This window comes from Anas acuta, chromosome 10, assembly GCF_963932015.1.
Source record: "Anas acuta chromosome 10, bAnaAcu1.1, whole genome shotgun sequence".
NCBI lineage: Eukaryota > Metazoa > Chordata > Aves > Anseriformes > Anatidae > Anas > Anas acuta.
This window is the reverse complement of record NC_088988.1, coordinates 9378284-9439231: the sequence shown is the minus strand read 5'-3', so window position 1 is coordinate 9439231 and position 60948 is coordinate 9378284. Positions and strand designations below refer to the sequence as shown.

The following is a 60948-nucleotide window of genomic DNA, read 5'->3' as shown; positions in this document are numbered from 1 at the left end:
TACGTATGGATGGTTGTGATGCTTTGTGATGCTTCTTGAAAAGCCCGGGAACACCTCATTCAAAGGCAACAACTTCCTCAGCCGTGGTATTGCTTTCTGCTTGTGCTTGTGCACACGCCGCCTCGTCTCCTGCAGCTGGGGAGCCCTGAGTGCCCCACAGACCTGTGCCGGCGGCTGCTCCTTCCTGCGCCTTCTGACAAACGTGAAATCCCTGTGCAAGTGGCTGAGGCACAGTGGTGCTGAGCTGCCTTACCAACGGGCTGTGGCTAGCCCCAGTGTGATAGCGGTGCAATAAAAAACACAGAAGCTGTGTCAAATACGTGTATATTCTTTACTAAAGTTTGTCTGTAAAGATTCATATACTAAAAATCGAAGCAAAACAGATGAGTATAGAAATACAGCATTGTTATCAAGTATCAAGAAACAGTTCATCCAAACAGTTTGCTTTCTCACATTAATCATGTAATAGATGAAAGGCCTGCATTCAGCTTGTTTTTAGGATTGCCATTAAAATGATGCCAGAGTTTAGGATAAAATCTAATAAGAGGGTATGAATTTCTTTAGGGTATAACTCACCTTCCATTAAATTTAGGAGACGCTGTTTATGGTGTTGTCTCTGCGGAGACATACGGTTTGGACTTGTAAGCTTTTTCTCTTGACTTCATTGGATATAACATAGTTAAAAGGATTATCAATACTAGAAAATTCTAAGTTACTCTTGCAAGGGGCCTTGCTAAGGTATCACATTGTATCTTTAATTCACAAATTTCTTTCTTTCTTTTTTTTTTTTTTTAAAAAAAAATGTTAGTTGATAATCAGTGATGTAACCCATACATTTAGTGCTAACTAAGGAAAGTGTGACAAAATAGAAGTATGTTTTGGTTGGCTTCCTCATCCCTGTGACAAAGAAGCTGGGATTATCTGGCTGGATGAGCCCTGCTGTGACCTGGGTGTAGTGGTGTGCTGACTACATGACTGTATGAAGCAGTGTACCACAAGAGGGAGCAGATGGCTATTTATTTGTCAGTAATGCTGCTACCTGCAATACTGAGAATGTCTTAACTGTGTTCAAATCAAGAAAGACTTGGATTAGTTTACTAAATTTTAGTGAAGCATTTCTGTCATGAGATAAAATGCAAGTCTCCCATTTTCATCAGAATCCTGCTTAAAATCAGCTTGTTTTTAAATATATATATTTTTTTCTTTCCACATTTAGATAGCAGAAGGGCCTGAAATCCCTGTCAGGTGTAAAGCCAAACAGCCAGAAGCATTTCCCAGAATACATAGAAAATGCAAGCATTTGTAGCAGAGTAAAGGCTTTAGAGGCTTGATTGTCAGACATTGATCTTGAGGTCTCTTCCAACCTAGAAATTCTGTGTGTGTGTGTGTGACATGAAAAGCCCTCAGCTAGTCTTTGGAAGTACAGCCAGGTTTGCTGTACAGGTGGAAGAGACAGTTTGTCAAAGAAAAAAAAAAGTCACATTTGCTTTCTAACCTATATTAATTCCCTCTTTAGTCCCTGCCAGCAGCGAGAAGTGGGCATGGTCTTATCCCAGTGCCTTACCCTGTTCTAGGCAGGTTTCCAAGAGCTGCAGGAAGACACAACTATGGAAGCATAAATAAACCTCAGCACCTTCCTTCACTTTTTATTTTCCTGTCAATGGAACTGACTGATACTCTTCTATGTTGATTTTCTTTTTTTGATTTTTCTTGGCCATAATGGTGTAGAGTTTCGTCTCTCTGATTGCAGGGTGTTTTGCATGCCACAAAACATTTTCCAGTAGTACTTTATACAGAAGAATGGTTCTGTCTGGTAAAAATGCGAATGCTGAATAATTTAGTTTAGATTCTGGCAATACTTGCCAGTATGTTTTGCAATGCAAAATGGTGAATTTTTGTTGTTTTGGGTATAGTCTATTGAAAATTTTGGAGAACTGCAAAAGATTCTGTTGTTTTAGCAAAATACATATTTACTCTTATCTGCTTAGCAAAAAATACATACTTACCTTACCCCATTGTGTGCGCATGACTCAGCAATGATATAATTCATAGAGCAGTAAGAATCATGTAATTACTTCCCATCTAAGTATTAATTATATTTGTGTCGATCTTTGGAGTGTTGAGTAATGATTACTGTTGAAAATTATTTTGTATTTATAGAAAATCTAAGTGCAGTTTTCGTAATTGGAATGACACTTCTTTTGAAACACAGTTGTATGTATACCATACTCCTTTTTACTTATCCTTCATTGGGGGTAATAAACTGAAGTCCATTTTATCAGTGTAAAAGTTAAACATTTTTTTCAGAGAAAATACCCATAAGAGATTGAATGCAGATGAGCCCGGTAACTCTGCTAACTAGTACTGGTTGAAGATCCAGCTTAGTCCTTAAATGCAGACAGGACGCCTGTGTACTGTGCAAGATTAAACTCATGCCTGCAGTTCCTTCTGTTGTTCCTGCCAGCATGCATTTGCAACTTCTATGCATTCATCAAATGAACGTGTGAGAAGTCCGGGTCTATGAGCGGAGATCAGGTTTATGAGTATCAAAATTTCAGTGAAGAGGATCGTGTCTAATAGAAAGAGTTTCTGTACAAAGTGAGAATCTCTGTTATTGTGACTGCTGAGTGCAGCATCTATTATGTACATTCCCCCTTGCTCAATTTCTAGAGGTCAAGGTCCTTTTTTTAGTTCTACAAGCTCCTAACTGAAGAATGAGATCAGTTAGTGCCTGAAAATGTAGTCGTGCGTGATGGGAATCAACACAAAGCATCTTCTGGGCTTCTAGATGCTGTCTTTCCTTAGCTACATCAAGTCCCTGTGAAGGGTGCCCAGCTCCCAGGCGTGCACACAGCTGGAGCACCACTTGATGGGTAAAGCCAATTGGTGTGTGAGGATCCGTTGCCCCCTCTTCATCGCTTGCCCATTTACAGCAGGCTTTGGTACTGGCCAGGCTTTCTGAAGGAAAAATGTGAGTATGAAAATACTCTGCTTCTTTTTGTTTGGCTCCTATGTGGTACTGCTAATCATGTTTTGCAGGCAGTGTTCTCTCTGTCTACTGAAATACAGATTTAGACAAAGAATTTTTAAGAAAACGCTTAGTTGCCAAGACATTGAATGAAATGTACTAATGGCACCTACAAAGACAACAAAATGCTCTTCTTTCTCCTTTTGCTCTAAAGCATGCAAAGTATCATAAAATCAACAAGTTAGCTTGACTGGGTAACATGTATCTACACTGAGAGGCTAATTGCAGTGTCATTGGAAATGCTTCAAAAGGCTGGATGCGCTGCTTGTCACTGCTGCTTTTTTATGGTGTATGATGCCATGGAACACTTCGAAGCACAAAGAGGGAACTTTAGGTAAACTTTCAAAATTCACTGTAAAAAATAAAAAAGCAATCCCATTACATCCCTTTTTAAAGATATAAAATAGGTAAAACTTTCAGAGGTTTTATTCTTCCATTTAAATGTGTCTTTTTTTTTCTCAGCCTGAGTTCTTCAGAAAGATGGAAGGAAAAAGCCGCTTTTATTCACATGATTTGGTTCAGAACAGTCTGATAGTCAGTAGGAGAATTTTTCAGTACTTCCACTGGAACCAGTGGGATGGGGATGTTCTGTTCGCACACCACTGTTTCGTACAGAGGAGCAGCCTCCAGAGTGAGAGACGACAAAGAGATAGATGGAATGGGCTGCTGCAAGTCCTGCAGCCTGACTGCATAATTTGCAGCCTGTCCTGTAGTCCCAGATGCTTCTTCTTCTTCCAGGCTAATGTTTATAGATATTTCATTTCCTTGACAGGGGTCCATAAGAGAATAGGGAGGGGGATCATCTGTGGGAATATACATTTGTGTTGCTCCTGGCCCCACACATTCATCGTAGCTGCAAGACAAACAAATTTTTCATTAGATTCCTGTGAAAAATGCCACAGTACATCATTTTCAGCATAACAGGGGCAGGTGAAGTGAGAAAAAAACGATCATCTGGTGTTTTGTTCCTCAGCCCACAGCCCTGCTTGCCCTTGCAATGTGAGACACTGAGAGCACCAGACTTAAAAGCACATCTCCCAGTACCTGCAGGTAATGGCAGAGGTCTCGGTGATGGCTCAGCCCCCTGTCCTTCTGTAGGAACCACAGCTGTGGTAGTGACACGCCAGGGGATGAGCCTTGCTGCTGCTTATATGGGAGCCAGGGGAGCACGCAGCTGGCACCAGTCACTGCTGGTGCAGGGGGTGCAGTCCCCATCTCTGCTCTTTGTGTCTGGCAAGGTCAGAAATGGGGGAGGCAAAAGAGGAGGTGCTGCCGTTTCTATGAAAGATAGGTATGGAGAGCTTTAGGTGGAATATCCCATCAAATCCTGTCTTCCTGACTTGCAGGTCTCTGGGACATCCTTCCTCGCTGTGCTCAGCCAGCCGTTATGTGCCGTGGGCTGTCTGGATGGCAGATCTGTGCTTGCATGGACAGCAGGATTGCTTGCTGAGGTGCAGAGCTGTGATGAATAATCTTGACAGACTCATGCTGGCCATTCTGAGACTCAGCAGACTCCTCATCATGTTCCTCTCAGATAGCAGGAAAGCAAGAAAGATTGATCTGCGGGATTTCCACGAGGAGCCAGCTCATGTCTGCCCAGGCTCTGTGCTTCTGTCGGTGGCACCAAGCGAGAGCCAGGGACCGACTGCCTCCTCGCTGCACCACAGCGCTCAGCCCTGGCTGCCCTGGGGTGAATGCAGACAGGCAGATGAGGATTGGAGCTTGGGTTGTGCAGCCTAGTGAGGCCTGAGAGGGGAAAATATTGAGCCAGGACAGAGCAGTGTGCTTTAGTGCTTGTTTTCCCATGTCCTGTGGTGCAGGAGGGGGCTGGGAATGGTCACAGCCAAGGTGAGCACCGTACTGCGCTGGTGCTGCTCAGCCCTCTGTGCAAATCGCGGTGTGGCCCCACAGGAGCCAGGCAGTGATCTGGTAGGCTTGGTTCTCAGCCAGAACTGGTGATGCTGGTTTGTTATCTGGGTGCTCCGCTACCTGGCTACCTTAGCATCAGCTGCTTGTCTGCAAAACAGAGCTGCTGCTGCCTCTGCTGTCCAACCAGCCCAGGTTTGGTGGTCTGAAGGGGCGTCCTGTGCTCTGAGCTCACTGGCTATGCAGGCAGAAGTGAGGAAGAGGCACAACATCCTGTTCCTAAATGTTGGACCTACTTTATTTATGGCTGCCTTGTTTAAAATTTTCCTGATCACGTTTAATTGGATTCTGAAGAGGACATGCGCATGTTCTGAGAGAACACACACACATAAAACCAAACAGAAAATGACCACTGGAAAAACACACAACCTTCTCCCGGTCAGCTGACCTGAAAAACAGTTCTGCTGGAGCCAGACAAATTAAGAATCCATTTCCTCAACCACAGTAACTGCAGAGCTATTAAGATCTAGGATATTTCCTGAAAGATGGGATATTTAGCATACGTCTTCCCAGTAGACTGCAGGCAGTCTTTCTGCCCCCCGTAATTGCATTACTGCCAGGCTAAACCCAAGCTAATAAACCCTACTTGCAGATTGTAAGTGACTTGTAACAGGGCAGCTCACATCAGTTGCAGAGAGCTCAAATCTGAAATCAACCATGGAGGCCCTGCTTTAGAAAAACACTTGGTCCTGTGGCACTCATTCGTACCTCTCCCTCAGACTGCTCCTGTTGGTTTTGATGGTATTGTTTCCAGTGTGGGTGATGAAAGTGGTTTTGGGGGCAGGGAGAGAAATCTTTGGGTAAGAAAGGGAAATCTTAGCACTAGGTTACTAAATAGTCTAAATATCCAGAAGTGTTTTTAAGCTACCTTGTCCACAATCTTATTTTTATGTTCGTGGGGACAATGGTTTTAAATCCGGACTTAAAATTCTCATTTCCCCACCAGAAAGAATGGTATTGCAAACCATAACTCTGCTCTGAAGACCCTAAGGTGGCTAGATACTTCAAATCTCAGCAGGTAGAAGGTTAAGTTGGTTTTATGTAGCACCTGGAAAAGATTTAAGTCAAGAGTCTACTAAGCACACTGACACTTTCAAGCAAACCTATTATTCTATTACTTCAGTCAGAGACTGAGGAGCTGATGCCCCAAACTCAATTCTTCACAAACTCAGAGTAAAGGAAGAGCCTCTCTTTGCAGAATTACTTCTTCTGAACTGCATCTTTACGTAATTTACGTTTTACTGACCTAAAGACCAATGAATTTATTTGAAATCTTTCCACCAGTTTTGAGTGACTTAATCAGGCTAATGAAGAGCACTACTGGGTCCTGTTACCATAGCAAAAGAGGGAAAAGAATTTTGGTTTTGGAAAGCCCACAGGAATGTGAGTTCCAAGGTGGAAAATCTGGCATCCCTTTTCTGAGACACCAGAGGGAAGAAGTTTGTCTGTCTCCAGATTCTGGCCCAGCCCCAGCACAAGGGAAATCTGCCACTGGCCTGAAGGAGCAATGGGCACAGTATAAACCTTCTACTTACTGCTCTTACCTGGTCATCTGCATGGTGCTGCTCGAACTAAAATGCTTGGTGCAATAAAAAGCAAAATGGCCTTCTGTGAAGAAGGCTTTTAAGCATCAAGATGTGGCTAGGAAATTACAGAGTTCAAGACCTGGCATTTTGGTGTTTTATTCTAAATATCAATATATTATTAGGGTATTTTTTCTTTTTATACGTGATAGATAAAAAATAAATCTTTTTTCTCCATACTCCCATGCAAGTAATGCTCTCCATCATCATTCTTAGCAATTGAATTCACATCCTAAAAGTTTTATAGGACAGTAAGGAACATGAATTTTCAAATAAATAACTTTTTAACACCTTCGTGGTTATATATACAAATCATGCTCTCCTTCAGAGTCTATAATATGTAAGCTTGTGCATCTGGTCTTTACCCAGTCTTTTTTTATTAGAGGATTCTAAGAATGTATTATAACAAGTAATACACAATTCCATAGGTACTCACTGTCCATGTGTGTTAATGGTTGGAAAAATCATTCCTCAAAAGATTTAAAGGATCGCTTATAAAAATTCTATTAACAATCATTTCTTGCAGTTGATTGGCAAGTACAGATGTGAGTGGTACTAGACTAAATCCTCACGGCTGTCTTAAAGAGCCATGTTTGAGAGGAAGAGGTGACTAGAGCTCTAGCAAAAAATATGATGGTAGTTACGATTTATCTGAGATTCAGTTCTGCAAAGTTATTGTACACGTAAGAAGTAACTAACGCTTGATGTTCAGTACAGCACTCACAAGGAAGATCCTTTTAAACAACAACATTTTTGGAAAGTATTACGTTACTGTAACGTAGTAATGGACCACAGGAGCTTGTTGCACTGCATCTTGTGAATATCGTCCATCTCTTTTTGAATCTTAAAAAACCTTGATTACAGTACTTGTGGTGAATTCACTTTATTATTTTTTAGTTGTGAGGAGGAAGGGGTTACTGACATGGAGATGTTTTGTTGTCTGTATTTCTTTGCCTTGTTTCCTGTCAAAATAACTTAATTGTCATCACAGACTATGCTATTGAATTTTTAAGGGGTAACTATTCTAGGAAAGGGAAGGAAGACTGGTATCTGTTAGCGCCATCATGCTGCATGTAAATACGACCCACAAAGAAAAGAATGTTACTTAAAAAATCCAGCAGATCTTCAGGCTGACCTTGTTGGCTCAGAATGTTTGGAGGCAGTGAAATAACTTCATGAATTTGTCAGGTCTCATTGCAGTAAGAATTAGGATGGCTTTGTTGCTAAGGAAACACAAAAGAGCTTATTTAACTAGCTGTCATTCATAAATTATGACCTACTCTCTGGAGAAAGAAGGAGTTTCTACTTACGGAATTTTTTGAGTTGCAGACAGTAGCTAGTGAATAAAAGACAAATCTGGGGAATGAAAAATTCTTCTGTGTGAAATGGATGTCTTTTTGTTTACTTCATTCATCTGGTATATGTTGTGAGTCCATGAAAATTGCTCCTGCATTGTTTCCATTTTATTGATGACCTACTGTCTTTTAATAATGGTAAACACTAATCTTTTCCTGGAAAATGCATGTGCTGACAGGTTTAAACTGTGATAAAACACCACAAAGGATGTTTATGTGATGATGTTGCCTGAGAAAGAAAAGCTGAAATTAGAACAAATGTTCTGTAACTATTTAAAGGAGAATCAAAGGGATGTGTTGGATGTGTTCGATAACAATGTAAGTAGTTCAACAGATGATGCTATCTCTGATCCTGCAATCTGCCAACAGCTGCGTTTGGAGGACAGTAGCTTGGAAATGTCAGTGTGTTTTCTTAGATGATACTTGTATGCTTTGGTTATCTGTAACTACCAAGAGAAAACATTACCATTTTAGCAGAACTGCTCTTACAGTGACAGATGTCATGAGGCAGCACATTTTCTTAGGTTTATTTTTGATATCAGCAGTTTCCATTAGAGATATTAGGTGCATTTGCTAACTGTATTTTAACTTCTGCATGCTTTGTTAGTGATTTATTGAATGTTAGTTTAATATTTTCATGCAGTAGTGATCCATTCGTGTTACTCTGTCTCAGTCATTCACTTTCAATTCTTGAACAGTGACTTAGGATGAAGAGCCAAAGTGTATTTCTGTGTTACAAAAAGTACCCCAAACTGTTGGAGCTTAGTAATTAGTAGAATGATAGTGCAAGAATAAGCCAGTGTAGTTAAGTAGCACCTCCTGTTTCTGTCCTCCTAGTTACTGTGTTCATATGAAATAAAAACCCATCTGTCTCTGGGCCCGGGTAACATGAGAATTTTTACTATGGCTGATCCCAGATTCTGGTGGTGAGGGGTAACAGGCACGTAACACTCACAGATGACAGACTGCCGTGTCAGGCAGGGCCCTGATGGAATGATCCAATAAAGTCACTGGAGTTTTTTTCTGGGAAGGTTTTGTCAAAAAAAAAAAAAAGTTTTACATTATGTATGAAATGTGGTTATTTTAAAAAGGGGACTTTTATACAATTAAGCTATGGGCACTGTAATAATGATCAGTGAAGACAAATTTGTTTTAAAATAATCTCTTATAGCCTCCTGTACTGTGGAGTTAAGCCACAAATACATTTCTAAACAATAGTACTCATTTTTGTACGTCAGCAGAAGTGCTTAGAACCTGCTGATATTTGGGAATGTTTGCCACGTGATTTGTTTTAGGATCATATTCCTAAAAAGGGCTTTGTTTTAATTATTCTAGGAAAGATTTCTGAGCAGGTAAAGGAAACGCTGCCTGCGATATGGAACAGAAAGTGTAACTAGTGGGAAACTAGAGAAAAATACTCTTTTTTTCAGTACTGGTGTAAGAGCTTTAAGTATTGTGGCACAGTAAGTTTCTGGTTAGAAATACTTGGTGCTTATCTTTCATCAGGGTTTTCTGCCTTCAGTGCTGCAGGGTGTTTGGAGGCAGCAATAGTTTGCACTTCCAGAGTGAAACTGGGACAGGTGTAGAGAAGGGCTGGTCAGATGATACAGTGGCCCACCAGGTATGTTTGATGACAGAAAGCTAAAAACACTTTGTGCCACAGCCTCATGACATGCAGGCTGAGGTGCGAGATGATTTTTGACTACAAATACAACAAGCAAGTTAACTGAAAGAAAGGCACGGGCATTTTTGAGGAAGGGAAATGACACAAAAGGAAACTCATAACATGTCCATAAACAAATTTAAGCTGGAAATACGTTTGCCATAATAGTTAAAATTAGGTCTGTCTGTAGGTATTCTGGAATGAGTGTAATGGGGAAAAAGATCCCCGCAGCCTGTGTTAGGGGCTAGCTGACTGACTGTAAAGAGTGGTTACTTGCAGCAGCAGGGACGGGGCTGTGTAACTGCAGAAGATCCTTTTGAGCCTACGTTCCTCTGATGGTAGTGGCTACCTGGAGGATGATTGGTAGCAGGGAAGTGAGGTGAAAGCGGTTGGAGGAAGAAAACTGCCAACACAGCAGGTATAAATTGATGGAGCTGCCCTTGTCTGGTGGCATGCTCATGAGCTGAGCACCTAGCCAGGGCAGGGCTGCTTTTACAGAGCTCCCAAAGGCATCTGCAGGACTAGTGCAGGCACAATGGTTGGGATGAGGCTTGCACACTGACCTCTCAGGGTCACCTGGTGGGCCTTGAAATGTGTCATAAAAATCTCTCCACAGCAAATTGCGACCAACTAATCAAAAAGCAATTACCTTGTTTCTGTATCTAATATTAGCTAGGAAGAGCACTAACTAGAATGTGAAAGGAAGGGGTTTTTTGGGTCTCATTCAAAAATTGGAGATGAAAGAACCGAGTTTTATCTTATGTCATGATTGCCAGTGGATTTCATCGTGTCGTATTTCCAGTGATATTTTTTAGTTTACTGACTGTGAGGGGTGTGAAAAGCGGCCTTGGCAAGGGAATACAGCCCAACATAGCAAGTTTTTTGTGCTCGTTTACTGCAAACCTAATTATTTCAAGAAAATCTCTGGAAGTTGGTTCAAGCTTTCTTGTCTCAGGTACGGCTGACTTGCTTCCTCAGGAATTGGAGATGGATGCCTTAGGAAAGAAAGTAGCAAGTAGCAGAAGTAGTTTTTTGTTTGTTTTTGTGTGTGTGTGGTTTTTTTTTTTTTTTGACTTCATATTCTGAGGAAAACTAAGGTCTGTCTTGAAGATGTCAACATTTTTTTTTTGCTAGTTTAAAGTAATTTTAAATGGATTTGCCAGTTAAACAATGATGAATGGACAGACGTGTTAAGAGTGCTGGAATTTATTAAGCCTGCATAACACACTTCTCTTTAGAAGTGATCCTATCTATAGATTGGGCAAGATGATCAGATGTGGTGTAGTAAGCTTATTTTTAAATGGAACAAAAGCCAACCAAATAACAAAGGGGAGAAAAAAAAGTGTTCTAGTGTGCATACTAGGATAATGAGTGACTAACAAGTTTTATCACAGCATGCGCTACAGGACACATTTCAGTGTGAAATATGGAGAGGACTTGTGTAGCTTCCATTAAAGCTATTCCTGAAGCTAAATCCCTCCATCTTGCTCAAGAGTCTTTCCTCGGTGCTATTACTGTATTAGACAGTCATGAGTCACAGATGAAAAAGGTGAGAGCCTTGGTTGCCTAAAGCTTTGTACATACCATTACTAGCTGATCTCTAGGGAGTGAAAAAGCACTTAGTCAAGTAGGGTGAAGTGCTTCTCCTCTGGCCAAAAGGTGAGAGGTTGATAAAATTGCTTACCTGAAGGGAACCTCAAATCTCCTCGTTGTTAGAATTTCAGTGACTCATCAAGAAAATGCAGATATTCTTAATTTTCTTGATCCTTGATTGGTATTGTATTTCAAGCCACTTAAAACATGGAAGCTAAAATTATTTTTAAACAACTTTCTTGATACATGTATATAACTATAATTAGGAAAGCTCGTTACAAGTATGTTGCACTGACTGGGCACAGTGAGCACGAGCACAAGCTCTATAAAGCTGTTATCCCCAGCAGCTTCTCAAAGAAGTGTTTAGAATGTATAAGATAATGATTTGGTAAGGTGGTAAAATTTCTACTGAAATCAACTCAGAAAGTATGGTTTTAGTAAAATTGGTACATTGAAGAATGCTTACCTCTGCAGCACCTGCTGTGCAGCGATGTAATGCTGCTGCCTCTTGCAGACCATGGTTAAAACCCCTTGCTTTCACTCACTGAAATCTTTCACTCCAAATGCACGTTGAGAGGTACTTGCCAAGGGAGTTGCCTCCCTTGCTGCTCTTCATCTCTTGCTCTTGTTTATGCTACAGTTGGGTTACTAGCTTTGGGGTATGCTAGCTTAGCTTTAAATTACATCTCGCACTGCATGAATTAGAAGTAGGAATTCCATTAACTTAGTCAGCGCTACATTTCATTAAACCTACTCTTCAAAACGCTGTAATCCGTAATAGGACTGATCCTGGGGACTTAATATTTTAAATGCACAAGGTCAAGCATGTCTTGTTTATTGTTTATGCTTCAAGGCCACATCTGACAGCCAGTTCCTGCTGTTAGGACCCATCAGTCCAAATATTCTCCACAGCTCTCCTAATGCCCTACTAATTAGAAAATACACACAGGAGTTTTATGCCATGGAGGGCTGTGTGAAGACTGCTGTACAGAAATCTACCAGGCTTTTGCATAATACAATGTATTCATGTAGTGCTTTTCTGAGGAGAAAGTTACAATGGGATGTGAAATGTATTAATAGTAAGTTTAAATGTCTTCTTACATAGCTTTGCTTTCAGCCATCTGCTAAGCTCTACTTTTCCTGAAGTTTTCTCCGAATTGTGTTGCTAAGATGTAAAATCTAATAAGATTTTGATGATTTGCCAAAAGTACTTTTTTTTTTTTTCTAAAACATTTAACTATGGTAGCAGTAAGAAAGTGGAAAGAATCATTAACAATAAAAGTCATCTTTACTTGTGACCTGTGATGCACAGTTGTCAAGTGATGGGATGAGCAGTGTTTGCTCTCTGTATCCAGAGCCAGGTCTTGGTCCCTCAGCTCAGCGATGAACCTTGAGGAGGCAGTGGTTTGGGGGCACCTTGCTTTTTCTCTGATCCTAGTATTGATGGCCCAGAATAGTTTTGTAGAACAAGGTGAGGCACAAGACAGTTGGCTTCTGCCAGGCTTATGACAGAATTAGTTGGAGAATTCACAGGGAAGCAGAGATCATCCAGTGCTATCCTGTACCACTCATGTATGTGCTTCCAAACAGAAAACCCCACAGAGATGGAAAATCCAGCTTTGGGCCTCTTCCAGGGTGGAAATGAAGCAACCTTTGGTGCAATCTTTTGAGACCCGTGTGTTAAAGAAGTATGTTCTCAGAGCTTGTTCACAGAAATCTGGGCTTGTTCTCAGAAATCTGGCCAAATGCCCACTCAAGTTGTTGCTTGGGCGTCAGCTGGTTTACTTTTATTAGTAAAGACTTGTGGGTGTGGGTCCAAAAACTAGTGTAAATTTGTAAGTGGATTTCTGTGAAGTTCTACAAATTTAGATGCCAGCCTCAGAATAATTTTTCACATGTGAGCTTTCTGCTAAAATATTTACACCATCTCTAAAAGCCTGTTTAGTGTCTGGTATGGCTTTGCAATACATAAAAGGGTGCTTGTAGAACATGTACAGAACAGAGGAAACACAAGGTCTATGTATCTTACATTCATACTGCTGAGGTGCTCCTGAAGAGCTCTTCTTAAGGCCTGCTTCATATGCTAGTCACCTAGTGCTTGTGTCCTTGCTACCTGCTTTCCCTGTTCTGGTGATCCCAGAAGCGCTCAGGAAAGTTTTCATAGCCACTTTTTGTGACCTTGTTAAAGCAAGAACAGAAAAAAGTTTCTCCTCTTCTCTCCATATTGGCTATGCGCGCATGCAGTCAGAGAAGGGCTTGGTCTTATGTGCATAGGTTTAACTTAAAATAGAGTCTGCTTAAAAGAAAGAAAAAAAAGCTGACCAGCCATTATTTGCTGTTTGTAAGATACAGCAGTACAGAAAGCCTGGAGTAATGTTCTGTTTAACGCTATTTCTCCTTCTTTGGAGGGAATAACTGAATTCCTTCATGTATTAACTCAAGGTGCACAGGGTACGCAGGGTATAGAGATGGCCTGAAGAGCGCCTTTTGTCACTCAAGAGGGCAGTTCTTGTATCCTATAAATGCATGAAATCAGTCATAAATACGGAAGGGGATGCTATATAAGTTCTGGAATAACTCTGGAACGAGCTTCTTCTGGTTGTGTTGCTCCTCCAGGCAATTGCAGTTGCCTGATATTTAAAGGACACTCCTCTCCAAAAATGCTACCAATTCAGGCAACTATGGCTCCACAGTGAAGGTGTGGGTTAAACAGCTAAAAAGGTAGCTTTCCTCCTTCACAAAATACTGTTTTAAAATGAAGAATCCCAAACTAGGAGGTTAAGTACCATTACTAGGCGTGTCAGAAGAGTGTGTTTACTTCAGTTCTGCTTCCTGAGAAGAGGGACTTGCTGGAAATTATGAAGAGGTTTAGAGAGATTTTGTGCATTTTTACTGGTTTTTAGTCTTATCTGAGCTGTCTTAAGGCCAGTAGTAAATGTAACTTAAAAGTTTAAATCTCTTTTAAAATGTGTTTTATTAAGAGCTATTTTTATTTTTGTGTGGCATGTGGGGCTCATTAGATTGTCAAATCACGGCTGTTAGCTTTGCACTCGTAAATGACAGGTAAGAGATGATGGAGATGGTTTTACATAGTAATTTGTGGATGCAATCTGTAACGTTTCAGCATATGTGAGTATCTGAATTCTAGGCATATTGGATTTACTTTTTTTACTTTTTGCAATTAAATTATGTTGATGATGATTTTTCTGGTTTCTGGATTACTAATTAGATACCTAGACTTTTTCTGTGCACGTGTATAGCAGTGCACTGTAGGCAGAAACTCTGCTGAGCAGGCTGACTCCTGCTCTCACGTGGTTATACTTTTAACTGTGTGTGAAGAACAACAGAAAAAAAAAAAAAGAAGTGCATTTCATGATGGTTGCTTATTTGAAAATCATTTTCTGCAAGCGTTATGGAATTGAGAGTGGGTAGTGGTATTTGGAGAAGAAGAAAAATTAAAGGGCTTCTGCATCCATGCAGGCAGTGAAATAAAGCTGCTGAGAGGAATATCACTTGCATGCAACAGGAGCAAATACTCCTTACTTGGAAACTTGTCTACGTGGTTCAATTTTGTTTTGATTCTGAGGGAGTATAAATCTGAAGTCTCCTTTAACCTGGTGATAGTAAAATGTGGGTTGGGCACTACTCTGATGGACACCAACTGAGGCACTCCTTGTTCTTGGAGGCAGTAACTGTGTAGTTAAAAACCACGGCTGGAGATCTCTACTTGGAAAAAAAAAAAATTTTTTCCTGAAGTAGTGAACCTTTGACTTTCAAAATAATTTCTTCAAAAAACATTAATAGTCTGTTTGTATCTAGCATCTGTATGATCTGTGTTTTTGTAGTGGATTTAGGTCTAGCAATTTTAGTTTCCTTCTCAACAGGCTTTTCAAGTACAGGTCTATAAAACACAGAATCTCAGAAGAGCGCTTACCGTGGAGGTGAGTCGGGATACATGATATTGACCTGAGAAAGCGTATCCAGATAGGAACCAAAATCAAAAGCTGGGGGGAACTCCTCCATGCAGGTGGATCTCAGCTCCCCAAAAGAGCCACCATAAGAGAAGCCATCCGGAGCTGGAAAACAAGCAGATAATTCTTGCTTTTTTCCCCTACATGATGGATTCTCTGAGACAGTGTCATGTCAGTGTTTATAACACATCCGTAAATCAGAAAATAAAACCTATCTGAGGCAGAATTGCTGTTACTCTGAGCAATCAACTTTCACAGGACATTTCTGTTCCTTTTAGAGCAAGCCTCTGTTACCTGTGGGTGAATGGCAGCGTTTTGGGTTGTGGCACAGGGACCGTGTATTTAGCACTATCCTAAGAGACGCTGGTGTCTAAAGTTCTTGTTGTGCCTTGAAGGAGTGTAAGCCGCATGCAACTTCAAGCACTGGCAAGATTGCTGAATTTGCCAGGAGCTGTGTACATCGTAGCCTGGCCAGTGCTGTGATGCTGTTTAAAAGCAGGCTTAGGTGTTTGATTGTAAGTATACCTGTCTTAAGGAAGTGCTGTTCTTATTAAAAATGCTCACAGAAAAAGAGGAAAAAATGGCAAATAGTAGAAAAAACTATCCTGCTACCTGACCCAGGGATTTCTTAATACTTTCACACAAGAGTGTCATAGCTCTAGAAATGCCAAGCAGCTAGTGCTATTGTGTGCGCATCTGTGATGATGCTTAATGTGTGACAGCCAACATCAATTTCTGTTAGAATGTCCTGAATTGTGGAAATAAGGCAATTCCCAAATCCCCCACTCATTTGTATACAGCGAGCCTTCCTCTTCCGTCAGTGCTTTAAAATGGCACCTGGAGACAGGGCCAACTTCTCAAGTGCCATCAGAGCAGCGCTTCTTGAGCAGAGTGCAAAGGGCAGGACTCGCTCCTGCCGTCCTTGGGCTGGCTTTTCCTCCTTCTGGCAATTTTCGCCTCTGCCAATTTATGCTCGAGGAATTCTACTGGGGCTAATCGAGTCTATCACGCACTGTGCATTCCTTTTGCTTGACAAATGAAGGGAGCCAGCTTCACAGCGATTCCCGCTGATCCCATTCTGGCCAGGGGACGCGTGCTGAGACACTAGCATGGTGTGTGCTAATGGAAAATTGTCTTTTAGGCAGACTGGCAGAATTTAGTTTAAGATTATTCTTTTGAATATCTCTGAAAATGTCACCATGCTTTTCTTTTTTTCATTTCTGTGGTATTGTTATTTCTAAGAAGCAGTTTGAAAATGGTCCTTTACCTTTTGGCCTGACTTCAGGGACTTTAAAGGTGGTGAAATTAACATAGCAGCAAATTTAAATGTAGTGATTGGATCCCAGTGTTCGGTATGTTGTCATGCCAAAATATTGCTGCTCATGAGTAAAACTAACTCCACTTTGTGTTTAACTATTTAATCCCAAGTTTAGATGCTGAAAAATAGGACAAAAAGATGTTACAAAAATAGTAGAGTTGTGGGGATTCTTTTTTATTTGTTTGCTTCCTCTCCCCAGTATGTTACTGTTGGAGTTGGCATTTCACTTCTTTTGGGGTTTAAACTTCAGTCTCAAAACACAGACATTACTCATATATCTGGGTAAATATTTCTGAAAAAAGTAAAAAGAAAAAAAAATAATAATTCCTGACTTTGGGTGGACATACTGATCCTAGAAAATGTTTCTTTTAGAAACGAAAAAGCCTGCTCTGAGTCCCATTGAGTTCAGTGGAAAGTTGATTTACCCCAGTGAAATCAAGATCTGATGCAATGCATTTTAAAACAGCATGGTATTGTTGTCTTCTCTATGTAAAGAAGAAAATTAAAAGATATGCAAATAAGAGTGCTTATAATGTGCTGCAGATAGAAGAGCAAAGCCATAGATAATAAAAACTGTTGAGGCTCCACTCGTGAATCCATTTACCTTTTTTTTTTTTTTTTTTTTTTTTACTAGCTGAATGCTTACAAAGTAACTTCTTGTAACTCTTTTCTCTTAAATATAGAAAAATCTGATTCTGTCGTTTTCTTGACTCTGGTTTAACTTCAGTCAGCAAACCCCACATGGGTCCAAAATACAAAATTGCACTTTCATATTCCCAAATCCTCTTTGAAGTATGGAGGATTTTTGTTGTGGAAAAAAAAAGTCTTATTTAATAGTAAACAAGTCTCTTTAATGATGATGGCAATTGTCTGTGTAATGATATTTTGATGCTCTGTTCTCTTTATACTCAGATTGAACTTCTGTGGTAAGAAAGGAGGTAATTGTCAAGTCACTGGTGTAGCTTGGTGCACATTGCACAAGTGAGGGAGTACTGGCTTTCCAAAAAAGCAAAATTACGTTATATTTTGTACCAAGGCTGTAAAGGGATATGAAAATAAACTCTCAGGAGTCCAGTGATGGAGAAAAAATCATGCAGTGTATCAAGGAAAAATATGCTGTTTAAGAAATGCTGTTGGCATTGGCCTCGTTCATGTTAACCGGCAGCTGGGGGGCTTGTGCTGCATCAGTTGAGGGCCAGCACAAAGATGGTACTGGACTGCAAAGCTGCCTGGCACCTGCTCCTCACAACTGTTTACTCACTTTTTTTTATCCCTTCCAAAGTGAATCATAGAATCATAGAATATCCTGAGATGGAAGGGACCCTTAAGGATCATCAAGTCCAACTCTTGACACCGCACAGGTCTACCCAAAAGTTCAGACCATGTGACTAAGTGCACAGTCCAATCTCTTCTTAAATTCAGTCAGGCTCGGTGCAGTGACCACTTCCCTGGGGAGCCTGTTCCAGTGTGCAACCACCCTCTCTGTGAAGAACTTCCTCCTGATGTCAAGCCTAAATTTCCCCTGCCTCAGCTTAACCCCGTTCCCGCGGGTCCTGTCACTGGTGTTAATGGAGAAAAGGTCTCCTGCCTCTCGACACCCCCTTACGAGGAAGTTGTAGACTGCAATGAGGTCTCCCCTCAGCCTCCTCTTCTCCAGGCTGAACAGGCCCAGTGCCCTCAGCCGTTCCTCGTACGTCTTCCCCTCCAGGCCTTTCACCATCTTCGTAGCCCTCCTCTGGACACTCTCCAACAGTTTCATGTCCTTTTTATACTGTGGTGCCCAGAACTGCACACAGTACTCGAGGTGAGGCCGCACCAGCGCAGAGTAGAGCGGGACAATCACCTCCCTCGACCTACTAGCGATGCCGTGCTTGATGCACCCCAGGACACGGTTGGCCCTCCTGGCTGCCAGGGCACACTGCTGGCTCATATTCAACTTGCTGTCTACCACGACCCCCAGATCCCTCTCTTCTAGGCTGCTCTCCAGCGTCTCATCGCCCAGTCTGTACGTGCAGCCAGGGTTTCCCCGTCCCAGGTGCAGGAGCCGGCACTTGCTCTTATTGAACTTCATGCGGTTGGCGATCGCCCAGCTCTCCAACCTATCCAGATCCCTCTGCAAGGCCTTTCCACCCTCATTCGAGTCCACAACTCCTCCAAGTTTGGTGTCATCAGCAAACTTGATCAAAATACCTTCTATTCCTACATCCAGATCGTTTATAAAAATATTGAAAAGTACCGGCCCTAAAATGGAGCCTTGAGGGACCCCACTGGTGACCGCCCGCCAGCCTGACGCAGCCCCATTCACCATAACCCTTTGGGCCCTGCCCGTTAGCCAATTGCTCACCCATCGTATGATGTTTTTATTTAGCTGTATGGTGGACATTTTGTCCAGTAGGATCCTATGGGAAACCATGTCAAAAGCCTTGCTGAAGTCCAAAAAAATCACATCAGCTGGTTTCCCTTGGTCCACCATACGGGTGATCTTATCATAAAAGGAAATCAGGTTAGTTAGGCAGGACCTACCCTTCACAAACCCATGCTGGCTGGGACCAATGACTGCTTTGTCCCCCAGGTGCGCCTCAATAAGTTCGAGAACCATCTTCTCCATGATTTTACCAGGCACTGACGTGAGACTGACAGGCCTGTAATTGCTAGGGTCTTCTTTCTGACCCTTCTTGAAAATCGGCACAACATTTGCCAGCTTCCAGTCTACCGGGACCTCTCCAGATTCCCAGGATCGTTGAAAAATAATTGAGAGAGGTTCCGCGATGACGTCCGCCAGCTCTTTCAGCACCCGGGGATGAATCCCATCCGGACCCATGAACTTGTAGGGATCCAGGTGGAGTAGCAAATCCTGCACACGTTCAGGGTCGGTTGGGAGTTTGTCATCCCCACCGTCCTGGTCATCCAGCTCAGGGCACCCTGGGTCCCGAAGCCCATCATCGGCATTGAAGACAGAGGCAAAGAAGGCGTTAAGCGTCTCTGCTTTGCCTATGTCATTGTCTGTGAGGAGACCTTCCCTATCAAGGAGCAGCCCTATGTATTCTTTAGTTCTCCTTTTTCCATTCACATATCTAAAAAAACCCTTTTTATTTTCTCTCACAGACACAGCCAGCTTCAACTCTAGGTGTGCTTTAGCCACACAAATTTTCTCCCTACAAACACGAACAGCATCCCTGTATTCTTTCCATGATACCTGGCCCTCCTTCCAGTAGCGAAACACTCTCTGTTTCCGCCTAATCTCCATTAGAATGTTCCTGGTCAGCCACGCAGGCCTCCTGCCCCACCTGCCTGACTTGCGATATTTAGGAATTGCCTGATCTTGTGCTTCTAGGAGGCATTGCTTAAAGAATGACCGGCACTGGTGGACATCGAGGCCTTCAAGAGCAGTTTCCCAGGGGACCTTGCTGACTAGTTCCCTGAGCAGCCTGAAGTCCGCTTTCCCCATATTTAGGGATGAGGTTTTGGTGGCACTTTTCCTTCTGTCACCGTAAACTCAATTTTGAACTCAACCACTTCATGGTCGCTATGACCGAGGCGGCCACCAATCACCACATCTCCCACCACACCCTCTCTGTTTTCTAGCAACAGGTCTAGGAGGGCACCTTTCCTAGTTGGCTCCGTTGAGTGGTTGAGTTTTGTGTTGCCTTTAGCACCAGTTATTAATAAAGGTAAGCATTATCTTGCCATAACTGTCTTACCATAAACAGCGTCTCTCCTCTGGTGTGGGTGCCTTAACCGTCCGTCCTTCCGCAGACTGCCAACAATGATTGTAACACAGGAGAGAAATAGCACGAGGCCGATCACTACTCCAGCCACCAGAAGGGGTGAAACAAGCAAACTGGTATCATTTCCGTTTTCACCATAGCTGGGGAATTCACTGGTTGGGCTGCTCTGGTTCAAGTGAACTTCTGCACAGCAGAGAGAGGAAGAATGCGTCAGTTGTGAAAAGAGAAATGCGGGCAGTGTGGTTATACAGATGCCCAAAGTAAAGATTTCTTCACAGCGCTAGGAGACAGCTGGAGCCAGATCCATTGTACAAATTCAGGCTTTTATGGATAACCCATTTATTAGACCGATTTCTGGAGCTGTTAATTAACTGACTATGGGGGATTCACTGAGCAATCATTCCCCTGTTATGGGGAATATCCTGCTGGAGTCAATGATGTACACTGCGTAATGGTCAATTCGCTGATTTCTGGAAAGATTCTTTGCATCATGAATTGATTGATGCTGAAAGAACCTCAGTGCGCAGGGAAGAATGATAAAATTCAAAAAATTCAATACCAAGTAGAACAAAGGAATCGGATGTTGTTACCAGGTATGACAAGACTGCAGGGTTTTGTAGAGAAAGTTTTTGGGCAAGAGTGAAACAGGAGCATGCCTGTGTAGCACAGGGCCTGTTTTAATTTGAGGGATGGGTCGGCATTACAGGAAATTGGTTTGGAGCAGACAGGGGAAGAGAGTCGTGGCTTGGAGAATAGCCCTTAAAAAAGGGGTTCTCTGACTTGCCAGATTTGGTCAACTCAAAGACTTCTCATCAGCCATTTCTGTGTGGAAAAAGGGTGAAGGTATTGAGGCAGAGAGAGATGCGAATAAGTAGGTTGCTGTTTCTTTAACTTTTCTGTATTACATATGTTTTTGCATAATCCAAGTAAAAAAGTAGCTGTATTTTGCCTACATATCTCTTAAATTTACACTAGCATGTGTTCTTCAAAGAGATAAAACTGAGCTTACACTGCTGGAAATCTGCAAAAGAACATTTTTAAGTTATCAGAAAATGTAGGAATCGCTCATTTGCCTAAGGCAGCGGAGCTATGAGTAACAAAGTTTGCACTTGGGAAGAGGAGTTGTTCTGGACCTTGCTTATGCAAAGGTTTAATGGAGTCCACTGGAGCTGTCCCACTAGGAGAATGCGTGTGATGACAATATTATTTGTTTCTACTTTTTAATTCCAAAAAAAAAAAAGAGTGCAAGAACACTTCTGGCTCCCAACCAGATGCACAGTTTCTTAGACCACGGCAAAGCATGCTGCGTAAGGATGCAAGTGTTCAGCCCGCGTGTTGGAAACCATCTGTCTCTGTTGATTGTTTCATTATCTTTACAAGACTATATTTACTTTATTTCCATCTAAGCTGCTCTTGTATTTACTAAATATAGATTTTAGTGAGTTTCAAAATAAAGATTAAAAAATTTAGTGATCTTTACAATGAATTTGAAGATAATTGTCCACCTGGAACACCTGACTAGGATGTTTTTCAGTTCTTTTGGTAATGGACTGTTTGTGATGCTCCTGACGTTAGGTGACTACTATCTGGAAGTGGCTAAGTGGTGGTCATGACACAGTGTTAAATATTTGGGTGATAAGCAGAATCAGTCCTCTGTGACAATTCACAATAGCCTCTAAAAATGTGTAGCTTACCTGCTGTGTTCTTTGGGTAGACTGCGTTGCTAATGGAAAAAAAGAGGTAAATGGTAGAATAAACGGATAAAGGATTTGGGATTTCAGTGGATAGATGGAATCCCCGCTTAAAAAAAAGGCTTTTTAGTGTTTATTTGTGCAAAAAGCTTGGGCAGGTAGTAACGGTAACCAAATTTGGACCTAGGTCTTGGAAACAAGTTGCAGTAAGCTCACATTTTCCCATCCTGTAACCCACTACAGCTCTAATTCACAGCATATGCAAAACAACAAAAAATGGAAACAACAAAAAGCCAACCCCTTCACCCCCCAAAAAACAAATCAACAAGCAAACAAAATTCCTCATGTTTGCTGCTCGGGGTGTAAGCAGCATTTGGAGTAAAACAGCATTTTATTGATGGGAGAAATAATTAATTATTAGAGATGCATATATATATATCTACCAAGACTAGTTTTCAAATAGAGCATGGTTATATTTTTATATCTGGCTATATGCCTGTTGAACAGATATATAATTTGTTTCCTGCAGAAACTGAAGTTAACAATTTTTTGCTCTTTTGCATGTTCTGTAAAGTAAATACATGCTTTTAAAAGTGCGAGTGCTTTTTACATGGATAGTTGTTAGCCGATAGTTTGTAGCAGTGTTTTCTGAGCTTTTTCCCTTTGGGACATACAACTTGGTGCCTTGCAGTCACAGTAAGTTAAAAAGAAGAGGATGGCTTCAGGCCAATATATCTCATAATTGGCTAACACTTGACATTGAGAGAACTGACTAGAAATATAAACTAAACTGAGGAATTAGCATGTAGTAGGTTGTTTTTTTCATCTTTTTTTTAGAAGCACTTGACTGTCGGCTAAGAATCTTTATGAGCAATTAAGATACACAGCCAAGAAATGTGCTGAGCTTCTACAAAGCATTGTATCAAGGAACTGACACCTCTGAAGATGAATCGAAAGCACTAGCAGATAATTTACTGGTAATTTTGGCTGACTTGTAATGATTAAAGGGAAGAATCAACTTTGTTCCTATCATGATGAGAACGTGAGCCTGAGGTATGAGGTTCCACCATACGCTACTGGGGTTGTAGTGTTCAGCTGAAGTCAAGTAGCACTGAAACGGGCTGGTGACAAATTTCCCAGCAAGTTCAGTGGGAAGAAGAAAGGCTGCAAGTAAGTGCCTACGGATCTTAGGAAACCTGGACAACTTCTCAACAGTCCTGTTAACAGGAGGCGGCTTCCTAAAGAAAATGATCTTATTTTACATTTTAGTACATTGTTTCGCTATAGAAGCCAGCTTGTGTCTGAACACGTTGACTGTTCTGGGGATTCTTCTGGTACCACGCAGTGTGAGCACTAATACTGGGTCCTGTTTTGCTTTATAGGAATGTAATGGGTTAGTAGTGACTTCAAATAGAAAGTACTCTCTTGTACTCTCCTTTTGTACTCGAGGAGTAATTTTTTCTTACAAGACAGCCCATTTATCTAGCACATTCTCAGGACTTCCTTAGCTGTTCCAAGTCTTGTCTATTTTATCTCTTGTATCTCACTCTCATGAATCTTTCTCTTTTTACGTTCTTAATCTAATAGAACCAAGTCTTTGGCAGAGACAGGTTACATTGCAATATTGCTCTTATTAGACGGAATGAATCACTCCCCTAGCCTAGCTCCTAAAACAATATGTGGTTGACAAACTTCTCTTTTGGTATTATTTTCAGTTTGACATTGTAAGCCTTCCAGATTTTGCTGTTGTGAGTAGCTGCCCTGGCTTACTACAATGGGAATCGATTAAGTGACTAATGACAACAGACCCTGCCTTCACATAAAATCTTTAGTTTTTTATTTTTTGGGGATCAAAAGATGTTCATATTACTTTGGCAAAGAATGTCTCGTACATTTTTCTTCTCTTACCCAAATACCTCTTCTTTTGATAAACCGTGTATTTCTCTACATAAAAATGCTATAGGTTTTTATTCAGAATAGAAGGACCTGTAGATTGATGTAGAGTCCGTGACTAGAACAGCAGTAGCTGAGTGCTAACCTTTTCTTTGAGGTCAGCTTTATTTTTTCAACAAAATTTCAAATTGTAAACAATGCATGCATAAATGTAAATACTTTATATCTAGTTCTCTAAATATGATTTATACTGTATGCACAAACCATTGCTTTTGTCCGGTAGGAGCTGTGTAACCTGTCATGGTGCAAATGGTGTGCATAGTGGCAAGTGCAGCTGTGAATACAATGCTAGGGACCCGTCTGGCTGAGCAAGCAATTAATGTAGTATGAACACACCAGTGGAAAATTGCCCCCACTCTCCATTTGCTGTTAGACAGTAAATGATCCATCTGCAAAATCCCTTAAACATGACATTACAATATTTTACCCAGTGATCCTGCCATCTCAGTCAGCCAGCTTTTAGACTAATTCCATGTAGCTGAGGGAGGTGCAGTACGACGGGGCTTCTGGGGTGTATGTCATCTTGTTTTTCCTCCTCATTAACCTGGCTTTGGAGGGGCACTTCTTACTCCTTTCTAACTCAGTAGTCAGTAATGTAGTTTCGGTTGGGTCAGATCTTGTCAGAATGAAAAGTCTTGGCATGCAGATGTGTCATGGGAGCTTGGTCATTCCAGATAAAGCCCTTTATCAGTAGTGGTTTTGCTTCCCAGACTGAATTTCGTACAAACGGCTCACAAGGAAGTGCTGATTCATTGTACTGGAAGGATTTTGTGTGCAGAATCATCCACCTCTACATCCCTGGCGGGCTCAATTATGCTTTGTCTGAAGACAGAATAGGTTTGGTAATTACTTGCTGAACTAGAACTGAAACACTGACAGAACAATGTTGTATTACTTGTACACCCCAGGTTAGGATAAGCTGTTCGGGGTTGATGATCTAGCTCCTCCTGTTATCTTCAACAAATCAAATCTACAGAAGCATATGGGACTGGAAATAAGTGGGAGGAAGCTCAGTAGAAGATAGTGCATAGTATGCTTTGATTTTAAATGATCACAATAAGGTATGTCGTACACCAAAGCAATTCAAAGCATGTTTCTGATTGCCTCGTTTCATTATTTTTTCTCTGGTTGGGACAGTTTTGGAATATGCAGCCTCTTTATCAAGGGGAGGAGATTGACAGATGGCAAGAAGGAGCTGAGATCCTGGTGAGGCCCACAGGTGAACTGAATTAGTGCAAGTGACGAAGATTTTGTTGATTCTGCTCTTCTGAGCAGTTCCTGTTCAAAGATGATTTAGTCTGGCCAAGGGTGACCAATTGGATTATGCACTTGCTGCTATACTGTGAAATAGGCCTCTGGCTGCAGCTGCTATCAGGCTGCCATCATGCTGCTTATTTCTGTAGCTCCCAGACAGGAGCTCACAAAATGAGTAAGGTAGGCACATTGCAAAAACAAATTGAAAAAGGTTTTGAATCAGAACCACTGGTTTTGTACAGAGCATCACTGTAGAAAGGGAGAAAGGAATATTATTGAAGTCACTGAATGCAGATGCCCCACAGGAGCTAAATCCTAAAAATAAAAAAGAACCTCTCAATTCCAAGTTATTCCTTTTGGATTATAAGGAAGGTTGGAAACTCTCACTTACGTTACATAAACACCAGGATGCCACCGACTTACAGGATTTACCTTGATTATCGGTATTACTCAAGGGCAGCTCCAGATCTAAATCTGGTCTGCATTTGATTTACATTTATACTTTGTTCCACTCATACTTTTGTACAGACAATCTGCCATTTTAAAATGGAATGGCGATTTAACAAGGTTTTATTTTTGTCTTTTGTTTAACCTTTCCAGTCCCTGGTCGTAGTGAAAACATTTCAGTTATTCCGTAAAAGCAAATGCCTATGAGAACAACTCAGTTCTGTCAGACATGATACTCGACACGTTTTCCATTAATCACTTCTGATGGATCTATGCTTTCTTCTGACTCCCTGGTAAAGAGTTGTGCTTAATGATAAAATTGGAGCCTAATGCTCCTCTTTACCCTGCCCCCTTGTCCGTTATAGAAGAGAACACCATGCTCACACTCTTGTCCTCCTTGCCTGATTCTGACCAGTTTGGATGGGGAAGAAACAAGTCATGTTCTCAAATAACTTCTTGCAAAGGTCCTACATAAGCTGTGATGGCAAATGTATTCAGGTAGGAATAACCAGGGGCTCAGAAAGAGTTAAAAACTGAGAAAGTACGGTGAGGTTGGAGCTGTCATTAAGATCTGGAAGGTGGAGAGTTGGTGAGTAATTGTAAGGAGAGGTTTTGTAGGTCTGGCTGTGGCTGTAGCAATGGCTTGTGCCAACTGTAATGAATTAGGTGGCACTGCCTTCACACTTGGATGCATTTCTTTGGGTTCTTGCCATCCTAAAGCTCTCCAGTAGTGCAGACCGTCAGGCTACAGTGCAAATTCACATCTCTGCATTTTTAGCACCAAAAGAATAAAACCTCTCAGCACACCGGTTATGTACTAATTCAACTATGGGAAGACAGCATCACTTCTTCCTATGTTACAGAGAAAGAGCAGCTAAGTCCTGCTACCTTAGGATTTTCAGTAGTTTTAGGAACAGGTGATGACACGAAGAATGGGCAAGGCTGCTGTTGGTCCTTCTGCATTTATCTTATTATCTTGCAGTTGAGCAAATAAGTGAAGACTAGAATAATCTGGAAACTGCCCCCATTATAAATCAGTTTTACAAGAGCCATATAAATTATACGGGGAAAAAAGAATTCTTGGTTCAGGAGGCCCAGGGGCATATTAAATTCTCTCTCATGCTGCTTACTGCTGTGTGCAGCTGGGGGCCCGGTCATGTTGCAGTGTTGTTTGTGTGTTTCTCTGACTCAAATGCGTAAAACTAATCTGCCTTATAAGCTGCAACTGATATTCAGCGATAACTGCATAGGTACTGCTTCAGACTTGTGGCTTGTAAAGGGCATCGTATGGTGTATGTATTCGTAGGTTAAAGATTAGTTGATATAATTAGCTCATGTATATTGTAGCTCACACTATTTCATCCACTTAACTGCTTGTGAGAGCCCATTAGCTTGCGCTTGATGGTAGCTTATCTTCTAGAACATAATAGCTATTTGACAAAGTCAAAGAATAAATATATTTTTGCTGTCAGTTGCTGCAGCTGTGACATTTAAACAGCTCCCACAACCAGACGATTCTCATTATTATTTTTAAATTTGAGGTAAAGATCTTTGTATACAAATGGTTATCTAGTCTTGCCTGATTATTGCTATTGTGGGAGGTTTTTTTAGCTTAACCCAAACCCATACTTATGCCATTAAGCAGGCAGAACCTGTAAATTTAGATTAAGTTTCTCTACAGCTAACATTGCCTTTGATCTTTCTCACTTACATATACATGTTCTAATCATAATTAAAGCCTTGTACAGATTAATAGTTTAAAAAAACAAATCCGTATTCAGAACATGAAACTGTGTGGTAGGAGCATTTCAGTTTTATCTGATGCACTCAGCTTCAAGTGAGTTTGGATCATATTTACAGGTACAAAAGCTGCCCATGACCTTGAGAAGCTCAGGCAAGGCAGAAAGGGTGGCCTTTCCTCTGAGATATCTAACTCTGCCTTTTTATCATGTCTGCTGGCTATCAGATAATGGCTTTTCTCTTCTTGCATTGACATCCTTATTATAGAGCCAGAATGAATAAGATTGGATCACCAGCAGCCTGCAAATTGGGAATGTCAGAAGCAAAGAGAATGTGGCTGCATAAGGGCTCAGAAAATAAATCTTTTCAGATGCTGTGGCTTTAGGGTATTATGTTGATGTCACAGCAGCATGTATAGGTGCTGTTTCAAATTAACAGGAAAAATCTTCCAATTTTCAGATCCATGGTCTATTTTATCAACATGATAAATACCATTGCAGTGAAACAAATCACTTTGGAGGCAAAACAGCCCACTTTGGGATGGACGATATATTTCTTCCCCTATTTTCTCATATACAAACAACTTTGAACTAATACGATTTTATAAGCAGGACCTGAAGCTATTACTTTTTTCAGAAAGTCCATATTAGTGCTTGTAAATAAGTATGATGAGAATCCCATTTTACCTATTATGGTAAAGTTACTTCCTGAGCTCAAATCCAACTTAGGCTGGTAGTGACTAGATCTGGGGTAAAAGCAGTAATTTTTATATTATGAGAATTTGTGTTATTTTGACATATAAACTTTTTATTTTGAATATATTTTTTGGGGGGGGGAGGGTGGGGAAGAGAAGCAAAATAGTATTTTTTCTTTTTATTCTGAGATGGAAAGTTTTGAAGAACTGTAGTTGGAAAATATATGTATATATATTTTTATTTTATCCCAGCAGTGTTTCTCCTTGAACTGTGATGTGGGAATTTCATGTTTTCTCTTGGGGAGGTCTGAATTATGACGTGACGTAAAGAGGTAGCCTTAGGGCAAACAACAATGTAGGGAAGATGTAGCCCAGGTAGGAAACCCAATCTAATTTGGTGGGGAGGGAGGGGTCCAAAAAGGCAAAACTTTCACAGAGAAAAGTTCAGTTCTTCACAAACTTTACTTTCCGTATTTAAGATATACTTTTTAAATTAAACCAGTTACTAATCTGACCTGCTCACGGCATCTGAAACTCTGGAATACAGCTAATAAAGAGCTGCAATAAAAGAGCTAATAAGCAGCTGCAACAGAGCTCTAAGAGTAAACTACTAACCGGGCTTCAGGAGTCCTAGCCACATTACACCATGAGTCTCCTAGAGAGCTTTTGGCTATGTGCTGCTGCTTAGTTAGGACTTATCCTATAGAAATTATCTTATTTCTTAGTCCATCCTCACCTCTAATCTTCAAGACTAATAATCTACCAGGAAAAAAAAAAAGCAGAGGAATGATTGATGTTAATAGAAAATAATGTAGAAATAGAAAATAATGTAGAAAATAATGACAACAAAAGTACTGAACTAGCTAGCTATGTAAGGCACTGGCTGCTAAGAGAGAAATCAGGTAACAGATGCTGAAATTGAAAGATCTAACTTGAAGATGTATTACTGTATGTAATATATCTCTCTGCCTTCCTTTTAAGGTGACTCTGAAATAATTAAAATGGCTTTTAGTGTTGTTAGGCAGCTCCATATGAATTATGGTGTTGATGTCCCAGAGCATACAAAGCCTACAGTAGGACTTAAGCTATCATATGTATCTGCAAAAGCTACAGCAGTATCTGCCCGCATAAATCAAGGCTTTTTCTCGTACCATTAAGAAGCTATTTCACTCACTCAGATTTTGTCAAGGACTTCTGCTTAGACAGCCACAGGAATGTCAATAATAGCAAACCAGATATTGATTCACGGGGCAGCTGCAATCACCTAGCCTCTTTGCTGCTAAAGGAGCCACGAAAATTCAAGGACACTAGAAGATGTTAAGAAATTGCATTACTCAGACATTACTATTGTAAAACCTGGGGGTTAAAATCTCTTTCCTTAAAACACAGTTGTTTACTTTAGAAGACTTGTTTAGTTAGAGGATGGGTAACTCAGAGTACAGGACTCACGATGTAGCCAGTCAATATCTAGGGGCTGCTCAGTACACATCTGGTATTCTGCCCTGTCCCGTAGTCATATTTGGCGTGCAGGGCTGAGTCAGGTTCAAGTGGGAGGGAAGACTGGCAGCCCTGAATGGCTGCAGAACATAACTTCTCCCCAGGTGAAAGGCAGCGGTGTTTCTCTGGAGTAGCACAGCACTCTGCTGCCTTCCATATATAGCTGGTTTAATAGCTTCCACATGGTTCTTTCTCATAAATAATACAATGTTGGTTCTTCTTTGAGACTTTTCCTCTTAAAAAAGGAAAAAAAAAAAGTGTGGCATTTAGGAAAGTGTGTATTTATTTATTCGCCTTCCTATATAAACCGCAGTGTTTAATGTGCACATTTTAAACATAAAATGGAGTATCCAAGGCTACTTTCAGCATAGGGTAAGTGCTGACAGCACCTAGAGTGGGTAGCTACACCTTCCTGTCTGCTGGGAAGTCCGAAGTTTTTCCCCTAATAGAAGACATATGTTAGGGGCTGATATTTACAAATGCCATCAGAAACATCTGTGTGTGCTGCACCAATTTCTCTCCAGGCAGTAAGAGATGCAGGCTGTGGTTATTTCTCCCTGTTCTTATAACTAAGCTACTTATTATTTTCAAAGAGGTTTTAAAACAGGTATTTGTAAAGAAAGCAGAAATAGCTGTGAGTATGGTTCTGCACTGCTACCGAACAAGATTGAGTGAGAAAGTAATTGAAAGAGTAAGGTTAGGACGTGAACTTTGCCTTTTGCTATGAGCACACTTTCTTAGGTTAGACTATTTAAATAATTGTATGTTATGGGGAAGTTGGTTAAATTTCAATGTACAAAAGTTTTATAGATCTTGCAATGAACAGTGTTGTGGGTTACAGTCTCTGTGACGCCCATGGAGCATGGTTGACAAAGCCTTAACTGGAATTCAGGCTGATTTTAAGCCCAGGCAGTTTTTGTAGCATTTTGAACAAATGGAACCAGAAAATGCCTCAGTCGCAGACAATGTGTGTGTCCTGCAGGGGTGGTTCTAAATAAATTTAGATGGACTACCTAAATAAAAGCATTTTTAGGGATACTGCTTGGAACAACACAGAGGAATAAAAACCTATTTCCACCTTTTTCACAGCTGTGATGTGCACATCAAAGAGATGAGCACGGTACATTTAGTTTATCAAGTAACTGATTTGATCTCTGGATGCAATTTGCTATTTCAGATGAGACAAAATGATCTTCCTTTGGCTATTAGTACATCACTGCAGGAAATCCCTCTGTTCCTATTTAAAAAAAAAAAAAGAAACAAAGATACAGGATTCTTGGTGGAGAAACTAGTATCTAGGCCGATGGGAAATCCTATAAATATGTGAGTAAATACATAGAGGAAGATATAAACAACTTCGTAATAGAAGATGAAGTTATTTCTGTTTCTGGATATCCTGATCACATGTGACTGCAGGGGGATTTTCATCTGTGTACTTGCTAACAGCCAGGACTTTCACAATTGCCTAATAATAAGTTAAGAGAATCACATGAAAACAAAACAACAAAAAACAACCCAGCACCACCACCAAAAAAAATAAAAGAAAAGAAAAAGAGCTGACCCTCTAATTCAGTTTCCTCTTATCTGCCTTAATTATTTTTATCTACAGATAAAAGCTACATTGGTGGACTCATAATAAGGCCAAGAAGCTTCATGCAGTGAGTCCAGTAAGGTGCTTCTAATCAAATTAACCCAACACACTTTTTTTTCCTTAACAAAAAGCTATATATTACATTATAGTCCTACAGTACAGGAGAATTCAGAATGTTCTTTGCTATGAGGGTGATGTGAAAAGCTCCCATCAGAATTTATAACCCTTTCAAAGAAGTCACTAAACTTAGATATGTAAATTGTATGCACCTGGTCTATGGGTAGGATTTGCATGAGATAGCTGGATGTGCTGCTGCTTCGGTTCTGGTGTGGAGGGATGAACAAATTCAGTTTTTTAGGCATGAACAATGGGATGTAAAAAACATTCAGAGATTAAAAGCAAATTGAAATTTTATATTCTTTGCTTTAGTAGATAATGATTTCTTTTTTGTGAAGAAGTTGACAGCATGAAAATAACTCCTATTTTATATGACACAGTAGAAATAGGGTTTGAGCTGTAGGAAAGTGAATGCTATTCTGAAAAAGGCTTTTTTTTATGAAAGTGATGTAGCACTGAAAGGAATAAAAGGGAGAAAACCTAGTGTGCCAGGATTCTGAGAGAAATAACAACTAGCAAAATACAGTGGGATTTATCTCTGTTGTGCTGGCCACTTTCTTATAATGACCTTGCAATTAAACATGTGGGGAAAATCCCTTCCAGCAGGAGTAGACCCACAGGCCTTGGATGGCTGGGAGAGGTGTCTTTGTTTCCGTGGGCGGGCGCTGTGGCTCCAAGGCTGCGATGTTCCCTTTTGGTCAGCGACCTCTGAGAGGGGGCACAGCCAGGGGCTCTGGGACAGAATGAAAGGCTCAACCTTGGTTAAATGAGGAGAGATACAAGTAGCCAGGTTGCTCAAATGTAATAGAAATAAGGTTAAAGAAGTGGCTATTTTCTATTGATAGCTCTTGGCCTTTAATGCATGAACTCATGATGGTTAGCATGGAGGTACAGGGGCAGATTGCAATTATTGATCAAGCTATGACCACTATACAAAATTAAAAGCTTATTTGAACCCTTGCCTTCTTAGATAACTTCTGCATTTGTATTAATTAGAGAAAAGTGCTAGAAAAGTCAACAAGGAAAACCACTGTTTAATGGAGCTACAGCTACAGCTTTATGATGTTCAGCCTGGGCTTACTGTCATACTGCATCTTGTTCTAAAGGCTGTGCTGAATATCACATAGTGCAGGGACTTTCACTTTAGATCCTCTCTCTGATCTCCCTTGTGCTGACAGCATACGATGCAAGAAATATCACGCTGTTTGGATTATGAAAATAATTGATGTATTCATATTTACTGTCTCGCTTCTTAATACTAGCCTGTTAAGTCCTTCTGGGGATGAGATCACAGATTTTTCTAAACAGCAGCTGCTCCATAGTTTCTTAAAATACCAGATTTAAGAGATGGGCCAAGGAAGACAGGGTTGATGATAAAAACAGATGGCTTCATTGCTAACAATATACCTGAGCTTGCAGGCACTGAATGCTTGTGAAGGTGTGGGTAACTTTGTTGATTCAAGAAATGCTGAGGCTGTTCAGTACGGTTCTTGGTTCTGAAAGGAAAGTCACTGCTCCAGTTCCTCACTTTTGTTACTTGGAGATAAACACCCTCTATGAAGAGGAAAGATGCAAGAAATCCTAATAATTTGAATGTTTATTCCTTCTGTTTCCCTTTATAACTGTTTGATTAATCTCAGCCAGACTGGTCCACAATTTTATCCACCTCCTACAGGTTCCAACCCGGCAGAAAAAAAAATGCCTTTATATATATTACAACTAAGGAGAGGGAAATCCTTTCTTGCCCAAACAGAAGAGGCTGCCTGGAGCTGCTGTGGAAGTCAATGAGACCAGCTGCTGTCTTGCCCTCTCTTTTGGGAAGTGTGGCTGGGTACAGGCTGTTGGGAACTAGATGTTGCCGTGCCTGTAGCACCCCGGCTACTGTGGTGACGAGTACTGTGGTGCTGCATGCTGTTAAGTACAAGCATTTTGTGTGCGTGTGGAACCTGAGCAACAAGTGCAGCTCCACTATTTGAGTGTTTGGTAACGTGGCAGCTCTCCGTAATGAACTGCTCGTACCACTTGTTCAGGATTAGCTTCTCCTTCGTGTCTGCCCACAGTACAAACATCTGTGCACGTGGTGCGCCAAGAACAGACATTATATGTTTGATTACTAGTGTTCAAGCATGCCCATAGACACAGAAAACTGCTTAGAAGAAAGTCAGTTAACAAGTACTGAATAATAAATATCTATCCATTGTCATTTCACAGAAGTCTGTGCATTGAATTCTTTGCAGTTGTGGCACTAATAAATTGTTCAAAATCTGGTTAGCGTTCTTAGTGCAGGGTTGTCAACATTATTACCTGAGAAGAATGACCTTTACTTCTTGTTGGAAATCTGGATAAAAGCTAAAACCAATATTGTTCCCTGAATGTAAGGGAGCACGGGGACTGTACAGCACTGGGTTGTTACCAGCAGACCGAAGTTTTTCCTGGGGAAAGAAACACACGGCCGTGTCGCTGGGTGTGCCGCAGGGCTCAGAGGCTGCCTTAGAAGCATGAGCTGCCTTGTCACAGAAAGCAGTCCCAGCGGCAGTGTGCAGTTTTGGCTAAGAGGCCTGGGGAGAAAGGAGTGGGTTGCAGCCCTGGGCCCCATCAGGACGCATGTAACATTTGTACAGAACTTATTTCTGTGGTAGGGACGTGGCGACGTTTGTGATGGATGTCTCTGAATTAATGGAATACTTCACTAGTCTTATGTACTCCGCAAACACTGTCCTTTGGGTTCTTACTTAATTTAATATGACTACATCAAACCCGTGCCTGCCTCCTACAAGTGTATATGCATATATTTTCACAAATAGTTGCTGTGTTACAATCCCAAATCAAGATTAATATGAAATCAGTTTGTCTGATGTCAGCCTTAATCTTAACTTTCACTTATCATCCTTTAATGAAGAGCTCTTCTCAGTTTCATTGGCAATATCTGCAGATGAAATTAAGCTTTATTCACTGCAGTTTAGCAGACTGAAACAAGTTTTTCATGTCTCTAACTCAGTAGGAGAGATGCTGACTTTAAGACATGTTCCATTTCCGTTTGGTGAATGCTGCTTCATTTATCATTCATAAGTGCAGAGGAGAATTAAGGAGGCTTCCTGCCCAGCCCCTTCCTTTCCAACTTGGATGAAATAACTGCTCCAGGGAGCAGAATTATCCTCGTATAACTGATGCTGCAGGTGCACCACTTTGGTAAGGACCATGTGGCCGGGCATTTTGTGGTTCCCTCTGTAACAGGGCCCATGGCTTTTGGTGGGTTACAGAAGGAAGTTCCTTGGACCCACTTTGTGTAGTATTAGCTACCTATTAGGATAAAATAGCAGCCTGCACATTGGGAGGACACCATACTTGCTGGACTTTGCAGTGCAATGGACAGCTATAGGCCTGGAAATCTACTGCCTGTATATCCAAGGTGTTTTTTGTACCCTGGTAGAAAAGACAGTGTATCGGGAACTTGGTTGGCTAAATGCCTTTTCAAAGGAAAGGCGTGGTATTAGTGTTAAAAGGTGGCATGTTGCCCAACTCAAAGTCCTTACAATGCCAGTATCTCTCATGAGGCAAAGAAGTCAGTTTCTCAAGCACCAAACAATAAGCTAAATGTGCAGTTTCAGCATATCCAGACTGTGACCCTTTTTTTTGTCTTGTTCAGTCATGAAATCCCATGCTGACCTCTATTAGTACAAGTATGATCCAATTCTGTCAGAAGGACACTTCATTGTGTGCCTCCTGAAAGGGCCAGAAACGATCAAATTGCATTGCAGTCTTCTGAGGACAGATGGTTGTGCTGAGGCTGAGGATGCACGCACCGCTAAATTGGAGTGGCGTGGAGCTTTAGCTGGAGGTTTTGTAAGTCAACAACCACAAGGGCAGCCCCTTGACTCTGCTCTTCCTTGAATTGACTTGTGATTTACATTAAACCTTATCAACGTTTACTGTGGCGTACGATCTGCGTTCTGTGCTGTCATGTTCTAATCCTGCATGTTTTTCCTGCACTTTCTGTGATCTTTGGAAGAAGGATGAGTTACCAGCACAATGTTTAGTTGAGCGAAGGATTTAAGTATGATTAATATTACATGGGTTAAGATGGAAAATAGAAGAAAAAATGAGAGACAGTGGGAACTTTTTTTTCCTCATTTTCCTTTCTTCTGCAGTGGGGGTTACTGTGTTATTTATTCTACATGCTGAAAGTATAGTACTTATGTCAGTTAGATTTTTCTTATTTAGCTTTATATTATTTAAAACCTAGGAAACACAAGTAACATTCCTCTACTGTATTTCTGTATTTTGTTTTTTATCCTGATGATATTTCCCTCTTACGGTCAACAAAAGTTTGACCTATGAGACATAGCTCTGTCTCATTCATTCATTTTCATCTTCAGGTAAACTTTCTGTCCTTGTTAGCTCATGTCCTATGGAATATGTCCAGAACAGGGATTTTATAGTACTCAGCACTGGCTTTACAAAGAGTAAACCCCAGTGTAATACTCAGGGCAAGAATATGTCTGGAGCCCAACCAAAGCTTGTGGAGTAACCTCATTGTATCTTAATGAAGCGATGAATGTCTTGTATTTTCATGGACTGACCTCTTGTTTCTCTATCAATTATGGACTTGTACATATCCCTGCTGTGCTCTCTATGTAGTGTACACACGCTATATTCCTAGCCTTGAGAATCAGGATTCCTGAATCAGACTATGTGTGAAAACCAGCTAGCTAACAAGCACAGGGATACAAATTTTATTCTCATGGCATTAAAGTTTGAAGGAAGAGAAATGCATTTCTGCATTGCTGACACTGAGCCAACAGTTTCAGTCTGAGAACAATTTTATTTGTAATCCCCTGCTAAATGCAAATAAGTTCTGTGTCTCTTTCTTCTGGAGATTGCTTCCCTGAGTCAGTGGAGTTCATTTACATTTTGGTGACATCCACAAGAATTTTGCCAACACAGCTTATTACTGCAAACATTGCGTCAGTTCTGACATTTTTCTTTCCCGGGAGAATCCCCAGTGTGTTACTGTTCTTAGCAGCAGACTTGGGGCTTCATGAGCAGAGGCACACAGAAGCCACACCAGCCTTACCCATTCTGTCCTGCACCTGGCAGAGCACATCCCCGAGGTCCCACTGCAACATTTTATGGCCATGGTGTGAAGCACCTTGGAAGAGGGAACTGAGCAGATAAAAACCTTCCCCATGCCACTTTGCTCCTAGAAGCAGAATCAGCACCCTGACCTTGCTCCTAGAGACCCAGGCTCAGTCCCCGTGCCTGCTGCACAAACACCTGTGTCAGCACACCCAGGGTCACCAGGCTGCGCTGTTGGGGCACACCAAACACCCGGGGTGTCTTTCCTCTGCTCTCGCAACCAGAGGTTTTGCTCTCAAACTGCAGCCCTGCTCATTCAGGCTTTCGGGATCTTCACAATTTGAACGTAACCTGAATCTTCAGGTTAGATTTTTTACATTTTTTTTTTATTTGCATCTTCATAGTATGAATCCTATATATTCAAATTCAAAGTAATCCCTCAGTCTTGGAGCCAGACAACTAAATCCATGGAAGGCAAAAGCTATCCCTGTAATTGCCCTGAAGCTTTTTTGTGAAAGCATGATCAATTCCCAGCAAAGAATCCTCTTGCCCATGTAACTTTTATAGTAGGTGCAGTGTTACAAAGATGAAGAGCTTCTTTCCTTTAGGACAGAAGCATGATCTGAAGGAAGGCTGAACTGTTCAGCTTTCCTTTCACATGAGCAGTATGTGCCTTCCTCTGGCTCTGCTATGCGGCGGGATCTTACAGATAGGGTATCAGCAGTGGTTCATTCATTTACAAGCAGCATTTACTAGTTCTGTGAATTCCTGTTCTTGATGGGAGTCTAGCAGTGCTGATTAATATAGATAGGAAAATACCTTTTCCATTTACCATTATGTATTTTTTCTGCCCTCCTTATGTATTTGTACATAATCTGTATTTATTTGCCACTGTGCTCTCTGAAACAAAGCCCAGCAGCTAACAGCAATACTGCAGTGTAATGGTTTGAACAAACCTCTTCTGGTAGGCACTCAGATGGAACCAAGCAAATTATTTCAGTCATAACTTAAGGCATATTTGAATTTAGGATTTTAAGTAGATTTTATTTCCCCTGGCCCTGCTGACTTTTTTTTTCCTATTTGCTCTCTATTCATCATATTGTCAATTCCATTGCATATATTATTTTTCACTAACTCATGTTTTGTAAGGCTAATGTGCCAAAAAGCTGGATTTTGCCACTTATTTAGAAGGAGACTGGACAAAGTACTGGGCCTTGATTCAGGAAAGCACTTATGTGCATACTTTAGGCACTTCAAATAAACTCTTGATTTGATTCATACTAAATTCTCCAGTTTGGGGACTGCTGAGATGCATGTTCAAAAACTGTCACTGTTAAACACATTTCTGTCATGGGAACTATTTGCCTACCTGATGGGCTCTTTTTCTTGTCTTGTGTTTTTGAAAGCTTGCATTTATACAAGAGTTACAATAGAAATTAGTTACGTGTTTTAAAGTAGCCTATTTTAAAATTCATATACTTCATTTTACTTTTCAGAGGAAAGTGTGTATTGAGACAATTCCATAACCAGATCAGTTCCTTGTCTGCATAGGTTTACAGAGCAGCCTTTGGCCTGCTGCCTTGATAGCAGCTCTCCTTTAAAACTTCTAATTCTCTTCCAGTAAAAATAAAATCAAAGAAATGTTTCTGTATGTCTCAAAGTATAACAATACAGAGAGTTTCTCACTACAAAACTGAGCTAGCAAGTCAGTTCAGAACTCATATGCTGTGATGCCCCCAGATTAGATGCAAATGTTTCTTTTTTTCCCCCTTCCTTCTGCACATTCTCTCCCTCCATCTTCTTTGGGTATTTTTAAGTCCTTGTCCTAATAGAGAAGTTTGAATACACTACAGTGGTATTCCTGAATATAAGGAATAACATTATGTTTCACTCTGTTTCAGTGGTGCGTGACAGTACCATGCAGATTAAGTGCAATATTCACCCACTTCTGAAACTTTACCTAGCAGCTTATTTTAAGAATCAAAGCTCGCTGGGTCTCCCATTTGGGCACTAACAACAGAGTGGATGCATCTACAGAGCAAGTTGGACCCTTTGAAATCAGCTTCATGAACTCCTGTCCCTGTCCACAGCTGATACAGTGTACATGAGCTCCTTGGCAGATGGTGTGAATACACTCCCCAAAACTGTCTGCAAGAACTAGCTGAAGCCTGGATACAAATTAGCAAGGAAGTGGTAAAATGACAAATTTCTTTTCTTTGGTTGGAATGACTCTGAAAGGGTACCTAATGGAATTAACCTGGAATGAACAGAAACAACAGGATGCATTAATGGGGTTGAAATTTAATATTTTCAGAGACTGCTGTCACTGTTATTTCAAGAGCTGTTATGTTCATGTAACAGATGTTTAAATAACGCTGCCATGCCTCTCTCAGAATTTGCTTTTCCAACAAAAACTGTACAAAAGCAAAGACTGCATAGTATTTAGACATACTTCCCTCAATAATCTCAGGAATAGATTAACTATCCTAGTTGACTCCAAGCAGAGTTACCTGTAAAGAACTTCCCATTGGCAGGATTACCAGATTGGCAATATATAAAGCTGCAACTACAGTGATGGAGGTTGCTATTCCGAACAATCTGTGATGCTGATGGGAAGACAGTTTGTGGGATTGTCTGTATAGATGCAGCTTTTAGGACAAACATTAAGTCTGGCTCCTGTTAACATGAGCCTTAAGTAAAGTCATTGGGGAAATTTACTGTAAGTTTTGCAGTATTTAGTTATTTTGGTAATAAAGAAGTATGAAGTACATGAGACACGATTCCTTTGGCACAAAAGGCTCCAGCCATGTAACCCATGGAAGTGGGAGTAGTAATTGTACAGGTTATGATGATCTTTAGCTTCAGTGGGAAAAATTCCTTGTTTCCAATGAAAACTTATGTTTAAATCTGAAGCAGAATTTTATCCTTTAAAACTATTTTCTCATGAGTTCGAAATCTGTCTAGATAAATAATAGAGCCTTAAAAAAAGCAGATAGGTTGCATGAGACACTAAAATGCAGATAAAGAATTGGTATGCAAGTGAGCTTCTATCCTATAAAGCTGGCTGAAGGACTGGGAGCTGAAAAATAGGCAAAGACAAGTACGTCTTAAGTGTTACAGGTCAACACCATTTTGCTGAGCATATTTTCTGAAGAAATACATGGTTAACCCTTGAGCAAAGATTATACATTTGATTTCTTCTTATGGCAAGGGAAATATTAGCTTGTTTTCTCAACTGGAACAAATCTATGCATTGCTTCTCAGGGCGGTTTCTGTGGAGTACATGCAGTACACTGCTTTTGTTATGACTTAGCACTGGTTCTACGTCTGAGTCAAGGGAATTTAATGGGAAAAAAATCACTGTCAGTCAATTTAAGAAAAGGGAGCACAAGAAAGAGAAAGGGGGAGAAAGAGAGAGGAAGAAAGACACAAGAATCCAGTTTCTTGTGGTGATTCTGTTTGGCTGATACAGGAAGTATATAGGCAAATATATTCAGGCTTGAAATACACTTTAAATAGTTCAAGTTCTTTCCCATTAGCCTGAAATTTCATGGTAGCTGCACATTAAATGAAATACTTCTGTGTCAGTTTTGCCTCTTAAATGCTAAAACTAAGCTCCCAGAGTATGCTAAGAGAGTAATTATTTGTTTCTGAACACTGAAATAACTCTAGAGGGTAAAATCTACCTACACAGGGAGGGTAAAAATCAATAGAATTGTGGGAATTTATAATCCTGCAGTGTGAAATGAATAATTGTGTTTTTTATTTTTAAGTTAAGTCACCTCTTTTACAGAAATATGTTTATATATACAAATGCACACATCACCTGTTGGTAAGCATATACTCTTGGCTGTTTAAGAATCATCTCTGAATGCACACACAGAGCTCATCAAGCTGCTGTTGCTTACTGTAGTGCCATAAACAGCCTTTTAGAAATGTCAGGCCTCTGCTTTAACATGCAGACTGGTACTGTTCTTTACTTAAGTCTTCTAGACATTATGGTAACGTGGTGAGGAAGCTAGATGTGTGAGGTGCTACAAAAAGAACAAAGAATCCCTCCTCTAAAGAGAGCTTATCCTGCAAACTTGTTGTGAACTAGAATATAGTTTGTGATGACAACAGTACAAACGTTTTCCATCTTGTAGCAGTGTGCTAAATGTAGGATGGAAATCTCCCCTGGAATGTAGCCTCACTCAGAAGTCCGCTTTTCATCTAAGTAGATGCTGATTCATGATTTGGAGGACACAGTATTTTCCTGATTTCCTTCCTGTCCCCGAAAATTCACTTCACTGTGGCTAGCTGCAGAGCTTTTCCCATACGTGCCTGGCTCTGAAAGGATGTGTAAAATACTACAGCCTGTCTTTCCCTTATAAATAGCACACTGTGTAAGCCCTCTGGAATCTTTCTCACTGTCTCAGGATATGCTGCAGTCTCTGCCATTTGCTTAGAACTGGGCAAGTCACAATCTGGAGAGTTCTGCAGTGGGAGCGGTCTCTTTTTTCTTTGCCCTTCCCATTTCTGAGGTGCTGCTTACCTGCATAGTTTCTACAAAGCAACCTCTGATGCTGAATGAGTAATGAGACCACACGGTGGTGGTTACTGGTTACAGGGAGCCCCCTCTACAGACACTATTCTATCTGATTTCATGAATGCTAGGACAAAAAGTTCTTATTTTATTCACTCGCAATGCCTATGTAAGTGAATCCAGAATATTGTTAGGCATTAATGACACACTGAGCAGGAGGTGATTTGAAAGTAATTTCCCTTTGGCTCTATCATTAGTTTGCCCCTGTGGTTGATGTACTGCCAATGTTTTAAGAGCTAGATCTCACACGTTCCCCTTAGATTCTGACAAATCTGAAATCCCCTGGAGTGAATGTACATGCACAGTGTGCACCTAAAACAAACTGAGGAACTTGGCCATTTGTTTTTCCATTTATGGAAAAATGCTGGGCAAATAAATTTCTAACAGGTAGACTCTGGAAAACCTATTTGATCTGAAAAGCTGCACTAGGCACAACATGACATGCTTCTGGATGTTACGATCTGAAGTTAGGCATCTGTTTAGAAGTCTGGAAGCTCCTGGGGAGTGAACTGCACTGCTTTTCATAAACAGGCCAAAATTCTCACTGGGAGTGTGTTTGTTGAGACCATCTTGAAAAATATCTATTACCAGACATTTAATGTAACTGCAAAGTAAACAACGAATTTGGGATGAGAAAGAACAATGGTAACTAATATATAAAATGTTTTCCTGATACTTTCACAGAAGCTTTGCAGCTCAAGGGTAAAATGCTTTAAATGAGTGCTGCTTTCAGTGAGCTTCACAGGTGCATGGCTCCTGCCAGGAAATTCTAAAATGTGCTAGGATGAGCTAGCGTGAACTAAGGTCTGTCTTGTGGGTTAAATGTTTAGATGTTAGTATTACAAAAAACAAGTTAGAAATAGCAATTCCAGTGGAATGGCTCTACCTTATACATGTATAGAAAGAAAGAAAATAGGAATGAAATATTTAAATGTACACAGTCATCTTACAAATTATATAATGTTATCTGTAGTTTAGTCACAAGGGGATTTTTTTGTACACAAGCACTTCATTTTCATGTGCTCACACAGCCACGTGCTCAGGTTTCTTACTGCAAGTGCTGCTGTGTATGGAAACCTGTCAGGTTTTCAGTTTTATCTAGTTCTGTCACTGCCTTGTCCTCCTTTACTAGGTAGCGCTGCTGTTTTGGACGGTATGAGGCTGAAAAGAACCACAAAAGCAGATCTAACTGCACAGCCTTTCTGTGTAGATTTTCTGTTGGTGCTGATTTTTTAGCAGGTCTTGCTGCTGTTCAGCAAAATCAACACACGACAGAGGTGCTTTGGCACCCGTCTTGTCTGAAACATTTCTGTGTCTGTGAAGCATAGATGAAGTGACAGATGTTAGTGCCTTGCTGGATAACACTCTGCTCTCAAGTTCAGCTGTGAACAGCAAATCAGTCTTTCCATTCCAAATAATGAATTTCTCCTCTAGGCAGTTTCTGATTTGTGTGCGCTTCTGTAACCATTGCAAATGATCTGTTGGTTTTGTCTTTTTGAGCTCTTCAAACTGTAATGTGTTCAGAGCAAACGTGTGACTATTTGACTCTGTTTTGTCAGCTGTCACTGTTGTAGCTTTTTACTACTGAATTGACAGCTTTGCATTTCAAAAAATACTTATTTATTGTATATTAAAAAGAGCCGGTTGCCACTCACTATTTTATGCACACCTTTGTGGAAGGGCAGAAAATAATACTACTGTGAGATATAAGTTGTTAAAAGGTTTTCATGTGATCTAGGAAGATATATAAGATCATCAAAACTGAGGTGTTCCTACTAATCTTGTACCACCACTCCCCAACACGTTCTCGCAGAAACAAAACAAAACATGTATAGCTCTAATCTCTGCTGATCAGATTAATGACTAAAGCACGGAGAGCTGAGGTCTTGCCTAAATTCAGCTCATGTCCTCCTGGGCATGTTAGTCCTCCTGTATTCTCGTCTGTAAACCCCAAATCTTTCCATGCTCTGTGGATCCAGAGCCTGCTCCATTTAATGGGCTGTGAGCAATTCTATAGTTTTAAGCAATTCTATAGTATTAATGTTTGAACTCCAGTGTAAGCCAGGTAGTGGGTTGTGACAGGCACGGCTCTGGGGACTAAACACTTGGAGTCGAGGACCTGCTGTCTATGGTGTGCATGTTTCAAAGGCTTTGACTTTGCTTTAGCTCTGCCTTGCCTCTGTGGATCTGAGTACCACTTAGAGGATGGGTGTACTGGGCTTGCTCCTGAAACTCAGTTTTGGGTTTACTTTCATCTGCCAGTAGCTGTCATTTTGCTTTCCCTATTGTAACTTGTGGTCTTTTTGCAGACCTGTGGCTGTGCTCTTTTGTGTACAATGTTGTGATAACTCGAAAACCAAAGTCAACAAATATTTCTGGCAAGCAGTGACAGCAGTATGGGATCACTCCAGTTTTTGCCACGTGAAATAGGCGTCTAAAAGTATTTGTGCTCTTGGATGTTGCTAGCTACAAAATGGGCATGTTAAAAGGAAGATTTTAGAGTTAAAGCTGTAGCTTGAAATTAACAAGTAAACGTGATGAGAATAAGTAGGAACAGAAAAAGCTGAGATGGTTAAACCACCAGGTTTGCTAGTAAATGGCTATGCTGAGATTACAACATGCTCCTTCATCAGAAATTCTCCAACTCATCTTTCAACCTGTTTGACAGAACGGTCTTCTGAAACAAATGGCTAAAGCTATCTGCACTGTTTACAGCGGTTACTCTGTTACTCCTTTAAATACACTGGATATCACTGACTTGACAGTAATTCTTACCTCTCCTCTGCTCCCCCAAAGTATAATTTTAATCCACTGGCAGTTTGTTTATTCGCATCAACATTTCCAAAGGCAGAGTGCCCAGCCAGCAGCTACTGCTCTGTAGAGCCGCCAGTGTTTAATTGTTTCCGGCAGTGATTACTGCCTTTTAAGGCCTTATTCTATTTTATTTTATTATATTTTATTTTCCCAACTGGCAATTCAGAGCAGTATCCTTCACAATACATTAGCTTAATGCATTTTGATCTGGACCAAATCTTCCATTTCCCGCTACCGCTGATACTTGATTACTATTCCACTTGAAATGCATGTAGCATAAATGATTTAGACATAAGTAAAGCTCTAAATATCTGTATCCTTGCAACAGCAAAACCAGATCAAATCTCCTATGTGGAACAGCATATTGCTACAAAGACAGATTCAGTGAGAAAACGGATTTGCATTCATAGGACATTGTCACAATTTGGGAAGGTGCAGGGTAACTCACTTGAGCAGGTTAGCTTGATGGACATGTAGTCTCTGCCACAGTCCTTCTTGTAGTGACAGCGCAGCCAGTTTGAGAGGCAGAGGCCGTTACCACACTGGAGTTCTTCTTTTTTACAAGGCAGAATGCTCTGTTCGTCTGAAAGGAGGAGAAACGATTGATGACTGTGTAACAAGCAACTCCCTCCTGGGTAACAAAGCGCAGTGTCTACTGCAAAGCAGCCTTCCTGCTTCTGAAAGCCCTGGGTGGATGAAAATACTCTCTTTTCTGTTAGATTTGGGAAGGGTCTGAGACCTAAACAAATGCTTCCTAGGCTATTGTTGCTGCTCATTTAAATAGTGTTAGAGAAGGATGAGGTCTGGGTGAAATACTCCAAAAAAAACCACCAGGGCACTGTGTTTGAGAGGCACCTTAGCCTCCTTACCTCTAGGCATCAACTCCAAACCAAAACAATCCATCTTTACCCCAGTTTAGTAACACAAAATGTATGGAGGTGAATAAATAAATTATTGTGTACTACCTTGTATAGGTCTGAAGGACTGGATTAAGGGCTTCTCCCAACCCTTTGATGGAGAAAGATAGGAACTCAGTCTGATAGGGTGGGAAAGCTTTTTCTTTTTTTTTTTTTTGAATAAACTTAAACCATTGGGTAAATTTATGGAGACAAATGCTTAGGTTTGGTTTGTGGAGGTACTAGATACTTTGTGGTAGGGTCTGCAGCTCTGTGTACACACCATGCCTCTGGCTGCTTAAGTGCAGGCAGGGCCTTCCCAGCAGAACTGTTGATTCCTTTGGGAAACCAAATTTTCTTAAGCAAGAGATATATACCTGCCTAAACCCTGTTACTTAAGAAAAATAGGGTTTTGAGTCATAATATTCACCTATTTGCACAAGAAATGGAGGCGTTGTGTAAAGGGATGTCACTTCTCATGTCTGAACAGCACCTCTTTTTCCTCATCCAAATGTCCTAAGGGCATGCCTGAGGAGGGAGTGGCTACTGGCTACTCAAAAGAGCTGTTATATTTGATCTTCATAAACAATCAATAGCGTCCCGATATAAAAGTTAAAGGAGCTGGGGGTACCTCTGTGCAAGGAAGAGGATCTGTCATTTTTTTTTGGACATAATAACTGCACATTGCAAAATACCCATGGAATGCCAGTGCCTAGCCATAGATAGAAAACAGGCTGAGAAAATGACTGAAAGCTGGAAGAAGAGCTGGTTATGTTCAAATGTATTCCAGCTCATTAGGTTAAAATCTACTTGTATACTGTATGGGGCAAACAAATTCATGGGAGATCAGGAAGTCAGAAAGTTATCGGGGAAAAGAGGGGGAAAAAGTGTATTTTTCAAAGAAAGCATATATATGTGCTTTCTAAACCAATATATATATATGGTTATATATGGTGTAACCAATATATATATGCTTTCTAACCAATCTAAAATACTCCAAATGCAGGCAAATAAAAGTTCAGGCCCAACTTGAGAAACACCAGCTCCTGAAAGCAAATGCACAGAGGACTAGCGTTCAAATTGGTACCCGACAGAACACCAACGATTCTGATACATCAGGGTTTTGTTTCCTCTCCAGTGTTTTTAATTTGGTGCTTTTTTGTCAGCCTTCATATCTGCAAAATGATGCAGCTAGGAGTAATTGTTCATGACTTCCAGTTCTCCACACAGCTGCTGCAGTGGAAAATGTCGGTACCCCAAATGCATTTATAAATACCGCCAGCACGAGGACATACTGTTACAGTAAATCTTAGGCTGTGTGCTTGTACCTGGCAGCTCAGCAATCCAGAGGCCAATAATCAGATCACAGTGTTATGTACTTTGAGAACATCTTGCAGTGCATTTCCCAAATGGCTTCTGTATTTGTGGTGGGTATCTCAGACAATCTTTGGGTAAAATGGAATAGAGCTCCCAGCAGTTAAGGTTGTCGGGATTCCTGTCTGTTTTTTAGAGAGTTAAAGCATTACAGAAGAAGCAGCTAAGCAATAATTATTTTGTGGTATCAAAGGTAGTCATTGTGGAAGTGCAACAACTTTGTTAGCTTTAGACTGTTTAGACTGTTAGACTGTTTGCATCGTCAGTGCAAATATCAAGAAGGAATTCACCTGCAAGAAAATGATGCCAATGAAAAAAATACAGTGCTTGCAAATTTGTTCAAGTCATTGGTCCCCGTATGCATCTCACATACACATTTATATTTTCTATAAAGCCCGTTTAGTTCATAACCGAATCTAAAAGTGCACTAATTATTTTAATCCTCTTAGAACCTGCTCCAGTTTTTATACCCTTTCGTATCTTTCTTCTTCACTGTTCCTGTTTTAGTTCAACACAATTCCCCTCTATCAGTGGCTACAATTGCACCCATTTTTGATGCTAGAAATTTTTCTACAGTTCCTGTGACAGCAAATTTCTGTTCTACTTTTTACCACCTTACTGGCTTCTCTTTGAAGGTCAGTTAATAAATGCCCGTCCTGCCTCATCCAGAAAGTAATTGTACATGTTTCTGCTGGTTGTTGTTGAACTGTCTAAGCCACTTTGGGGTACACTCCTTATGAAAATGTTAGAAAACCACAGCAGTGTTTTATTACCTTCAGGGAAAACTATTAAGACTGAATGCTATAAGAAATGATAGGGGCAGATGCAGTTCTTTGGACTAAAGAGCAGTGGGGGACAATGGCAGACACAGAAGGGTGTGCAAACCTATCCCCTAAAGCTGCCTGTTCAGAATATATCAAGAGTAAAATACGTCTTTAGTAAATCCAGATGATGTAAATGTTCCAGCTATTGCCAAGGGAAGCTGCAAAATACCTGGTAAAACACAATGACTAAAAATATGTAAATACGATTTTTAGGAGGAAACCAAGGCTGGGGCCTCATGGAGCAGTCAGGGACATAGGCATATAATTCGGTCTTAGTTCTGACGGAACACATGATAATGTCTAAGTTCCAGGTAATCAGATTTCTCTTGTGGAGCACAGATAGCTTCATTTGTGAAAAATGAATTACTTTCCAAATGATGTTTCTATCTCAGTAGAGGCCAGAACACAGTGTTTTGTCTTTACAGGACATTGTACCCTGAGGTAAATTGATTTGAAAACATTTTTTACTACAGATGACAGGGAGCTAACAAAGTCTCCACTGGAGAAGCACTTCCCAGTTCTAAGCCCACCTGTTCCAATCCGAGTGTGCCAGGCACAGGCATGATGATGGCTTTCAGGGTTTGTGCTCCAAATCTATACATGATTGAATTAATTTATGACTTCAAAATTAATAATTTAGGAACATAAAGCGATCCTATCAAATTTAGGTTAAGGTGCAGTCTTATCTAACTGTGATTCATGAAATTAATCCACAAGTTGAAAATGAACCTGTGCCATTAAAATACGCATAACAAATTACAGCTGTTTTAGATTTAGGTTAGCCGAATTTCTATTTCTCTGTTAACACCATTTAAAAAAAAAAATTCCAAGGAACAATTTATCTGCTAAAGCGGGAGCACACTTCCCATATCAACCACTGAGTCTGATAATGCCCAGATCATCCACCAGCAGGAATTACTCTCAGCAACATAACATCTGGGCTTTGTAAAAGCATGTTCCTCATTCCTTACTGCAGCCTGGCTTTGAAACCTTTGCAGCCAGCTGTGGGAAATAGGCCTGGTGAAGAAGGATCCTCCAGCTACGTAGAGATCATTTAACTGCTCTTAAGTTTGGTGAGAAGATGAAAGAGAAAGCCTGTGGCACGTGTTAACTTGATGCTTAATGCTCTGCTGTGCTTGTATGATTTAGATGAGCATGCACACCATATAAAGAAGAGAGATTGTGATCTGTGGTGACTTCTTGTGCCCCTCAGTTCCTAAGAGTTCTTGCATTGATTGCAACTAAGGAAATTTACATTAATCCTAAAGTGGAGATCTTAGACAAGATGTCATCTCTACACTATTAAAGTATCTTAATACCACCTTTACTCCAGCATTTCACAATGCTGTACTTGGCAATCAGCTTCACATTTGAAGGTCTGGACAAAAATATCTTATTTCTTTTTCTAAAGATGTTCCAGGACTTCTGTATTATTACCTTATGTCTTCAAGCTTTGGGAAAGTTTCCAATTTGCAGCTTGCTTCATTCAGCAGAAACATTTTTTAATCAGAAACACAGAAATGTAGTGCTGAACGAAGTAGTTTCTTAGGCTTTCATATGCACTCAGATCAGGTTATCTAATAGGATCAAGTTGCAAAATCATAGTTTCCACTCATGTTCCCATTCAGAGCTGTGGTGTTCTAAAATCAAAGCCCTTTTTAAAAGTGTCCATGTGTTTTTTCAGTTGCTCATTCTGCTTCAAACTGTCTTGCAAGACTGAAAACAAAAACACGATGTTTGCTGGAAGGGGCAGCACAAAATGAAACAACAAAATTTTTGTTCTTGATGTACCAATTTCTTGCTCTTCCTGTATGTTTTGACAGCTCCTGATTGGGACTGATGCTAAGTAATGTAGTATGCAGCACGTACCCCAGCACACAACAGTACAAATACGTCAGAGCTGCTTTGTCAATCTACTGTTGAATTCCCCATGTTCTTTACAAAGGAACATCTGATTTCATAAATGTGTTTAGTGCAAGGAGCTGGATTATTAGCATAGTTTAACAAGCACTTCAAGCGATGCATAAAAGTCATCCCAAATAGCTAATTTTTGTTGCTCTTCTTTGCGGGGTGTGTGTGCCAAGCAAAGCACAGATAGCAGTCCAGCAGCCCGGAGAGCCTGGCTTTCTCTTTAAACTGCTGTGTAATCCAAAGCAATTAATTTTTCTGCCACTCTCCCTCTTCCAACCTTTTGTCTTATCTATACAATCTGGAAGGACAGGGCCCATTTCTCTGTCCAGGACCTAGCACAATAAAGCTTTGGTCTCAGTTGGGTCTTTAAGTGTCCATCATACTGGTAGAAGTAATCATGTCACAACTGTGTAGCTAAATCCAAATAAAGTGAGGATGCTGAAAACCTGTCAAGACTGTATGCTTGGAGAGCTGTTTCTCTTAAACCTTGAAACTAAACAAAGACTAATTGCCAACAGAAGAGATTCAAAAGCAAAAAGTGACCAAAACTCATGTATTTCATTATTTACTTATGTGGTCTTTTAATGCAGTAACACAGTTGCTGAAAGGAAAATCTCCATTGTAATGATAGAGAAGGGATTAACTTGCTTGCAGCTAAAAATAACAATTAAAGATAAGAAATTTAGGCCCGGAAAAGAAAGTGTTGTAGAAGCAAAATCTGCATTGAGACTAGGTGGTGATCAGGTGGCTCTGTCTGAAAGGCTGCAACAAATTATCTTCACACAGACTCTTCAAGACTGTAGGTGTGTCAATGACATTATTAAAAAAAATAAAATGTGTTTCAGGAAGTTGTAGCAAGTTGTATGGATTCAGTTTTGCAACCAAACTTACTATTTGCCTGAATCTGCCAAAGCTAACTGAATTGCTTGCTTCTGCCAGCTCTGAATTTGCAGCCAAAGTTTCAAAGCATCTGAAGACAGACACTGTGAGTAGACTTTACAAGAGCTGCTAATCAATTAGGTGTCTACCCCTCAGTGTTGAATGAGAGGTGGCTGGGCAGCTTTAGATGCTTTAACATCTAGCTCAGTCGTTACATAGTTATGAAGTGACAGAAGGACAGAATTAATAGTGATCAACACTTCTAAAACTCATCTTCCCTCCTGCTCTTATCCCAGTCTTGTTCCTTGTACCAGTTTGGTCAGTTCCTTTCAAAAACTAAAGCGTAATTTCTATTTAAAAGGGAACAGGATTGGTCTCTAATCTGTGTGTTTTTGCCTAGTAGTTGCATGGAATGAATTTCAGTCTATTGTTCTCTACACTAAAAATAAACAAAAATCAGGCATGGGAGGTAGGAGTGGGGAGAAGCTGCTGAAACTGAGGAATCAAGTCAGTAGCTAAAGTGGAAATGAATGATTTGGAATAGTCAGCCTACATCCTCATAAAGGAGAATGAGAAATTGTCAGGCTTGGTGAGAAATAGATACCTTCCTAGTGCAGGATCCAATCTAATAAATTAAAATGTGAAAAAACACTCTTGATGTGAATAACTGAAATGATACCAAGCCATCACAAAATAAATTGATGTCAGAAGGATACTGAGCAGGATATGACTTATTAGGGGAGAAGAACAAAGAACGCTAAGTTACAGTTCTGGAAGCATTCGAATGTCCTTGATTCTGCACATTCTTAAGTGCTGCATGGGAAACTGGGGAGATATGGGCTGCACCTTGAAGGAAGGGGATTAGGGAGCCTCTTTGGTGCCATCAGAAAACATCCACGCTACAAGAAAAAGACAGTGGAAGAAAAGAAAGCCAATTTTTCTAGATTAAACTTTGCTGTGTATTTGGAGAAGAGGAGCCTAGTGGAGCGTGTGCTTGCCCCATTGCCTGGCATCACAGACCTACGTTGTCTCTGGCGTTCTGTGGCTAGACAGGCTGGAAGTGAGTGGCAGATGGTGGTGCTTCGGTCGCTGACACTTCTCAAGGCATCCTGCGGGTACAGGTCTTAGTGCACACCCATCACTCGCTCCACAGCACATCCTGGCATCATCCTGGCTCCACAGCTTGCAGCAGAGCTGTCACACGCAGGCTAGAAGCAATCTCTTGTCCCTCTGTATGTCTCACAGCTGGTGCAGCTAACAGACCACTCTGAGATACCTACACAGCCAGTTCCTTCTCTTGTTTGAACTGAGGCACTGGGCTCGACATGCACACAAATTTGACGTTATGTTCCTTGAATACTGCTATCTAGCCAACTGTATTAACCTGGCTGGGTTTGGAGACCATTCTGGGAAAAAATGCAGGATTTTCTATCAAGAACAAGAGCTAAAGATTCCCTAGTCTATAGCAGGGGAGAGAGTAATTTATTCTTGCTGTGTGCAGAAAGATTTCCTTGCTTCTGAGTTTGCTCAACCTTCCACTGTCTTCCTGGGGTGTCCAAGCACAGCTCACAGTGCTGGAGTCAGCGACACAGCTGGGAGCCAGCTGTGGGAGCTGGATGTGAGGGACAGCAGCCGAACTGTCTGGTCAGGGGCCTACTGGTCGTAGGATAAGAATTTGCTGCACCATTTTCTTAATGCAAGTTTGTCCCTGTGCCTGACTGGGTGTGCTTTCATACAGAAAGCCGCAGTGTGAGGTGAGCTCTTTTGTTCCTTCTTGATTTTGTGAGATAACACTGTTTAATATGAGCAAAGGTTATAACACAGGAGTCTTAAGGCTGAATTTTAAACAGTCTGCATATTTTATACTTCTATTTTTCTTGACTTCTGTGCCAAAATGAACATTTTACAAATCTCTGGACATTCCTTGTGCTCTTAGATGTAACAGCTGAGATATTATAGTTAAATATGGTTATCATCAAGACATATTAATATTTAAATACAAAACTATACAGTCACTTGACAGTTGTAAAATAGCTATGTTCTTAAAATAGCTGATAAGTATTGACTGTGTAATTGACTGAAAAAGTCTTTTTTTTTTTTTTTCCTACGCTTGAAACACTTTTCTTCAGAGGTGAATCTAGGACCTCCCGAGGAGGAAGCATGCAAGAAGGGAAGGCAATTTAGTTACAAATATTTCTCTGCTGTTCTACTGCTCTGACAGTTCTGGGCCCCTTCATTCATCTATTACATGGTGGTTGTGGTTCATGACTTCTGACTGATAATGATTAATGCTCATAACATTAACATTTTTGAGAGAGAATTTTGACTTACTACTTATTAAAACAATCTTCTGACCAAAAGGTAAAAAATAGTGTTTTTTTTTTTTCTCTGCAATATGCAAAGCAACAAAACTAATTTTTGTTTCTAATCAGAAAGTTCCACTAAACATTGACATTCTCCACCTGCCTTGGTACTGTGTGGCTGAAGTCACACAGCTCTCCATTCCTGAGTATTAGGTTGCATGGACTTGGCTTGAGTGACTTCACCACTCTGTCCTGTACGAGATGCGGTGTTCTCAAGGCACAGCGGACTCCTGGCATGAGAAGAGTTTCAGTCCTGCTCCTGGGCATTTCCATTCACGTAGGAAATTCAGTGTTTGGACAGTAGATGGGTCTAGTACTGGGTATACATGAATTCATACGTAACAGGGGGAGACACTTTCTGGGTTTGCAGTAAATGCACAAGCCACATTTTATGGGGTTTTCTTTTTGGCTAACACCTGCCTGTTATTGTGTTAACTCATTAGATCTAATACATAATTTAACATTTCACAGTCCGAGCGTTACAGTAATTAAACACAAAGAAGGCCAGAACATTGGGCCTACCTGAACTAACTCAGAAAAGCTGCCTTACCAACGCTTAATTTTGAAGAGAAGTAGGCACCCATTTGGAAATCAGGGCAATACTTGGACTACTCTGAACTATATTTGCTGCAATACCTGCTTTACAAAGCTCCTCTAACATACAGTTAATGCAATCCTAACTTGTCTTGCTGTGAAGAACTGGTCTCTTTGGGAGGTGCAGTGGTAGGGAAGGGTCAAAGAACACAAAAGCAAAGACCGGATAGAGAACTGTGTTACTCTGCTCTGAATTCCCAAACTAAGCACGTAGTGACTTTGTATGCAATGAAGTGCTGTGGAATGTCATTGTGTGCATAATACTAAAATAACAGTTCTCTTGGGAAATAATGGAAATGATATTTTGTAATATTAACCTGTAACAACATGAGCAAGTACATTTTCATTTTTTTTTTTGCCGTATCTACAGGAAATTCTTTAATAAATCTATAGACTGCTACATGTGGCTATAGCAACGTTAACTTTTACAATTCTCTGTCATTTTTGTGTTATTTTGTATTTTCTATGACTTAGGTGATGCTAGTTGGTCATACATTAGGTAGACAGAGGATGAAAAGTTTTAATCAGCAGCTACTAGTTTTGCACTTACTCAAGCCCAACTTTAGCATGGTTTTATTTAGGAGTTTAAGGAATTACCAGACTGTCTGAAGAAAAGCAGTTTGTGTTTATTTGGTTTTGCACTGTAACCAGATTTACTGATCAAACTCTGCTCTTAGTTGCCATAGAGCCTCTTAGGGTTAGAGCCTCCAAATACCTAGTGCTGACAGATGCTGGTGGTGACAATATGAATAGCTCTTCCAAGTTGGTAGGGCATGCAGCAAACACTCATCTTGTTAGTTTTTCCAGTCTAGGAAGATAACAGCTGCCTGACTCTGTCATGCTTTATGCATATTCCAAAGTAAATGCGAGAACTTTTTGTCTGCTGCCTGTTTCTGTAAATTTCAGGTTTTATTATTTCTCACCCATGAAGGACATCTTGGCTTGAAAGTTTTGTTATAGAAGACATAATCTAGTTATAACATTTCAGTATGACTTTTCTTGAGATGCAGCACTTGCTCTGAGATACCCTGGTAGTTTAATTTTTGTTAGGTATTTTTGGTTAGGTATTTTATCATTATGCATTCTTTTATCGAAGAGGTTGGATGTGCTAATGTGATTCCTTGCATACACGTGGTTTTCTACTGAAATACAGCCAGTGACATAGGCAGAGTTGGCTCTTAAAATGTCATATTTTCATTTCAAAAAAACTTTCATGTAATAACTACAAAAGCCAGTCATTAAAAGGAGAATGGAAGGAAGTCAAATGTCAGGAGATATGTTGTATTTCGGTGAGTGGAAGTAATTTTTAGCCACATTTGTTTCAGTAGTGAGTGCCAAAATGACATAAATTCTGACTGATGTCAGTGTGCTCAATTTGTCGATCAGTTTCAGCAGCTATGTGCTAATTTCTTGTAGGAGAAAATGCTGAGAAGGAGGAAGCTTTTTTTTTTTTTTTTTTGGAAAAAGAAATAGTGAAGTACTTGTGCCTGGGACTAGTTGTACAGTCCTCTATTTCAGGCAATTCTTTCTCTAATTTCTGTGAGTTTTGCCTGTACAGAGATCACAAGCTCGAGTCAGTTTCAGTTAACTCAGTTGTTTTCTTAGTCAGGAAGCTATTTGCCTTTTAATGGATTGATGTTTATCTGCTAGAGGACTTTAAATACAATATTCCTACAGCTGTACATGACTGCAAGGCATGCCATTAATGCAGTTAAAAAAAAAAAAAGAGACTACTTACAGAGATTGGAATAATTGCTGCCTATTCCAATACGGATGGAGCTTCCAGAGATCAGAGGAAGATGGAAGAAAAGAACTAAGGAGGGAACAAAAAAAAGGTCCTTAATAGCAGTTTGGTTTTGTTTCGGGACCAGATGTCAGATGAAGACACGGTGTGGTTAACAGGGTCCCGTTCTCTAGGGCAGCAGCGTTACACGTTTCTGACCCGATATGCACACAGATGGAGCTTGAATGGGGTAAAAATAAATAAACAAGTCGTTGCTTCATACTTCCAGGAATCCCTCCTGTTCAGGAAATGATATTCTACAGGACTTTAATGCCTCTGGGTTCAGAAGCCCACGTATAAACAACAACAGGTTATGTAAATATGGTAATTATCGCTGGGAGGTCGTCCCCAGTCGGTGGGCAGGCGCCCAGTACCACGGAGGGACTGGTTCCCAGTTCCAGCGCCGCTGGGCTGCGTGGGGCAGGAGCACACCTCATGGGCACACAGCGCCCGGCGCACCGAGCCTCGGCATTTGCCACTTGCACCTCGGGGCTTCCTTCCGAGCCCCCCAAAGCCGCGAGGGGTTCGGCTTCTCCTGGCAGCCCCCGCTGAGCTGCGGGGCTCCCCTCAGCCCGCCCCGCCCGCCCCTCTGCCCCTCGGCACGGAGAGCACCGGGGTGCCTCGAGCCGCCGCGGGATCGCGCCCCACGCCCCGGGACGCAGCCCTGTCGGGACAGAGCCCTGTCGGGACAGAGCCCCGTGGGGACGCAGCCCCGCCGCCTCAGCGCGCCTTACCCCAGCCCGCGGCGCCGGCCGCTGTCTCCATGCGCCTCAGCCGCGGCTCCCCGGCGGGCGGGAGGCGAGGCGGGCGCGGCCGCCGCCTCCTCCTCCTCCCTCAGCCGCCGCCGGCTGCTGGACGGGGGGCGTGTGGAGGCGGCCGACCTCCGCCCCGCCGGGGCCGGCCGCCGCGGCCCCCCCCGGCCGGCCCTGCCCGCCGCCGCCGCCGGGGGGAGAGGAGGGGCGCCCCCGGGGCAGGCCGCGGGGAGGGGGGCTCCGGGCTGCGCATCCCCGGGGGCCGGCCGCGGCCTAGGGGGGTCCCGCCCGGCCCCTTCCCCGCCCCGGTGCCGGCTCTGGGGAACGGGAGCGCTGCAGGGGCTCGGGCTCCCAGCTGGAGGCGGCTGCCGGCTCCTGGGGAGCTGCGGCGGCGGCGGAGGGAGGGAGGGGAAGGAGGGAAAGGAAAGGGAAGGGAAGGAAAGGAGGGCACGGCCGGGATTAGCCGGCGCTGCGGGGGAAGCGGTGCGGGCGGCTCGGGGCGATCCTGCAGGATTTAGTGCAAGGCACAGCTGGAACACGGCTGCACTAGGGCGGCACGTTTCTGCCGGGGATCTCGGAAATGTTTGCCATCACACGGGATAAACGCCCCGGTGCTGGAGATAGAGCGAGCAGGGCTGCAGCAGGGACTGCTGTATGTGAACTTTCATCACGGGCCGTTTAGGTACGAAAAATAACAGAAAAACCACGTTATCAACTGCTTAGGCAAAGCGTGTGAGAAATGCTGCCTTTCTGGCATGTCCTTTTAGCAGCAGCTTGGATTTTTCTAGGAACCAACTTGTAGTGGCAATTCCTTTCTCTTGTGCACTCCTCTCGGCCCCACTGGTGCCTCCAGAAGCCGGCTGGCAGGGTGCTTCCCCCTGCACTGCTCCTGCAGGCGGCTCCTTCACTTCTTGTTTGCAGGCCTGTGAGCAACTTCTCTCACATAGGAATACCTTTGCCATCAATGTCCAGGCTGTTTAATTTCTCCTTGGTTCAGCAGTGATGGTCGCAGAGTTGTAATGAAGTTTGGGGTTGATAAAATGCTTGTGAACTCTCAGGTCTTCCTGTCAGACGTGTGCTGCTGTCATCAATCACTTATTTTTTCTTTTACTTTTTAAATTCAGGCAAGCATGAAGTGTGTCTGAGGCAGTTGAAAGTTTCCTGGAAATTTGCAAATAGATTTCATTATGGCTCAGCAGTACTTGCACTTTTTACCAAAATTATAGGAACTCGGTTCTTAATTAACCAATTTCTATGCTAAAATCCCCTCAGAATTCTCTGCAAAAATTACCTCTTGATTAATTTCTTCAACCCATCAAAATACTTGACTCCATGAAAGACTTTTCTACCACTTCAGTAAATGGAAACCGTATGACTTCATTTCAGGGCCCTTCGTCATCTACTTAGGCACAGAGAAATTCTTACCTTCACACCATCAGAAAAGCTGGGTTTCTGTGTGCAGGCTTTTTGAATTCACATGTGAAAGGTTAAGTATATATGCAAGACCGTACGTAACGATATTAAAATACTTTCTCCAGTTAAATTTCAAAATTTCTAATATCTAGTGCTTCTGCAAATTTTGATGATGGCATCTTTCCCAAACAGTGCCTTACATTTAGCTATAGGATCCATACTAACTTCAATTCGAACAGACTAAGAATCTTTGACAGCAAAACCTGTACTTAATTAAAAAAGCTGTTGAAAATATAGAGGCCTTGTTACGTGACTTTGGAGTAAGCAGCTTCATATTTGGCAATTCTGGAAAAAAAAAAAATCCTGTCTAAGCCCTTTTTAGGCCCTTTTCTGTGACAGTTTTGTCCAGAGGAATCTTTATTTCCAGAGAAATTGGGATGACTTTTGAGACAGAGAACATTTGTTTCTGGGTCGGATGGTACAACGTACCAGGTACAATCCAGCACAGCCTTACAGAAGCATCATCACAGTTAACACTGACTTTCTTGGTACTTGTCAGTGCTCAGCTCGCTCATCTTGAATCTACACGAAATGTTTCCAGCTTTTGCTCACCCCACTCATTTCCAGATCTGTGTTAAACATATATGGGACAGTTCTTTTACCCTTTCATTCCATATGTATTTCAAATTGTGGGGGTTCCTTTTCTTCTGGTTTATTTGTGCTCCGGAACAAAACCTGCTTGTGGTGAATTCAGGCTGGAGTCTCATTTACACACCTAGTGTAGTCCCTCAGCAGTAATGTGTCAGGGAGATAGTGTAGGATTATTTACATAATTATTTATGTTTTTTTGTTTGTTTGTTTGTTTTTTTAATTGCATCTGTTTTTCTGTTTTGGAAAAATAGATTTGCATTAGAGATTTTCCCGCAAACGATTTATTACACAGAAGTCTGTTTATATGCTGTATTTGGGAGGGCTGGGCCAAAGACAAAAAATACTCAGAATTTCTGCTGCTTATATCTGTTTATATTTTAATTGACTTGTTTTTCTCATAACATCACAAAAAAAGCAGCATCAAGGCAGCATCTGTCTCTGGTAATTTACAGCCTGTGTACCCAGTCTGAATTCTATCACTTCGTTGAGAAAGTTTTCCCCCAGCCTTTCAAAATAAGGAGCATGCTGGAGAAGGAGCGCAGGTATGCTTCCATAAGGTTTGGGATGGCATTTGTTAGAGTCGGCAGCATAAGAAGCTGCCATCCTCACTCAGTGGGTATTTCCCTCTTTACTAATAACAGGCAATCAGTGTGAGAAGCCCTTGCTGAAGACAGATAATTTTATTCTTGGATGATTTTGCATTTTCTTTGATCCAGGGACTTCATTATCAAACTGTACAGTTTAGTAGAGTCTGCTGAAGTGGCAGACCTCCTCTGCTCTACTTAACATCTCCTGTGGTTTCATTTTAGGTTCGCGGAGGTCAGTGCCAAACCAACGCGTAAGTGTGGTGGCTGCAGTGCTGCCCGCCTGGACATTTTGTGACAGCTGATTTCTGGAAGGCAAAATAAATCTTGCTGTTAAATGAGATCTCTTTTTGACTGAAAATTTTAATGTGTTAGTAACAAGACTTTGGGGGATACTGTTCATCACATCATTTTTTTTAATGGAAAAGGTGGTAATGAAATAAATGTCAGTTGGGTTATATAATTACTCTTGGATAAAATGCCTCAGGATGAGCAAAACAGATGAGTCTCAGTTTGCGGGAGCAGGGCAGTCTTCTCTGTGTCTGAAGTTGTGTGCCTTGTCAGTGGTGACAGCACCGATGTAGTGGCAGTGAGAGGTCATCTGGTAGCTGCTGGAGAAGTCTCGTTGCCAAATGGCTGCGGAAATAGCCGCCTGCCTGCAACTTGGCCAGGTCTGAGGCCAGCTCTGCCAGCCCTGCACCTGCGTGAGGCAGCAGCGCCGGGCATTCCCTGCGTCTGGCCTTTCTGGCCGGGCTGACTGTAACAGGCCCTGGGCCAAGGCATTGCCCTGCTGAGAGTTTCCACCACCGGGTGCTCGAGGTTGTACAAATCTGTGTGTGCTGCTGAAAACGAGGGCAGGAGAGAGGGATTAGGGTTTGATGGGAAGCATCTCATGCGTTCACCACTTTCACTGTTCTGAAATGTAGTGAGAAGAAAAAGAATCTTTTGATGGAAATGTTTTTAAAATTACTCTTTTGAAAAAATAAATGTTAATTTCCTGATATCTAATCAGAATTGTCTGTTTTGTAGTGTTCCATGCTGAGCTCTTTCCTGGAAGTAAAGACTGTCTTGAATTCCAGTGCAGTGCCCATAAGCAGTATGTGTTACACATGATGTTTTTGCGATGGATGTGGCTGGTTGTGAGGTTGAGGGAGGACACTTGCCACTGACCTTCAATGGAAGAGGAGCAGTTCTGGCTGATTTCAGGTTCAAGGCAACTCCTGTTTGCCATATGCAAGAAATTGTTTCACAGCCTATGGATCTACTTGCATTAGTACAGTGAGTAGGATTAACCTCATGGGGGCAAGGATTTTATTTTTAATGGAAGAGTCTGAGATATTACGTGCATATCATAGCCTGGATTAGCACAACTGCTGTGTCCTTCCCTTTGTACAGGCCAGGGCATGCAATCCTTATGGATTTTGTGTGTCGGTACCCCCATTTTACTTTCTTCATTTTGATATTTTTCCCCCATCTTAATGCTGTATTTCAAGGAGGGGTGATAGGAAGGAATGAAATCAGTGATGTTTTGAGATCTGTTGTGAACGGAATTCCTGCAGGGTTAGGGTGGGTGGTTAGATTTTCAAGTTATTTAATATTCACTAAATCACATTTCTAAGAAATCTTAGGGTGAAAATAGTTTCTAATTTTCAGATTGGCAATTTTGAGGCAATGGATTTGAATGTGATTAAGCTGAAATGAATTACCAGCAAGATACTAAAGGTTTTCTGAGTTTGGACATAACTGTAGAATTACTAACAAAAGAGCTTCTTCTGTGCCAAAAGCTATTTTAATGAAAAGGATGGAATTTTTGAATATATCATATAAAGTTCTGTATAACATTTTTCAGCTAGCATTTATAGGACAGGTAAATTTATATTTAAAATATTTTCTAGAGGTTTGAATCAAGTGATTTAGTTCTTTAGGCATAAAATCTGTCAAGAGGAAAAATAATTTTAAATTGCTAATACAGATGAAACATATAAATAAAAAATATTTTAGAGTTGTGCCAAGACCCGAAGGCAGAAGTCATCTTCTTCTACATGCCATGTAATGAAATGAGAGCTAGAATGGAGAGGCTCTTGATTCTGTTTCAATAGTTGCTATGTCAAGAAAGTGTTCTCTGGGAATTTTATGACATGTCCAAATTCTCAGAGGCTATTTTTCTGATTTTTAGAGCTACCAACTGTCTTTTTCTGTGGAACAAAAGGTGGTCTCAGGCATTGGAATGGGGCCAGGTTGAGTCTCTTATTTATTCACCTGCTTGCAGACTTTTGAGGAGGATGGTAAATTCTGCTGTCTGCCTTGTGTACATACATATTTTTCAAGTATGTGTGCATGCACTAGGAAATAATTGGGTCCAAGATTGTTATTGAAAAGTCTATAACATTTCCCTTATGTGTCTGCCTGTGTTTTCAGTCTTCCTGATGCCAGCTGAGTTAATGTTTAAGGATGTAAAATGGAAAATTTGATCTCTGTGTTCTTTTCCCTCTCATTCTGTGACTCCTTAATTAAATTTACAGTTAATTTTGCAATTTATTTTGTGTTGACCTTTCCAGGACCTTAAAGCATCTGACAGTGAAGGCAGATTCTCTGTTTATTTCCATTAGTCCTTGCATGAATTTATCACAAATTCTAATTTTATTTTTGGAATTAAAGATAGCCAGCGGATTGCTAACGAGTATTAACATGCATCCCTGGAGATACATAAATACAAATACACACAACTCTATGTAAAGGAATACTGACCCGTGCCATACACAGCGTGTGGGGTTAGGCACCCCCCTGCCACCAGCGATGGCAGCAAGCCTCATAACATCACCAGAGCTCTGGGGTGCTGTAGGTTTACTCTAACAGATGTGCCCCACGCCGTGCTGCAGGTCCAGCGTTGGGGTCAGCAGCCCCACCTGGGGTCCTGTGTGGCCTTCGGAGGCCAGGTTTCTGTGGTCTCTGGGGCAACACAGAAAGAAATGACACCGAGAAGTGTAAGGCAGGCTTGGGGACTCTGCTGCAGCACAGGGCCCCACCTGTGTGTGCCAAACGTCACAGGGCAAGAAATAGTGAAGTGAAAGGAAGCTTCATCCAGCAAACTGGTTTCTTTACTACTTCGGAGATTGCTGGTCAGTGGAGGTTAGGGGTTTTGTGACTTATTTCCTGTTTTTTACAGGTGGACCTGAAGTGAAGTACTTGTCTTTTGCTATCAGCAATCTTTTTTGCAAAGGCCTTTGATAGAGCGCTCTCGGGAGGAAGGCCTGCCCTGCAGGACTGGTGTAGGCAGGCATTGGAATCTAGCAATGCGTA

At 41.3% G+C, this 60948-nt stretch overlaps 1 protein-coding gene across 1 annotated transcript; it reads right to left on the bottom strand.

Annotated features, from left to right (window-relative positions):
* Positions 1 to 317: 317 nt before the first annotated feature.
* On the bottom strand, positions 318 to 55138 carry BEAN1 (brain expressed associated with NEDD4 1). Its single transcript, XM_068693733.1, has 6 exons — positions 54983 to 55138; positions 54204 to 54278; positions 44073 to 44207; positions 20139 to 20348; positions 15083 to 15224; positions 318 to 3881 (listed from the first exon to the last, which is right to left on the bottom strand). The coding sequence occupies exons 1-6, from the start codon at positions 55011 to 55013 to the stop codon at positions 3533 to 3535; spliced, it is 942 nt and encodes a 313-aa protein (XP_068549834.1). The 5' UTR covers positions 55014 to 55138; the 3' UTR covers positions 318 to 3532.
* Between the last annotated feature and the right edge of the window lie 5810 nt (positions 55139 to 60948).

Coding starts and splice junctions, on each gene's coding strand:
- BEAN1 (XM_068693733.1), bottom strand. CDS start 55,013: ATGGAGACAGCGGCCGGCGCCGCGGGCTGGG. Junction 44,208..54,203: donor CAGCAATTATTCCAATCTCT/GTAAGTAGTCTC, acceptor TCCTCCTTTCAG/ACGAACAGAGCATTCTGCCT. Junction 3,882..15,082: donor TATCCCGACTCACCTCCACG/GTAAGCGCTCTT, acceptor TTTGTCTTGCAG/CTACGATGAATGTGTGGGGC.